The following is a 53,393-nucleotide window of genomic DNA, read 5'->3' on the forward strand; positions in this document are numbered from 1 at the left end:
ACTTGTGAAGGTGGTAAATGACCTTTTAATGGCATCAGACCGAGGCTCTGCATCTGTCCTCGTGCTCCTAGATCTTAGTGCTGCTTTTGATACCATCGATCACCACATTCTTTTGGAGAGATTGGAAACCCAAATTGGTCTACACGGACAAGTTCTGGCCTGGTTTAGATCTTATCTGTCGGAAAGATATCAGTTTGTCTCTGTGAATGGTTTGTCCTCTGACAAATAAACTGTAAATTTCGGTGTTCCTCAAGGTTTCGTTTTAGGACCACTATTGTTTTGACTATATATTTTACCTCTTGGGGATGTCATTCGAAAACATAATGTTAACTTTCACTGCTATGCGGATGACACACAGCTGTACATTTCAATGAAACATGGTGAAGCCCCAAAATTGCCCTCTCTAGAAGCATGTGTTTCAGACATAAGGAAGTGGATGGCTGCAAACTTTCTACTTTTAAACTCGGACAAAACAGAGATGCTTGTTCTAGGTCCCAAGAAACAAAGAGATCTTCTGTTGAATCTGACAATTAATCTTAATGGTTGTACAGTCGTCTCAAATAAAACTGTGAAGGACCTCGGCGTTACTCTGGACCCTGATCTCTCTTTTGAAGAACATATCAAGACCATTTCAAGGACAGCTTTTTTCCATCTACGTAACATTGCAAAAATCAGATACTTTCTGTCCAAAAATGATGCAGAAAAATAAATCCATGCTTTTGTCACTTCTAGGTTAGACTACTGCAATGCTCTACTTTCCGGCTACCCGGATAAAGCACTAAATAAACTTCAGTTAGTGCTAAATACGGCTGCTAGAATCCTGACTAGAACCAAGAAATTTGATCATATTACTCCAGTGCTAGCCTCCCTACACTGGCTTCCTGTCAAAGCAAGGGCTGATTTCAAGGTTTTACTGCTAACCTATAAAGCATTACATGGGCTTGCTCCTACCTATCTCTCTGATTTGGTCCTGCCGTACATACCTACACGTACGCTACGGTCACAAGACGCAGGCCTCCTGGAATTGTCCCTAGAAGTTCTAAGCAAACAGCTGGAGGCAGGGCTTTCTCCTATAGTGCTCCATTTTTATGGAACGGTCTGCCTACCCATGTCAGAGACGCAAACTCGGTCTCAACCTTTAAGTCTTTACTGAAGACTCATCTCTTCAGTGGGTCATGTGATTGAGTGTAGTCTGGCCCAGGAGTGGGAAGGTGAATGGAAAGGCTCTGGAGCAACGGACCGCCCTTGCTATCTCCGCCTGGCCGGTTCCCCTCTTTCCACTGGGATTCTCTGCCTCTAACCCTATTACAGGGGCTGAGTCACTGGCTTACTGGGGCTCTCTCATACCGTCCCTGGGAGGGGTGCTTCACCTGAGTGGGTTGAGTCACTGATGTGATCGTCTTGTCTGGGTTGGTGCCCCCCCCCCCCCCCCCCCTTGGGTTGTGCCGTGGCGGAAATCTTTGTGGGCTATACTCAGCCTTGTCTCAGGATGGTAAGTTGGTGGTTGAAGATATCCTTCTAATGGTGTGGGGGCTTTAGCAAAGTGGGTGGGGTTATATCCTTCCTGTTTGGCCCTGGGTGTCCTCGGATGGGGCCACAGTGTCTCCTGACCCCTCCTGTCCCCTCCTGTCTCAGCCTTCAGTATTTATGCTGCAGTAGTTTATGTGTCGGGGGGCTAGGGTCAGTTTGTTATATCTGGAGTACTTCTCCTGTCCTATTCGGTGTCCTGTGTGAATTTAAGTGTGCTCTCTCTGATTCTCTCTTTCTCTCTTTCTTTCTCTCTCTCAGAGGACCTGAGCCCTAGGACCATGCTTCAGGACTACCTGACATGATGACTCCTTGCATTCCTTGCTGTCCCCAGTCCACACTGTTTTGCTTTATCTTGGCCAGGTAGCAAATGTAAATGAGAACTTGTTCTCAACTGGCCTACCTGGTTAAATAAAGGTGAAATAAATAAAATAGGAGGGGTGCGTCACTTGAGTGGGTTGAGTCAGACGTGATCTTCCTGTCTGGTTTTGTGCCCCCTTGGTGGAGGGGATCTTGTGTGGTGGAGGGGATCTTTTGTGGGCTATTCTCAGCCTTGTCTCAGGGTAGTAAGTTGATGGTCTGTTGATATCCCTCTAGTGTTGTTGGGGCTGTGCTTTGGCAAAATAGGTCAGTCTGTTATATCTGGTGTATTTCTCCTGTGTTATCTGTTGTCCTGTGTGAATTTAAGAATGTTCCCTCTAATTCTCTCTCTCTTCCTCTCTACCCCCCTCCCCCAGAGGACCTGAGCCCTAGGACCATGCCTCAGGACTACCTGGCCTGATGACTCCTTGCTGTCCCCTGTCCACCTGGTTGTGCTGCTGCTCCAGTTTCAAATGTTCTGCCTGCGGCTATGGAACCCTGACCTGTTCACCGGACGTGCTACCTTGTCCCGGACCTGCTGTTTTCGACCCTCGCTCGCTCTCTCTCTCTCTCTCTCTCTATCACACTTGCTGTCTCAACCTCTGAATGCTAGGCTATGAAAAGCCAACTGACATTTACTCCTGAGTTACTGACCTGTTGCACCCTCTACAACCCTGCTGGTCATCTATGAACGTTTGAACATCTTGAAGAACAATCTGGCCTTAATGCATGTACTCTTATAATCTCTACCTGGCATAGCCAGAAGAGGACTGGTCGCCCCTCAGAGCCTGGTTCCTCTCTAGGCTTCTTCCTAGGTTCCTGCTTTTGTAGAGAGTTTTTCCTAGCCACCGTGCTTCATTGCTTGTGGTTTGGGGTTTTAGGCTGGGTTTCTGTATAGCACTTTGTGACATCTGCTGATGTAAAAGGGGCTTTATAAATACATTTGATTGATTGATATTGTTGATAATTTTAACTTGTCTTAAAGCTTTTACGATAGGCCTAGTAGGAGGATAGGTTATTGGTCATTTAGTTTTAAACCTCGCATGGAGGGTCAAGGTTTTTCCGCCCCGCACGGAACATTTATTTCCTAATAAGCTAAAACTTTATTAAAGTTGTCATTCAATGTTTCTATAGGCTATTAATGTCATTTGTTCTAGCTTATTATTAGTTCCCTGGCTACCTTATGTTTTTAGGCTATTCAAACAATGTTTGAGAGGGATTCTTTATTCATTGTTTTATCAGGAGAAAACCATGCATAAAACGATGAACGTGGATAGCCCAAAGTCATACAAAGCCTATCAAATGGCGAGAGAAGGGAATATAGCTTGTTTTTTTTATAACCACTAGACACAATATAGTTAGGAATAGGTTTAGGCTATGAGGCCCATGCATCCGCTCTCGACTACATTCTTCTCTTGCGTTCTGTATATAACATATTGAAATAAGCTATCGGGAATAGGAAAATTACTCGAGTGCTGCCCTGCTGTGCACTGCTGACTCTGTTTTTTACTGTGCTGCGCCAGTAAAGATCAAATAGGCTAAACCATCATCTATCACATCACTATGTCGTCACCATCGACAATGGCTGTCAATCATCGTCGATAGACGATACTATCGTAATATCGCCAACCCTACTGGTAAGGCATTCCGGATTATAGAACGAGCCTCACCAAGGTCGCCTAGACTGTCAAGTACCTGGCCAAGGGCAAGGTGCTGCTCTGCACTGGTGAACCTCACATAGCTGTGCACTTTGGCTTGTGTCCTTCTCCACACCTGAAACATTACACATTGTATTCCTACATATTAATGGTTCTCTGCAGCTTTTTGATCTAATCCCTCCTGCTCCACCGCTCTCCCTCATCAGGAACCATTATGGTTCAGACACACTTATGGGTCTGAATATATGCAGCTTCCTCCCTAACCACAAGCTGGCTGATACTGCAACCCTTTGTTTAGAAGTGTCCTTACTGTCTGGTGATGTGACATTCATCCATCCCACAGAACGGACTGATGTCTGTCGCAAGGAAGGCCAACATGTTGGGCAATGTCCATTGCCTGTCAGACTTCCAACGTTTCATTTTGGGGACCATGATAACAAAGACTCGGGGGATGGTTTTTAATGATTTCTTGTCCCTTATGACAGAATTCTGAAGTGAATAATGGTATTCATGTATGCTTGACCTCAGTGTAAATAATATTTAATATACACACACAGAAAATACAAACTTATGAGAGCCTGGAAACATGCTTAGATGATCATGAAATATAATTCCATTCACCAGCAGGTGGCAGTGTGTGTCGAGAGTTATACTACTGTTCAAAAGCTGCTGCTGCTAGGTACACGGTGTTGTGTTGTACAGCCAACCATACATTTTCATACAGCTTTCCATGGATGTTTTATATGTTCTTGTCGTTGGAGCTGAGCTCGTCAGCTTTTGTCTGTTCTCTCTCCAGGCTCTGGTTGCTGCTCTGCGCATCCCTATCCTTCTCCAGCAGGGGAACACAGGTGCACCCCACGGCCACAGATACGTAGCTCTCTGTGTATGAGTGGCGCCCCCCAACGCAGGAACCTGTGCGTCGCAGGATGACGGAGGGCATGTACACGGGGGTGCTGCGGTACTGGTCGCTCTCCTGACCAAACGGTCCTATCAGACAGCCTTTACACAAGCAATATGCCTCGGGTATGAACCTGGGATACCTGGCGGGGTCGTGGGAGATCCTGTTGAAGGGGAACCATATATAATTATATTGACCCATTCATAATTACTGTGGCCCACGACATTTAGACCCAGGTATTCCTTCCTACCTGTATGCCCAGGGAGACAGGCTGAGAAGGTTGACGGGAATCCGAGACTTCCTGTCGGGGACAGGGCGTCCGCCTGATGGGCAGGTGAGATTCTTCCGCTCCAATGGTGCAAGCTGCAGAGTGTGGTGGAACGCACTCAGGACGCCCACCGAAAGCCGCCCAAACATCTGCTCGAGGATTTCTTCCGGTAAGTCCAAACACTTTCGGCCCCGGGTGGACTTCTTGGACACCTTGGCTACCGATGCCACATCGCATAACAGCACCAGAAGCAAACACACGAAAGATACTCGACCAAACATCGTTGCGCACTTCTGTTGGACACGAAATTGTAAACTTTTACTGCAAAGAGAGAATTTTTTTAATTTTCGGGCTATACAGCATTGGTTTAGAACCCCTTATATAGTTTTTGACGTCTGCGAAAACTTCCGTCTGTTTTCGGGTCCTCCCATGTAATTCTTGTTGCGCAGATGGAAACATTGCACTGCGCTCTGAGTCACTCGAATGGTTGCCGAACTGCAGGTACTCATCCAGCTATTTCCCTCTCTGAAATATTTTCGGGATAGAATGGAATTGGAAATGTTCGGTTGATTATGACAAGAATTCATCCACCTGCGCTCGGCAAGGTTCATACTTTCAACTTTCCGTATCTACAATGCAATATTTTAAAGGTGGAGTTGTGTTGTATAATGCGGAATGCCTGGATACAGCCCTTAACTGTGGTATATTGGCCATAGATCCCAGAGGTGCCTTATTGCAATTATAAACTGGTTCCCAACATAATTAGAATAGTAAAAATATGTTTTTTTTTGTCAAATCCGTGGTATACAGTCTGATATACCACAGCTTTCAGAAAATCAGCATTCAGGGCTCGAACAACCTGGTTTATAATTCATCTTTTTAACACCCAAATCCATGCATCCAAAATTAACAAGAGCACAAATGTATGGTGACATTTTTTTTAAATGATCTGAAAATAGACAAATCAGATGCATATATGCACTTCTTTGCCTCAGTCAGAACACAAAAAGCCAGGGAAGACTTTCGGATTAGAAAAATAGTTATTTGCAATATAAACATATTTTATAAAGTATACATTTAAATGAAGAGCCTCTAAACTGGGTTAAAACTGTATTACTGTCCTGAGGTTACCATAGAGTTAATAACAATGGATTCTCCCAGAAAGTTTCCAGGTGATAAAATGTATCAAGGCTAGCATATGGGAAAATAATCATCTCAGTTTGCACCACTCTGGTGGAATGCGATGTATAGATTCTTTGAACTTGTTGTTCACATATATGATCCGGATCCATGCTATAGTAGCGGGTCCAAGATCCAGGACCAGAGTACCAGGTATTGTAATGAGTCAGCATGGAACTTTTTTGCCCATTGTAAACAAGCTACCTAGCTAGCTCACTAACATCATGTAGAATGTGCGGCTTGCTAATCGCACCCTGAAACTGTTATTTTCAGGTCTAGTGAAGCAAAACATGTTCTGTAGAATTCTCACTAATGCTCCAGGAAACTGAACCAGTGTACCAAATTTCATATGTGAAAACGCCCTTACTGTCAAGGAGGGAATCAGGGGAACTTGGAACTGGCTACTCTGGTAGTAGGTCGTCTCCCAACTCTTCATCAGCAAAGTCGTCATCCTCTATGTGCTTCTTGGATGCAGTCTTTGGTGGATCCACATAGGAGGCATCTACACAGACACAAACACATTCGGTTACTATTGATCATCATATTGCACACATGATCACTCGCCATATGTGGCAACTGTGTACCACACTCCCTGCAGATACTGTGGGGTGTCCACAGTGACACCCACGTTAGAACTCGACTGTAAGTGAAATGTATAAACTATCGTAGCAGCACAGACTAAAAATATTGTAAGGGGAACACAAGACCAATCCCCTGAAAATAAATGTTTGGAAAGAGAGGGTAAGTTACTTCATGAAGGTGACAGCTGTGTTAGTGCTGACAGAGAGGTAGAGTGTGTGGTCTATGGTCCACTGCCTATAGACAGATGGATGGCATACTGCTTCTCTCTATATAAGTCTGTCTGTTTAGTCTGGGCCTCTGTCATGCTTCTGTCCACAAGGTGTTAAGATGGATCAGGGGCCTGACGTGAAAATGATGGCAAAGAGGAAATAGTTGGAACACCATTGAAAGACTGCGGTAGATCTGTACAATGGAAGACAAAAAACCTACACTGCAAGTCTTCACTGTTGAAAGTGGGGGGCAGTGTGTGTGTCTCATTTTTGTCTCACTGGCTGCTGGCCTCGTAGGGTTCATTGGTGCCAGCCAGTGCCTTCATCTGGGCTCTCAGCCTTGGCTCTGGTGCCATGGCTGCGGTGCCCACTGTCTGAGAAAACACAGGCACAGGATGAACCTGCTTGCCTACTGTTGGAACTGGCCCCTTCAATACCCTGTAACTGCATGGATCACATTTAGCAATGATTGTTACACTCTGTTAGAGAGGGATAAACAATGAGAGGCTGTTTAATACCACATGCTTCTCTGTCCTCTGTGTGTGTTTGAGAGAAAGGAGGGAGAGGGAATGTGTGGCAGCTCTAGGCTCAGATGATGGGTCCGTATGGCGGTCCAGAAAAGTGGGGGACAGGCAAGAGACACTCACATCTGGCAACCAGGTAGTCATGGAAACAACTCCAACCACAAAAACAGGAAGAGGAGGAGGCCCAATATTCCGTTGGCCCTCACAATCCTCAAATCACAGCCTTTCAAAGGCCTCACTCACAAAAAAAAATGCAGTGAGATTCAGTGGAAAAGCGGCCCCTTTTTCGGCCTCAAAACGGAGAAAAAAAATGTACTGCACATACCTTGAGTGTCTAGCTATGTATTTCCCTGTCAAAGGGTCAGCTGTCAACTGTTGGTGCGATCAGACCTCCCTGCGCAAGAAGAGGATCAGCTTACACATTTAGATTAAAGGGAACCATTGATTTGGAAGTGTCTGAGAAGTGCTTTTAAATCATACTAGATCCTCAGTTACAGAGTAGTTATAAGTAGATGACTTTGCTGAAGTAAAATAACCGTAATAACAACCCCAGTTTTTAATAACGACCACTCCAAAATGTGCGTGTACAAGCACTGTGTATTCAGAGTTAGTAGTCAAGAGGGTCAAAAGAGGGGAAACTCTTAGGGGTGTATGCAAGAAGGGAGGTTCTCTCATATCGGAGAGCATTTTCAGCTCTCTTTGCAATGTGATCAGTGCAAACATTCTCTTGAGGTGGCGAGTTACAGGAGGGAGTCATTCCTGGCATACATAGCTAACAGCAGCCTGCTAGAAGACTTCTGGGACGCTGTGAATTGGGAATGTGGAGCTAGACTGTAGTTCAGTCATTGAATTTGAGAATTAAAATGTTGGTGTTTCTTTTTCTAACATACTGGAAAACTTTCATTCCTTCACTTTTACCTAAACAGTTACTTTATACCTTAACACTGTCACCTGGCTTAGTGTATTTGACAAACAACAACAAAAAATTATGTAGTCATTACTTTCATTAGAAATGGAGTAAAGTAATGCGTGCCTTTTTCAAATTGGGTAGCATTATTACAATTACTTTGTCAAACAACGCGTGCGTAACTTTCAGAATCATATCTCTACCGGGCGTGTTTCCATGATCCGATCTCCACTTGTTTCCTCATTTAGCTCGAGGGAGCGGAGAAATTAGGGTGTTTGGAGAAATGTCATGACAGCTGCTGTCCATAGAAATGTATAGGAGGGTGCATCTCTGATCTTTACCATTGATCGCTACTGTGATAGCAAAGCCCACAGAGGGCTTCCCCCATCTAGTGGCAAGTGTGCCCTCTATACATCTCTGAGTCCGTGTACGTGTGGTCTATAACCAGTACTGGCAGCTCGAGAGAGATTTTGAATGAAAAGATAGGAAATCTGTACAGATGTTTGGCTTAGAGTATATATGGCTAATTAAGTAGCCCATGAGATAGCGCAGAACTTGTAGACTATCATAGGAAAGCAGTGCCACAGATGAGACATTGTTGATCAAACCTGAGTTAGTAAGTAGCCTGTTTGGTAGAGCGCGCAGCTTGCCATGCTCCCTCCAGCTGTCAAACAAACAGATATTTTTCATAAAAGTAACACAAATAAATAACGCCTTACTTTCCACACACACTAATATTGTAGTGTGTGTTAAATGTAATGACTACTAACTATTTTAAAGTAACTAATCCCAACACAGCAGAGGACTGTGTTTAGGCCTGGGATGAAAGAGAGAACAGATCCAGAAGACAGACGTGGAAAGAGAAAAGGAAGACAGAAGAGTGACAGGGAAGAACAAGGATAGTTTAAAGGATCAAGCTAGAGCAGCATGAAGCGAGCGCAAAGGGAATTTAAAATGACAGTTGGAGAGTAAATCGTGTGGTGTGTCTTTGTGTGAAGGGTTAGCACACTGTTCGTGTAAATCTAATGAGGATCCTAATAAAACACCAAATGCCAGACCAATCTGCCACACACACACAAAGTGTACCAGTGTCCTGCTCATCTGCTTTGTTATCCATCTCTGAAGGGCCATGAGAGAATAAAAAAGAGGAGTAAATGACTGAAAGACTAAGCTTGTGTAAACAGTTGTACAATTCCACTTCACTACCGAGTGCTGATGGAGGATTAGCTGTGTTTTTTGAAGAACATGGCATGATAATTATTGCTTCAACACTGAAAACATCAGCACGTATACTGCCTACTGTAGAACTAAGCCATTACTATTATAACATAAAATGGCAGAGCATATCTAGTGTAGGAAACCACAATAACTAGTCTGGTCATGGACAAATTTCAGAGATTCTTTGGGCAAGTAGTATGTAGTCAAATCAAAAGCCTTCGACCCTTTATGTGCCAATGACAATGACGGGTTCGTAGTAATAATTGTTTTCCCATGGTCACGCCAGAATAACAATGTTGTTTTAACTTGTTCTAGTTAGTACAGAAAAGTAACAGCTGGATTAAAAGTATTGGAAAGGGGCACATACTGTATCTACACAGAGAAGTTTTGTACCGATGGCCTTCATAGGTGGGGTGCGGACCGGGTCAGAAGTACCCCTTGTCGAAACACACCCAGGTACAACAGTGGGGCAAAGAGCGATTTAGAAAAGGTTCATTGAATAGGTAGGAAAGGGTTACTATCAGAAGAGAAACTCCGGGTCAGAGGTCAGAGATGTAATGGAAATGTATTGGGTTAGGATTAGCAACAGTGGGATTAGACAGATAAACATCATGTCATACTGAAAGTCTGAAACAGCTCTTTTTCTATTACTATCTAACGTCTATTCGGACCAATGCCTTCTTAGGCGGGGTGCGGACAGGTTTCGGGGTGCCCAATTTCAAGACAGCAGTGAAGAGAAAATAGATAATTTGTTAAATGAATTTTTGTGAGTGATTACAATCCAAATATAACTAAACAGAGTTGGAAATGTGTGTCGACATATGGAGGTGTTCAGGGTCCTGTTGTAGCCGGGTCAATCACCACTGCTGGCGCTGCCCTCTCTCCGGGCCCCTCTAGCACTGCCCTCCCTTGGCGACTTAACCCGCTAGAATGGAGAGAGTGAGAGATGTCTCTGTTCAAATCCACCATCAACCAAAACAACAACACAGACACTCTGATTTATCCAACTGTTTGTTGGTTTCTATAGTGAAAACAAAGAGACTTGCAGAGAGCAAAAACAGCCACAGACATTAGAGTTGATCATGTCAGCAAAGCCTGGGCCAGTTAACAACAGAGCAGGAATGAGAGATTCGCTCCTTAGAAGGACCGTTCTGATCCAAGAAAATCTCAGTGCCGATTTAGGAGCAGATGGTTCTGATTCAGTGAGATGTCGGTATTCTCTGTCTGTTTTACGTAGGAAAGACGCAGTGAAGCCAAAGTCTCCAGTGGCCTCAAATGGTGTTGTGTCACTGTCAGTAGCCTTAGACAAGAGTGTAGTGAGTAAGTAGAGTACCTGATCTCTGATCTCCATCTTCTCCACCCTCTTCAGTTTGGTGGCGTAGTCCTGGACCTCTTTCAGACCCATGTCTGTGCACAGCCTCACCAGAAAACCCAGGCCTGTAGGGGGACATGGGGAAAAACACACACCCATAGATCAGCATCAATACATCATTGTTTATAAACCTTTACATTAGAGAAGTAATGCTGATTGGACAAGAAGGGATTGGGTGGATTACATTCAACGGTTTCCAGGAATTTCCGGTGGATATCTTTGTAAGTCTCCGGGGCTTTCTGGAAGTTTCCTGAGGATGAAGGAACAAGGAGCAGCAGTGTTCAGGTTATTGCACATGGGATTATTTCTCTATTGGTAAGGGTGATATTCATTCTGACAAAATGTTTTTATTTACATAATAACTCACTTTGACGTGGATGATAAACTCACCATTTCTCTTGTAGCAGCTGGTCACCATAAACTGCCACTTCACTTGAGTTCGCCTGAAACCACATGACAAGTTATCACTACTGCAGGGGCATGATACAACATTACTTTTGTCACCAGGCTATTGGGCAGATATGCCGGAATAGAAGCACAACAAACAAAGCATATCACTTGTTAAATTATGATGTAAAAACTCAAGACACATACAGAGCAATATTATGGTGAGATGAGGACTACAGACTCACTGGATTAGTGTGGCTCTCTCAAAGTACTGGACGGCCTTCTCACAGAACTGAGTGTCAATGTAGTAGGCCCCCAGCCACTCAATAACATCAATGTTGGAGGGGGAATACCTCAAGGATAGAACAAGAACAAAGACCATGGAGACATTTCAGATTTCACCCAGTCTTCATGCGACTGATTTTTGTAATCAACTACAGGAGTTCCTACAATTTAGACTTGTGAATCAAAATAATACAGATACACTGTGATACGCTTTGAAACTTAGAAGTATATCATGATTATCTGATGATAGAAAGTCCCAGTACTGCGTTGAGAGAGACTGACCTCGTAGTAGTACTGGAAGGCCTTAAACTTGTCTCCCTCGCTGTCGTAGAGCTCTCCCAGTTCGGCCATCACCTGGGGGTCTGTGGGTGTCACACGGATCAGCTGCAGCAGCCACTCTATGGTCTGATGGGGGTCCTCCAACATCTCAAAGCTGAGCTGCAGTCAAGGATCACATATACGCAAAACATGTAGCCTTCTATACAGTGCCTTGCGAAAGTATTCAGCCCCCTTGAACTTTGCGACCTTTTGCCACATTTCAGGCTTCAAACATAAAGATATAAAACTGTATTTTTTTGTGAAGAATCAACAACAAGTGGGACACAATCATGAAGTGGAACGACATTTATTGGATATTTCAAACTTTTTTAACAAATCAAAAACTTAAAAATTGGGCGTGCAAAATTATTCAGCCCCTTTACTTTCAGTGCAGCAAACTCTCTCCAGAAGTTCAGTGAGGATCTCTGAATGATCCAATGTTGACCTAAATGACTAATGATGATAAATACAATCCACCTGTGTGTAATCAAGTCTCCGTATAAATGCACCTGCACTGTGATAGTCTCAGAGGTCCGTTAAAAGCGCAGAGAGCATCATGAAGAACAAGGAACACACCAGGCAGGTCCGAGATACTGTTGTGAAGAAGTTTAAAGCCGGATTTGGATACAAAAAGATTTCCCAAGCTTTAAACATCCCAAGGAGCACTGTGCAAGCGATAATATTGAAATGGAAGGAGTATCAGACCACTGCAAATCTACCAAGACCTGGCCATCCCTCTAAACTTTCAGCTCATACAAGGAGAAGACTGATCAGAGATGTAGCCAAGAGGCCCATGATCACTCTGGATGAACTGCAGAGACCTACAGCTGAGGTGGGAGACGCTGTCAATAGGACAACAATCAGTCGTATATTGCACAAATCTGGCCTTTATGGAAGACTGGCAAGAAGAAAGCCATTTCTTAAAGACGTCCATAAAAAGTGTTGTTTAAAGTTTGCCACAAGCCACCTGGGAGACACACCAAACATGTGGAAGAAGGTGCTCTGGTCAGATGAAACCAAAATTGAACTTTTGGCAACAATGCAAAATGTAATGTTTGGCGTAAAAGCAACACAGCTGAACACACCATCCCCACTGTCAAACATGGTGGTGGCAGCATCATGGTTTGGGCCTGCTTTTCTTCAGCAGGGACAGGGAAGATGGTTAAAATTGATGGGAAGATGGATGGAGCCAAATACAGGACCATTCTGGAAGAAAACCTGATGGAGTCTGCAAAAGACCTGAGACTGGGACGGAGATTTGTCTTCCAACAAGAAGATGATCCAAAACATAAAGCAAAATCTACAATGGAATGGTTCAAAAATAAACCTATCCAGGTGTTAGAATGGCCAAGTCAAAGTCCAGACCTGAATCCAATCAAGAATCTGTGGAAAGAACTGAAAACTGCTGTTCACAAATGCTCTCCATCCAACCACACTGAGCTCGAGCTGTTTTGCAAGGAGGAATGGGAAAAAAATTCAGTCTCTCGATGTGCAAAACTGATAGAGACATACCCCAAGCGACTTACAGCTGTAATCGCAGCAAAAGGTGGCGCTACAAAGTATTATTAACTTAAGGGGGCTGAATAATTTTGCACGCCCAATTTTTCAGTTTTTGATTTGTTAAAAAAGTTTGAAATATCCAATAAATGTCGTTCCACTTCATGATTGTGTCCCAATTGTTGTTGATTCTTCACAAAAAAATACAGTTTTATATCTTTGTTTGAAGCCTGAAATGTGGCAAAAGGTCGCAAAGTTCAAGGGGGCCGAATACTTTCGCAAGGCACTGTATATTATAATAACGCTCTAAGTTGTAGACAAGCACTCCTTAAATAACATTGTTTTTAGGCAATGCTCAAAGACCCAGTATTCTGTGAGGATACAGATCGGCAAGCTGACACATGACATGAGCGCTGTTCCTCAGGATGGCTTTGAGCTTCAGGAAACAGTCTAGAGACTCCTCCAGATGCCCCAGACGCTTATAGGTCAGACCTGAGGAAAAAGCACATTCTGTGGGAAAAGGAAGACTACTGCGCAAGATTAATAATAGCATATTAAACAGATCCCTGAGCTCCCAATGATCTTGCGGAGTCCTGACTGTTATATTTACCCAGGTTATATACAGTAGGGCCTCAGTGCAGGACAAGTCGTTCCGGAGAGCCTCCTTTTAGAACTCTGTAGCCTTCTCATAGTCCTTCTTCACAAACACTGTATCGTCCTTGTTGATGAGCGCCGCTGGGTTGTAGCGGTCGGCCGTCATGGCCAGGTCAGTATAGTGGTCAGCCTGGTCATAGTCCTTCTTGTGATGAGTCAGAGCTAATCTCACCAAGAGATCTACATATGCCATACAGTTCAAGGAAGTACGCCAATGATGATTGAACATAGGAGTATTTCCCTAATATGACTATATAATATTGATAATCAGAATGAGAGGGTCTTACCAGGAAGTAGAGGAAGGAGAGCTTCGTGGCTGGAGCACTCTTCACTCTGCTGTCTTTCTTCTCAAACGTCTTCAGAGTCTCCTCAGCCTGTGGAAGGAACCCAATCACTTAGCATCACTATAACATTTACACACTCATATAGCATACAAACAAACACACACCTCACAACATCTGACAAGGGCATTACACATATACTCATTTGTTTGTAACACATACCTCGAGCTTAAGAGCCATGGAGAAAAGGAAAAAAAAACACATGGAGGGAGTGAAGAGGAGAAAAGCTGTGGTGAAACAGCCGAAGGGAGAAACTGATACATAGACAGAAAATACAGCGTATACACATACAGCCAGGATGGAGTGAAAAGGGGAAAAATGCTATTTCCTTCATGTGGTACAAGGGAAGACTGTTCACAGTCGGTGACACACACCAACCTGGTTGAAGTCCCTCGGTCTCAGGTAGGTGATGGCTTTGGTGATCTCTAGGTCGTTTTACTGGAAACTCTTCACCATGTTGACACACCTACAGAAACAACCACACAGAGTATTGCCATTACTGTACCAAGGGGACGACAGGCCACATTTACCCTGTATTGCCCTCTAGTGTTGAGGTTTGGAAAAACAATAGTCAAATCCAGCAGCGAATGTTGGGGAGATGAGCTTGGCTGATGTCATGATGAATTTCTCAGCCAGGGCTTTCCTGCAGTCAAGAGAACAGATTCCAATGGCCAAATACAATGACTGAAACATTTCATACAGATGAACAGTGATGTTTTGTATAATGTATAAATAAGACTGTTACCGTTCTCTCTCCATCTGGTGAAGCTTGTCATTCTTGATGGCTTCAAACACCAGGTTGGCATGGGTGTCATCCTGAAAACAAATCTAACGTGGATGACTTGAGAAGCATAACATGCAGTAAGTGATTCGGTCACTCATCTGTAGAATAGTTTTTTATTTCTGCTGCATGCTTGCGTTCAGTTTTCCAAATATATCTGTTAGATAGGCAGAGACACATTTTATTTTCATTGCACAGAAAGTGTAAGTCTGTTTAAATTTTTTTTTAAAGTTGTATCCATGGCGAATGACAACAGTTTCTCTCTCAATTCGAAAAATCTTTCCAACACTCCCCCCCCCCCCCCCCCCCCCCGATAACCACCAAGCCTCGGTATGAAATAGAACATTGTCATGATCTGATAGTTTTGCGAACAGGCGTGTCCGATTTAGTTTACAACCGCACTTACCTGTACTGCATATGTCCGAGATCTGCGCTCAGCTCTTCTGCCGCCCGTTGCTCTCGGTGTATCTATTATAGCTCAGTCGGTGTATCATACAATGCGTTCACATGGCAGAGGGAGACACATTCATAACTAGAGTGCAGAGGCCTGCCCGCCGTCCGGTGATAGATGGAGCACCATCTGTGCAAAAGCCCACCATTCGATCCCATGGAATCTGTTTTTCGTCAATATAGCCACGCACCCCTTGTACTGTTTCATGCTCGAGAATCTTGAGACAGAACAATATGTCCTCGTGAATAGCATCCCCCGACATGTAGTGAACATAAGTCAATGGGTCTCGGCCCTCACAGCTTACGTTCATTTAGAGGGCATAAGGTGAGGAGTTTGAGTCCATCAGTCAAGAGTTTCCTCCTGATTGCTAGCTATAGCATCAGTGTTTTCTGACAAAGGTATTGAGTTTCTGTGCCTCTGCCTCTCCACACATTGTTTTCACCATATCAGTCTCTGCAATAGCGTGTGGTTTTATATCGTACTGGGCTTAGCCATTCACTGTGGGAATGAATCAAGTCCAACCGTCAAGTGCGACCATTTCCCCGATCTAAGTGTGCTCTCTGGTTTTTACTTTTAGATTTTAATTTGTATTAAGGTTAACCACATTTAAATGATTTTGAGAGACAAGATGATATTATAATATTTTTATTTTTTTACAAGGATTTTGGAAATTCTCAAATGGGGTCGCGACCCCTCGTTTGGGAACCGCTGATCTAAGGACTGTAATAACAATGGTAGAAATAACGATGTTAGAGGTAAAGCATTACACATTCCTGAGTCTGTGATGTCTCTAAGTCATTCTGTACAGGTAAGAGGCAGGGGTACAGTACACTGACCAACTGTAGGACTCCACAGCTGTGCGCCAGGCAGCTCTCCTCTATCAGGTCATTCACCTTCTTCTTCAGGATTTTCACCTTCTTATCTGGCCTGGAGAAGCTGGTCCTTTGGACTGACCCAGTGGGTCAAATGCAGAACCTGAAAATATAAGAAACAGGTTTTGATATCACATTCTATTCTTGTGGTCTCCAATAAACTAGTGAATGTGGCCAACACACAGCCCTCTCCCTCCCTGGTAAACTCCCCTCTGGTCATGGCTGAAGAGTAGCCTGCTGTTCTGACTGCAGTCATGCTGTATGCCTAGCTGCACCGAAATAAAGTTCCTCGTTAGTCGTCTTATCCCACAGTCTGTTGACTGACGCTACGATACCAGTGTTACATGCGTCTGTTCACGAGATATTAGAATCCACCCACTGAGGACAGACGTCAATTCAACATATATTCCACGTTAGTTCAACGTCATAGAAAGGATGTGTAAATGAAGTTGATTCAACCAGTGTGTGCCCAGTGGGCAGTAGGAAAACCAGAGGAACTGAATACGGATGCTCACACCTGTACAGCTCCAGTCATGGGTCTGCCCATAGATGAGGCCATTTGCATCCTAGACTGCAAGTCACAGCATTAACTGATTTACAAATTAGAACATGCATTTATGCAATAGCGTGTGTTTTTAAAAAAAGAAGATAAACCCCCATCAACTCATTACTAAATAATCAGATTACTTTTTACAGACAAGGTATTGTCTCTAAAAACGTATTTAAAATCATGGCTGTATGTGTTCAGGTGTTTGCTATATAACCCTGTCTCAACACGTAGCTAACATTTAACCTCATCACCTCACTTGCTAGCAAGTATACCATGACTCGAGCTCTCACCTTCAGAAGTCTACACTCACTGCCAAACCTTGTTCTTGAAATCTCAAAACATTCTCAAATGCAATAAAATACTCCTATATCTTCTAAATTGACAATGGCTCTATGTGCCTTCTTTTCATTCATCTGTGAACAATTTGATTGCATCCCGTACTTAGAATCACAGTACCAAAATGAAATCTCAAACCTACTTTATAAAAAGCGAACGTAGCTAGTCAATCAAGCAACTCTAGCCCAGATGTTAGTTTCATATCCAAAATAAAAGTCTAGAGCTTGTTTTAGAACTGCATTCAATAACGACATTACACCTGTAGATGACGTAGCCTAGGCTTGGGCCTTCAGCAAATTACTTGTGTGAGAATGATAAAGAGCCTTGTCTAGAATAACCACCTGAGCTGCAAAATAGAAAGTAAATATGATGTAGGCTAGGCCTATTATGCTATCTAAATATGCCATGCTGTGTGTGTTATTTAATGGGCATAATTGCATCATTTATTTTTATAGCTGCGTGGGGCTACTGTGGTGATCATGTAACCTAACGAAACACATTTTTTCCAGTATTTGGGAGAACAGACGGTAGGCCTTTTGACTGTTGTATTAGTGAATTCCCCTCTGTATGTAGGCTTGTTATAGGCATTTGATTGGACAACCCCATCACGCAGAAGCTACAGTGGCTTGCAAAAGTATTCACCCCCCTTGGTATTTTTCCTATTTTGTTGCCTTACAACCTGGAATTAAAATAGATTTGTTGGGGGTTTGTATCATTTGATTTACACAACATGCCTTTTCTGATTTGAAGATTTAAAATATTTTTGATTGTGAAACAAACCAGAAATAAGACAAAAAACAGAAAACTATTCACTCCCCCCAAAGTCAATACTTTGTAGAGACACCTTTGGCAGCAATTACAGCTGCAAGTCTCTTGAGTTATGTCTCTATAAGCTTGGCACATCTAGCCACTGGGATTTTTGCCCATTCTTCAAGGCAAAACTGCTCCAGATCCTTCAAGTTGGATGGGTTCCGCTGGTGTACAGCAATCTTTAAGTCATGCCACAGATTCTCAATTGGATTGAGGCCTGGACTTTGACTAGGCCATTCCAAGACATTTAAATGTTTCCCCTTAAACCACTCAAGTGTTGCTTTATCAGTATGCTTAGGGTCATTGTCCTGCTCGAAGGTGAACCTCCGTCTCAGTCTTACATTTTTGGAAGACTGAAACAGGTTTCATTCAAGAATTTCCTTGTATTTAGCGCCATCCATCATTCCTTAAATTCTGACCAGTTTCCCAGTCCCTGCAGATGAAAAACTTGTTCTCGGGGTGATGGGTTTGCGCCAGTCATAGCATTTTTCTTGATGGCCAAAAAGCTCAATTTTAGTCTTATCTGACCAGAGTACCTTCTTCCATATGTTTGGGGAGTCTCCCACATGCCTTTTGGCAAACACCCAACATGTTTGCTTATTTTTATCTTTAAGGAATGGCTTTTTTCTGGCCACTCTTCCGTAAAGCACAGCTCTGTGGAGTGTACGGCTTAAAGGGGTCCTATGGACAGATACTCCAGTCTCCACTGTGGAGCTTTGCAGTTCCTTCAGGGTTATCTTTGGTCTCTTTGTTGCCTCTCTGATTAATGCCCTCCTTGCCTGGTCCGTGAGTTTTGGTGGGCGGCCCTCTCTTGGCAGGTTGGTTGTGGTGCCATATTCTTAAAATGTTTTAATAATGGATTTAATGGGGCTCTGTGGGATGTTCAAAGTTTCTGATATTTTTTTATAACCCAACCCTGATCTGTACTTCTCCACAACTTTGTTTCTGACCTGAGCTCCTTGGTCTTCATGGTGTCGCTTGCTTGGTGGTGCCTCTTGCTTTGTGGTGTTGCAGACTCTGGGACCCTTTCAGAACAGGTATATACAGTGCCTTGCGAAAGTATTCGGCCCCCTTGAACTTTGCGACCTTTTGCCATATTTCAGGCTTCAAACATAAAGATATAAAACTGTATTTTTTTGTGAAGAATCAACAACAAGTGGGACACAATCATGAAGTGGAACGACATTTATTGGATATTTCAAACTTTTTTAACAAATCAAAAACTGAAAAATTGGGCGTGCAAAATTATTCAGCCCCTTTACTTTCAGTGCAGCAAACTCTCTCCAGAAGTTCAGTGAGGATCTCTGAATGATCCAATGTTGACCTAAATGACTAATGATGATAAATACAATCCACCTGTGTGTAATCAAGTCTCCGTATAAATGCACCTGCACTGTGATAGTCTCAGAGGTCCGTTAAAAGCGCAGAGAGCATCATGAAGAACAAGGAACACACCAGGCAGGTCCGAAATACTGTTGTGAAGAAGTTTAAAGCCGGATTTGGATACAAAAAGATTTCCCAAGCTTTAAACATCCCAAGGAGCACTGTGCAAGCGATAATATTGAAATGGAAGGAGTATCAGACCACTGCAAATCTACCAAGACCTGGCCGTCCCTCTAAACTTTCAGCTCATACAAGGAGAAGACTGATCAGAGATGCAGCCAAGAGGCCCATGATCACTCTGGATGAACTGCAGAGATCTACAGCTGAGGTGGGAGACTCTGTCCATAGGACAACAATCAGTCGTATATTGCACAAATCTGGCCTTTATGGAAGAGTGGCAAGAAGAAAGCCATTTCTTAAAGATATCCATAAAAAGTGTTGTTTAAAGTTTGCCACAAGCCACCTGGGAGACACACCAAACATGTGGAAGAAGGTGCTCTGGTCAGATGAAACCAAAATGGAACTTTTTGGCAACAATGCAAAACGTTATGTTTGGCGTAAAAGCAACACAGCTGAACACAACATCCCCACTGTCAAACATGGTGGTGGCAGCATCATGGTTTGGGCCTGCTTTTCTTCAGCAGGGACAGGGAAGATGGTTAAAATTGATGGGAAGATGGATGGAGCCAAATACAGGACCATTCTGGAAGAAAACCTGATGGAGTCTGCAAAAGACCTGAGACTGGGACGGAGATTTGTCTTCCAACAAGACAATGATCCAAAACATAAAGCAAAATCTACAATGGAATGGTTCAAAAATAAACATATCCAGGTGTTAGAATGGCCAAGTCAAAGTCCAGACCTGAATCCAATCGAGAATCTGTGGAAAGAACTGAAAACTGCTGTTCACAAATGCTCTCCATCCAACCTCACTGAGCTCGAGCTGTTTTGCAAGGAGGAATGGGAAAAAATGTCAGTCTCTCGATGTGCAAAACTGATAGAGACATACCCCAAGCGACTTACAGCTGTAATCGCAGCAAAAGGTGGCGCTACAAAGTATTAACTTGAGGGGGCTGAATAATTTTGCACGCCCAATTTTTCAGTTTTTGATTTGTTAAAAAAGTTTGAAATATCCAATAAATGTCGTTCCACTTCATGATTGTGTCCCACTTGTTGTTGATTCTTCACAAAAAAATACAGTTTTATATCTTTATGTTTGAAGCCTGAAATGTGGCAAAAGGTCGCAAAGTTCAAGGGGGCCGAATACTTTCGCAAGGCACTGTATATATACACTGAGACCATGTGACAGATCATGTGACACTTAGATTGCACACAAGTACAAATTGCAGAGCGTGAAATTAAAACTACAGAATTATAAATATTTAACTTTCATAAAATCACAAGTGTAATACATCAAAATAAAGCTTAACTTCTTGTTAATCCAGCCGCTGTGTCAGATTTCAAAAAGGCTTTACAGCGAAAGCACACCATGCGATTATCTGAGGACAGCACCCCGCATACAAAAGCATGAAAAGAAAGTCAGAAATAGCAATATAATAAATGCCTTACTTTTGATCTTCTTCTGTTGGCACTCCAAAAGGTCCCAGATACATCACAAATGGTCCTTTTGTTCGATAATGTCCTTCTTTATATCCATAAAAACTCAGTTTAGCTGGCACACTTCAGTCAATAATCCATCCAGTTTCCCTCCATCAAAATGCATACAAAATGAAACCCAAACGTTACTAATAAACTTTTCCAAACAAGTCAAACAACGTTTATAATCAAACCTTAGGTACCCTAATACATAAATAAACTATACAATTTAAGACGGATAATCGTTATTGTCTTTACCGGAGAAAAATACCAAAGAACGTGCTCTCTTCCATGCACACTACAGCCAAAATGGGAGCCACCTAGAAAAACTACAATTTCTGGCTCATTTTTTCAAAAACCAGCATGAAACTCTTTCTAAAGACTGCTGACATCTAGTGGAAGCCCTAGGAACTGCAATCTGAGAGGATTCTGCCTTATAATAAAATTGAAAACAGAGGTAGGCTGATTTTTTTGGGGGGGATGGTTTGTCCTCGGGGTTTCGTCTGCCATATCAGTTCTGTTATACTCACAGACATACAGTTTTAGAAACTTTAGAGTGTTTTCTATCCAAATCTACCAATTATATGCATATCCTAGCTTCTGGGCCTGAGTAACAGGCAGTTTACTTTGGGCACGCTTTTCATCCGGACGTGAAAATACTGCCCCCTACCCAAGAGAGGTTATGCTTGTTCTCATAGCACTCCTCACAGTCGGTTTGGTGTACGTTTTCTTTGTTGTTTAGATAAAACTGCCAAAACTCTGACAGGTATTATTGTATGTCAGAATTGCAATACAATATTTGTTTAAGCCTAAAATGTTAGTCCATAATTGTAACATGGTGTTAGTAGGTTCACATTAAATTTCAGGTTTACGTTTCATGTTTCACACATGGCTTTTCTTATTATCCTAACATTTTACTTATGGATTTTCTTACAACCCTAACGATACGTACATTCAACCTTTTGGCAGGTATCTCGCTCCATATTCTTGACTCATTCCCTGATTTTGAGAAGGGATTGCCTGAAATATGCAAATAAATGCTAGAATGCACCAATGCACTGCCCGTCTCCTTGCATGTTCTGCCCACTATGATTAATTTGCTCCCATTGAAAACGACAGGCTCTGGTCTATCTTGGGTTAGTTCTAAAAATCTTTGGTTTAACTTTAACCTAGTGTATTTTAAGCTCAAGGCTCTGGATGATGGGAAAAGGTTCTTAGAGTGACATTAGGGAGAGAACTTCTAGCCTAGTCCAGAAATGTTCTGTTATGATTCATTTAGAAGAGTTTCACATTCAGCATCATACTGTACAGACACTTTGAGGTTGGTCTCCAAAAGTATTTATAAATAACAACCTGCTAATTTTTTATGTCTGTAAACAAATCCTCGACCTGCTGTGATATGAAGTCAAATAAATAGCTATTTGCTACAGTATATCCTAACAGTTTGAGCCACAGTATGTCTTGTCTTCAGGTTTCTATACCAGTATTTCCCAACAAATGTGTGCTATAAGTCAAACATCTGGTGGTCCCAGAGGAGAGGATTGGGAAACCCTTTTCCATACCATGCTGTTTTGCACTTTTATACTAAGGTTTGCTCAACTGCACATGAGTAAAACAAACAATGTTTTGGACAGTAGGGGGCGTTCTTGAGCTTTTAGATTCTATCTTGCTTGGTTACCTATTAAGCAAACTGACACACACCACTGAAACAACTCCATCCCTCATACCACTGGCCTCAGCGTAGAGCTACCGGAAAGACATGTTTACGTGTAAAGTTTTCATTTACTTCACTTTGAAATGACAGTATGAAAAACAGCCTCGAAAGCATAGGGAATAGACCAGTGCATATATTGTTGGCTCGAGAACCAACATGGTAACATTCAGTTCTCTTCATGGTTACACTGAGTTCAGATATGTGCCCTGAGGTTTCACTTCAGTTTGACGTTTCTCTGTTATTGACTGTCATTGTATTTACATAAAGGCCGTCAGGTAGACGATGCAGTCTAGTGAAACCACTAATGTTCAGCCCATTCCCAATGTGGTAAAGTTCTCAACCTGTTTGTTGTTATTGTGTTTTGCCGGTCTCCCATGGTTTTTGTAATGGGATCAATCGGACAGGTACAGACACAGTGTTATAGTGTATTAATTATGTAGTCAGGTGGCACGCAATGACTCTCCTTCATATTCCAGAGGTCAAAACGTTTCTGTATAGTTATGGGTCATTGAAAAATACCTTGGGTTGTGGGTGCGCCTGCGAGTGTGTGTGTTAACCCAGTTTCCTTGTGTGGTGGCCCAGGAAACAGCTTGAGGAGCTGCAGGAAGCGCACATGCTGAGGGGGCAGCTGAGTGCTGAGCAGCCATGACCTCCCTCAGGCACTAGCCGGAGCCTTCTTCGTCCAGGTACAGTAGGCTGACTGGTATGAGTATCATCTTTGAGGAAAATGTCCTTTCATGCTGAAATAGCAATAACACTTCGCTAGGATGCATCTCAATCAGAGAATGTGAGCGGAGTTGAGCGGTCGGAAATCCCGCTCATTGAGTGGTGCTTGTGCAACGCTCCGGCACTCCACATCCTTTCCAAACGCTCCTCGCTCAAAGGAAAAAAACTGCTGCTCCAAATTCACATATATTGTCTGTGACTTACTAAGAATTACATTCAAATTAAACAAAATAATACCTTATTAGGCTCCATCTACAGTCCCTTTTAATTCATTTTTAGAAACATGAGTTTGGCCTGAGTCACTGCTTTCAGGCTCAGGTGCCTGGAGAGCATGCCAGCAGCGGGAGAATATGCGCTCAGGTGCTTGCAGAGCCACTGGGAACGCTAAACACCCTTGGGACACTCTTGCCAGGCTGGGCAGGGATGAGTGTGTGTTTTTTTAAAGTTTTTTTCTGTACTATCTAAAAGCCTAAAGGATTTTAGGTAAAATAACCCTATCAAAACGGAAATCTCCTTGAAAGAGGTAATATGCCAGGCATATTGAGCCAAAATCAATGATGGCCTATTGTATAGAACGAAAATTAACGAAACTTTTAAGAGATCTGATTCTCACTTTATACAATGACCAACTTAGCTAGCTACCCACCTCGTTCCTTTCTGCTGTGCCTGGCATACACTGAGCTTGTGAAGTGAGCGCTATTGGAGCGAAATTGGAGTGGGCGAGAAGGCCGAAGTTCCAGGGAAACTTGCTCCAGTAAAATTGGGCATGCTCCACTCATTGCTCCGATCCGCTCACATACTCTGATCTCAATAATTTAGAACAAAAGCCAGGAGACTGATTCAGTTTTCCCATCCCTTCCTTAGAAGGGTTGGCTTTGAGACATTTCCTGTTATGGAAGGTGTAGGGGGATATGGCTATGGGAGAGTCCACATGACCATTGAATTAATTATTTCATCTGGTCTTAGTCACGCTCTGCACATGCTCACAAGTACACCACGCTAACCAGGAAGTGTGGTCTTCAAGCCAAAAATAGACAGGGGTCACGGGGGAGATCGATACATGGTATTTCACATAGGCTTAATCATTACAGTGTATCGATTAAAACTTTCAGAAATGTACCATCATGTCACATTGTGGAGGAGAACAATAGAGGGTGTTTTAGAGAGTTACAGGGAAATTCTGTTGTGAAATATTCAGAGTATCTCCTGTCCCCATTTGAGACCACAATTTCCTGGTTCAGATACATTTCCTCACTGACAGCAGCAGTTCACTCCTACTTTGATTCTAACCTTATTTTGGATGAATAGGCTTTATAATCGTTTTCCCACTTAAGACTTATAATAATATGAGTGAAATATTTTAGGCAAAATGTGTCTCACCTCAGTGGGTAATTGTTGATTTTTGTCTCTCTCTTTGTGTGAGGGACATACAATTTTATTTGTGAATGTGTCAGGTATGCCACTGACCCAGCCAGTTGTGCTGCTAGTTTAATCTGGTGACGTGCGACTTTGTCATGGAGTTATTATTTTACTAATAAAGACATACAGTACATATGAGATGAGTAATGTAGGGTATGTAAACATTATATAAAGTGGCATTGTTTAAAGTGGCTAGTGATACATTTATTACATCAATTCTTCCATTATTAAAGTGGCTAGAGTTGAGTCAGTATGTTGGCAGCAGCCCCTCAATGTTAGTGATGGCAGTTTAACAGTCTGATGGCCTTGAGATAGAAGCTGCTTTTCAGTCTCTCGGTCCCCGCTTTGATGCACCTGTACTGACCTCGCCTTCTGGATGTTAGCGGGGTGAACAGGCAGTGGCTCAGGTGGTTGTTGTTCGTGATGATCTTTTTGGCCTTCCTGTGACATCGGGTGGTGTAGGTGTCTTGGAGGGCAGGTAGTTTGCCCCTGGTGATGCGTTGTGCAGACCTCACTACCCTCTGGAGAGCCTTGTGGGCGGTTGTGGTTGGAGCAGTTGCCGTACCAGGTGGTGATACAGCCTGGTATGTCATCCGTATGCACTCGAATAGTAAATGGAAGACGCTTTTCCTGCAGTTCAGCCAGGTAGGCTACTCCAGTTGTAAAGCGAAGTAATGTGCTTTATATATGGAAATTTGTGAAATTAATATAGTATGCTTTGCCTATAGAAAGCTGATGGGATCCTCCTCTTTTTAATAGAGGCCATCGAAACGCTGTTTTGTAACGCAATTGCAAAGCATAGCAAATAGAAGTGCACAACAGGAACATTTATTCAATGCGTCAATAAACAATGAGGAGCTGGCTCTCGCTGCTCAACAGGGGATCTTATTCCGCTCAAACTCTGAATGCCGGGGCTCTCATGAAGTGTTTGATTTGATTTTCAACTGCATTTGCATTGACGGTGTGAGAGTGATGGACGAGTGAAACTCCTCATACACAACCACCATATTGTTTTCAACCACCCTGTTTTTCCAAATTCTAACATAAAAAAGCGAGGCACTAGGCAATGTTCACTCTAAACTCGCAGCTCCCTGGGACTTCCGTGCAGAAGAAATATCAGCCCTGGCAGATAAGCAGGAGATTGAACTAAACTCAACTTTCTAGAGTTTTTCCCATTAGTACACACTATCAATGTTTCCCTTTACTGTGAGAGTTTTTCCTAGCCACCGTGCTTCTACCTTTGAGTTGCTTGCTCTTTGGGGTTTTAGGCTGGATTCTGTATAAGCACTTTGTGACATCTGCTGATGTGAAAAGAGCTTCATAAATGAATTTGATTTGGAAAGTGAAGTATTTATTGTTGTGAACCCTAGACTGTATGATGTGAAAAGTGACTATAAAGATTTTCCATGAAGTGACACAGACACTTTCCTATCATGGTCATCCATATCAGAAGAAAGAAAGCTATTTTTTGCAAGGAGTTTCCCAGAGAAAGCACTAATTATTGTTGATGTTCCCACTTCATTTAAACAAGAAAAGCCAAGATCAGAATTACAGTACCAGTCAAATGTTTTGACACACTTAATAATTCAAGGGGTTTTCTTTATTTTTACTATTTTCTACATTGTAGAATAATCGTGAAGACATCAAAACTAGGAAATAACACATATGGAATCATGTAGTAACCAAAAAAGTGTTAAACAAATCAAAATATATTTTATATTTAAGAATCTTCAAAGCAGCCACCCTTTGCCTTGATGACAGCTTTGCACACTCTTGGCATTCTCTCAACCAGCTTTACCTGGAATGCTATTCCAACAGTCTTGAAGGAGTTCCCACATACGCTGAGCACTTCCTGCTTTTCCTTTACTCTGCGGTCCAACTCATCCCAAACCATTTCAATTGGGTTGAGGTCGGGTGATTGTGGAGGCCAGGACATCTGGTGCAGCACTCATCACTCTAATTGGGAAGTCAGGAACCAATACACACAGTCAGTTAGGAAAGCAAAGGCTAGCTTTTTCAAACAGAAATTTGCATCCTGTAGCTCTAACTCCAAAAACTGTAAAAACTGTAGTCCATGGAGAACAAGAGTACCTCCACACTCCTGCCCACTGCACTTAGGCTAGGTGACACTGTCACCACCGATAAATACACGATAATCGAGAATTTCAATAAGCATTACTCTACGGCTGGCCATGCTTTCCTCCTGGCTACCCCAACCCTGGCCAACAACTCCTCACTCCCCGCAGCTACTTGCCCAAGCCTCCCCAGCTTCTCCTTCACCTAAATCCAGATAAGATGTTCTGCAAATCCTGGACCCGTACAAATCAGCTGCTAGACAATCTGGACCCTCTCTTTTTAAATTTGATCCACTGCCATTGTTGCAACCCCTATTACCAGTCTGCTCAACCTCCTTTTCGTATCATCCGAGATCCCTAAAGATTGGAAAGCTGCCGCGGTCATCCCCCTCTTCAAAGGGGGTGACAATCTAGACCCAAACTGTTATAGACCTATATCCATCCTGCACTGCCTATCTAAAGTCTTCAAAAGCCAAGATAATAAACAGATCACTGACCATTTCGAATCCCACCGTACCTTCTCCTCTGTGCAATCCGGTTACCGAGCTGGTCACGGGTGCACCTCAGCCACGCTCAAGGTCCTAAACGATATCATAACCGCCATCGATAAAAGACAGTACTGTGCAGCCGTCTTCATCGACGTGGCCAAGGCTTTCGACTCTGTCAATCACCGCTTTCTTATTGGCAGACTCAATAGCCTTGGTTTCTCAAATGACTGCCTTGCCTTGCCTTGCCTTGTTCACCAACTACTTCTCAGACAGAGTTCAGTGTGTCAAATTGGAGAGCCTGTTGTTCAGACCTCTGGCAGTCTCTATGGGGGTACCACAGGGTTCAGTTCTCGGGCCGACTCTTTTCTCTGTATATATCAACGATGTCGCTCTTGCTGTGGGTGATTCCCTGATCCACCTCTACGCAGACGACACCATTCTGTATACATCTGGACGTTCTTTGGACACCGTGTTAACTAACCTCCAAACGAGCTTCAATGCCATACAACACTCCTTCCGTGGCCTCCAACTGCTCTTAAATGCTAGTAAAACCAAATGCATGCTTTTCAACCGTTCGCTGCCTGCCCAACTAGCATCACTACTCTGGACGATTCTGACTTAGAATATGTGGACAACTACAAATACCTAGGTGTCTGGTTAGACTGTAAACTCTCCTCCAGACTCATATTAAACATCTCCAGTCCAAAATTAAATCTAGAATTGGCTTCCTATTTCGTAACAAAGCCTCCTTCACTCACGCCGCCAAACATACCCTTGTAAAACTGACTATCCTACCAATCCTCGACTTCGGCAATGTAATTTACAAAATAGCCTCCAACACTCTACTCAGCAAACTGGATGCAGTCTATCACAGTGCCATCCGTTTTGTCACCAAAGCCCCTTATACAAACCCACCACTGCGACCTGTATGCTCTTGTCGGCTGGCCCTCGCTACATTTTCGTCGCCAGACCCACTGGCTCCAGGTCATCTATAAGTCTTTGCTAAAGCTCCGCGTTATCTCAGCTCACTGGTCATGATATCAACACCCACCGGTAGCACGAACTCCAGCAGGTATATCTCACTGGTCATCCCCAAACCCAACACCTCCTTTGGCCGCCTTTCCTTCCAGTTCTCTGCTGACAATGACTGGAACAAATTGCAACAATCGCTGAAGCTGGAGACTTACATTTCCCTCACTAATTTTAAACATCAGCTATCTGAGCAGCTAACCGATCGCTGCAGCTGTACATAGACCATCTGTAAATAGCCCACCCAATCTACCTACCTCATCCCCATATTGTTTTTATTTACTTTTCTGCTCTTTTGCACACCAGTATTTCTACTTGCACATCACCATCTGCTCATCTATCACTCCAGTGTTAATTTGCTCAATTGTAATTAGTTCCCTACTATGGCCTATTTATTGCCTTACCTCCTCACGCCATTTTGACGCACTGTGTATAGACTTTATTTTTTTATTTTGTGTAATTAACTGTACGCTTGTTTATTCCATGTGTAGCTCTGTGTTGTTGTTTGTGTTGCACTGCTTTGCTTTATCTTGGCCAGGTCGCAGTTGTAAATGAGAACTTGTTCTCAACTAGTTTACTTGGTTAAATAAAGATAAAAAAAATAATAGTAAATATTGGTCAATTAGCCCTTACACAGCCTGGAGGTGTTTTGGGTCATTGTCCTGTTGAGAAACAAATGATAGTCCCACTAAGCGCAAAAACCCCCAGATGAGATGGCATATCGCTGCAGAATGCTGTGTTTGCCTTTCTTGTTAAGTGTGGCGGTCCTCCACGAGAGACCGTTTCATCATAGCGCTTGATGGTTTTTGCATCTGCACTTGAAGAAACTTTCAACGTTCTTGAAATTTTCCGCATTGACTGACCTTCATGCCTTCAAAGTATGATGGACTGTTGTTTCTCTCTGCTTATTTGAGCTGTTCTTGCCATAATATGGACTTGATGGAAAATTTTGCCGAAGAGGATGGCTGACATTTTACATGGCCGTAATCAATTGTGCTATTTTGTTCATTTTTTCCCCGTTGTTTGTAACTTGTTTTTTAAACTTATTTTGTACATCATGTTGCTGTTACCGTCTCTTATGGCCGAAAATCAGAAATGGGATTACTCACCACGGACTGGAAGAAGCTTTTTCCCTTTAACGAGTCCGACAAGAATGATATAATGCTCTCCCGGGAACAGTCCCAGATCCACATTATTTGCGTGAAGAAAAGACAGAGAAAAAGAGGACGCAGATCAGGGTGCCTTTTAAGAATCCGTAGGCGAGCGACTAAACTTCTGTTGACATTAATTCTACTTGCTGGAAGAAGTTATGCAGTTATTGGAAAATAAAATGGATGACTTACGATTATCCTACCAACGGGACATTAAGAACCGTAACATCCAATGTTTCACAGTATTGCTCGCTGAGGTAGAGTACCTTATGATAAGCTGTAGACCACACTATCTACCAAGAGATATCTCATCTATATTATTCGTAGCCGTCTATTTACCACTACAGACCGATGCTGGCACTAAGAGCGCACTCAACCAACTCTATAAGGCCATAAGCAAACAAGAAAATGCTCACCCAGAAGTGCCGATTCTAGTGGCCGGGGACTTTAATGCAGGCAAACTTACATCAGTTTTACCACATTTTTACCAGTATATCACATGTGCAACCAGAGGGGGAAAAAAACTCTATACCACCTTTACTCCACACACAGAGATGCATACAAAGCTCTCCCCCACCCTCCATTTGACATATGAGTGGATATGATATGATTCCTACTTATAAGCAAAAACTAAAGCAGGAAGTACCAGTAACTTGCTCAATATGGAAGTGGTCAGACGGGGCGGATGCTACGTTAGAGGGCTGTTATGCTAGCACAGACTGGAATATGTTCCGGGATTCATCCAATGGCATTGAGGAGTATACCACCTCAGTCATCGGCTTCATCGATAAATGCATCGACAACACCATCCCCACAGTGATCGTACGTACATCTCCCAACCAGAAGCCATGGATTACAGGCAACATCCGCATCAAGCTAAAGGCTAGAACTGCCGCTTTCAAGGAGCGGGATGCCTATAAGAAATCCTGCTATGCCCTCAGATGAACCATCCAACAAGCAAAGCATCAATACAGGATTAAGATTGAAACCTACTACACCGGCTCTCACGCTTGTCGGATGTGGCAGGGCTTGAAAACTATTGCGGAATACAAAGGGAAACCCAGATGCGAGCTGCCCAGTGACGCGAGCCTACCAGACGAGCTAAATGCCTTTTATGCATGATTCGAGGCAAGCAACACTGAAGCATGCACAAGAGCACCAGCTGTTCTGGATGACTGTGTGATAACGCTCTCGGTAGCCATTGTGAGCAAGACCTTTAAACAGGTCAACATTCACAAAGCCGCGGGGACAAATGGATTACCGGGGCATGTGCTCAAGGCATGCGTGGACCAACTGGCAAGTGTCTTCACTGACATTTGCAACCTCTTCCTGACTGGGTCAGTAATACCTACATGTTTCAAGCAGACCACCATAAGTCTCTGTGCTCAAGGAAGCGAAGGTAACCTGCCTAAAATGATTACCGCCCCGTAGCACTTACTTCGGTAGCCATGAAGTGCTTTGAAAGTTGTTCTCGGGTTGATGAGAGGTGTTGGGTTTGCGCCAGACAGAGTTTTCCTTGATGGCCAAACGGCTACATTTTAGTCTCATCTGACCAGAGTACCTTCCATATGTTTGGGGAGTCTCCCACGTGATTTTTGGCGAACACCAAACGTGTTTGCTTATTTTTTTCTTTAAGCAATGGCTTTTTTCTGACCACTCTTCTGTAAAGCCCAGCTCTGTGGAGTGTACGGCTTAAAGTGGTCTTATGGACAGATACACCGATCTCCGCTGTGGAGCTTTGCAGCTCCTTCAGGGTTATATTTGGTCTCTGTTGCCTCTCTGATTAATGCCCTCCTTGCCTGGTCCGTGAGTTCTGGTGGGCGGCTCTCTCTTGGCAAGTTTGTTGTGGTGCCATATTCTGGTGCCAAAGATTTTGATATTTTTTTATAGCCCAACCCTGATCTGTACTTCTCCACAACTTTGTACTTGACCTGTTTGGAGAGCTCCTTGGTCTTCATGGTGCTGCTTGCTTTGTGGTTCCCCTTGATTTGTGGTGCTACAGACTCTGGGGCCTTTCAGAACAGGTGTACGTATATACTGAGATCATGTGACACTTAGATTGCACACAGGTGGACTTTATTTAACTAATTATGTGACTTCTGAAGGTAATTGGTTGCACCAGATCTTATTTAGGGACTTTATAGCAAAGGGGGTTATAGCAAAGTTTTATATTTTTAATTTCACTTCACCAATTTGGACTATTTTGTGTATGTCCATTACATGAAATCCAAATCCAAATCTGTTTAAATTACAAGTTGTAATGCACCAAAATAGGAAAAATGCCAAGGGGGATGAATACTTTTGCAAGGCACTGTACAAATGACCTCTAACCTGTACCCCCGCACACTGACTCGGTACCCCCTGTATATAGCCTCGTTATTGTTATGTTATTGTGTTACTGTTTTATTGTTTTTCACTTTAGTTTATTTGGTAAATATTTTCTTAACTCTTCTTGAACTGCACTGTTGGTTAAGGGCTTGTAAGTAAGCATTTCACGGTAAGGTCTACACTTGTTGTATTCGGCGCATGTGTCAAATAAAGTTTGATTTGATTTGGTCTTTTACCAAATAAGGCTATCTTCTGTATACCACCCCTACCTTGTCACAATAAAACTGATTTGGCTCAAACGCATTAAGAAATAAAGAAAATCCACATATTAACTTTGAACAAGGCACACCTGTTAATTGAAATGCATTCCAGGTGACTACCACATTAAGCTGGTTGAGATAATGCCAAGAGTGTGCAAAGCTGTCATCAAAGCAAAGGGTGGCTACATTAAAGAATCTCAAATATAAATATATATTTGAGAACACTTTTTTGGTTACGACTTGATTCCATATGTGTTATTTCCTAGTTTTGATGTATTCACTATTATTCTACATGTAGAAAAATAGTAAAAATAAAGAAAAACCCTTGAATGAGGAGGTGTGTCCAAATCTTTGACTGGTACTGTACATGGTAAGAAGTGCTGAAGTCTCAGATAATGTGCACAGTCACGATGGCTTTGCTTTTGTGGCTCTTTATCTGGCCTAGTACTGGACATGAAACCTCTCAGGCATAAAATAATAACGCCTCAGTGGTGCTTTTGTCATGTCACTGTTTGCCACTTATTTGGCAATGTCAGTTAGCATTGATTTCACAAACCATTTAGTCAATGAACCTCTACCCAAGAGAAGAATCATTTTACTTCCATTGTCTTCATACAACAGAGATGACAACCCAGTGGAATGCACAGAGACACTCAGAACATTCCGACCCAGTCGATTAGCTCTTAAGTCTGGATGTGCATTAGCGTGTAACACTGTAGTGTCTTTAGAGAGTTACCTTATTCTCACAGACAGGTTAAGTGAGTCTTCAGAGTGAAGGGCACAGCTCTTGTGAGCTCAGTCAGTCCACTCAAAGCGCCGTGGTCACGCTACTGAGAACATCTGTGTTGTTTTTAGCTCAGAGAAACGGCGCAGGGAACTGAGCCTCTTCACGTTACATCCATAGAGAGAAATAGTAATGGTGTTTTGTAAGCACTAACTCTGCTATTGGTTCGTTGGACAAAGCCTATGGGGGAAATGAATGCCGTTTTTGTAGGGTTTTGGGATAAACACAGGCGTAGGAGATCTTATACGTTTTGTTCTATGAAATAATCTTCATCAGCTAACGTCACTTTTTGTCAATTTTGAAGAACTTATGTAATAAAAAAAGCACAAAGGTTTCATAATTCATAAAGGTCATGTTAACTGACTGCTATTATCTCATGGAACAAAACATATATCTCTTAAGCCTGTGTTAACCTCAGACCTTAGTTTTGGCATTTATTCCAAAACCCTATTCCTTTCCTATTAATTTTTCCCGTAGGGATGGCTGAACAAACCAGAGGTCACTCATTTCCAGGTTTTAGGACTACAAGCTGGCGAGCTGTACTCCCCACGCCCTATACATCTCATCTGTGCAGATATTTACGTCTTAACACGGACCTGTAGAAACTCAGACACATGTCTTTATGACATTCCTTGGATCCTTGGAGTGTTTGGAGTGTCCTGGCTGGCTGTAAGGTGTACCCTGAAGCAAAATGACCTCTGAGGGCACCCTTGGTTCTTTACTGACAAATGACACATTGCTGTTATTATTGAAATGCTCTGACCTGGATGGAGTTTAAACTAAGTGGATGGTTCTCTACCTACACAGTATGGAACTGTAGGATGTGTTGGTCACGTGTATCATGCCAGCTGATGAAAATAACAGTGTGATACATGTCATCTATAGACACCATATGTCATGAGAGATTGAGATCAGTTTTTCAGCTTTTTAAGATCTTGTAAGGCTGTTGTGCAGGTAAAACCAGATAGATCTGGGTCAAATATTTGTATGAATGTCAAATATGTCACTGAGGATTTTACTCTTCTATTTATTTTGGGTGTGTTGCTCTCTACTCATGTTGTCTCTGCGTAGTCAGTAGTCACTGAGACAGAGCCAGGCAGTGATTTGTAAATCCTTCCATTTGAGGCTGGCTGCCTTCTGGGTGAACCAGCTGAACCGGCTGACTCACTATAACTATGCATTAGGTGGCCAAAATCATGACAGTTGTGGAAACAGGAAACAGAACGTTTCGGTTCAATTGAATAAATAATCATGTTATTTGGACATGGTGGGATCTTTTTGTGTCTGTAAAATTAATAATGCATGAAATGGCTCTAAACAACACCTTTATATGCAAATATTGATATAATAGGCATCATATTGATATATATTGATATAATATCAACTGTTGGCTAGACTGTATCTGTGAGCTGTTGGCTAGACTGTATCTGCGAGCTGTTGGCTAGACTGTATCTGTGAGCTGTTGGCTAGACTGTATCTGCGAGCTGTTGGCTAGACTGTATCTGCGAGCTGTTGGCTAGACTGTATCTGTGAGCTGTTGGCTAGACTGTATCTGCGAGCTGTTGACTAGACTGTATCTGTGAGCTGTTGGCTAGACTGTATCTGTGAGCTGTTGGCTAGACTGTATCTGCGAGCTGTTGGCTAGACTGTATCTGTGAGCTGTTGGCTAGACTGTATCTGTGAGCTGTTGGCTAGACTGTATCTGCGAGCTGTTGGCTAGACTGTATCTGTGAGCTGTTGGCTAGACTGTATCTGCGAGCTGTTGGCTAGACTGTATCTGCGAGCTGTTGGCTAGACTGTATCTGTGAGCTGTTGGCTAGACTGTATCTGTGAGCTGTTGGCTAGACTGTATCTGCGAGCTGTTGGCTAGACTGTATCTGTGAGCTGTTGGCTAGACTGCGTCTGTGAGCTGTTGGCTAGACTGCGTCTGTGAGCTGTTGGCTAGACTGCGTCTGTGAGCTGTTGGCTAGACTGCGTCTGTGAGCTGTTGGCTAGACTGCATCTGTGAGCTGTTGGCTAGAGCTCATGTGTAAAGACCAGAGTGGGCCCATTACTATATAATACACATTTCTTGTGACAAAACCATCAGTAGAGTTAAAAATGCAATATATATTTTTTTTTAAATTCAGTACATGATAATTTTATTTTTATGTGCACTATATCATCACGCACAGCTTTTTACCCGCAATAAGTAAATTTGAAAATGGGTTTTGTTATACATAGTATGTGCCATAAGATTGTTCTATGAGGTTTCGTCATTGGTGCTGTACCGAAAGCCACATTGACAAATCTCAGACATTGTATGTACTGGCTCAAAATACATGCTACCCACACACATCATACAAAGACACCTGGAAGGCTATGGGAGGTACATGTTCTACTGTAACAGCACTACACATACCAAGCACAAGCATCAGTGGGGGCTATTGAAGAGAGGACGGGCCTTAGTGGTGGCTGGAATGGAGTCAATATAGTGGTGTCAACCACATGGAAACAACATCTTTGATGTGTTTGGTGCCGTTTCATTGGCTCCATTTCAGATATTGTTGTGAGCCTTCCTCCCCTTAGCTGCCTCCACTGCTGAGCATTCACCCCCCCCCCCCCCCCCCCCCACTCTCTGGTGGGAAGTGCGCATATTATTTTTATATAGATTCTAAAATATTTGCATGAAAATCTGTCGCCATTTGGATGGAAACCTAGCTAAAGGAATCAACATTTCAGACGGTATTTTATTATTTACCAGTCTGGGTCAATTTAAATTTAATTACTGCCGATTCGCTAATGCAGATATTTCAGTCTTTTCAATTTCCGAACTGAATCTACTCAATTGACGTAATGATATTGACACACTTTGCTTATCTTAAAGCCAGCATCAACTCAGCTGTTGACATGTTATCATCCTTTATACACACCTTGCCTCGGTGCATGACAATGTAAGCTCGCTGTGATGTCAGAGTTTGGAAATCTGGTCTATTCTGCATGTTCTCTCCTTTGATACAACTCATTTTGTTGTTAGCACTCTGAAAGAGGGAATTTTACGGTGCTGTATTGTTAATTGGTAGGAAAATATATGGCATCAATGGAAATGTACTAGTCACTTAGGTTACATTAGAATAATTCAACTCTGCAGTAGCTGATACCTAGTGGTGCTTCCCAGAGAATCCCCACAAAATAATAAAGTAATTCATGTTATTACAATGTTGCCTTGTAAGTACATAGACCAGTACATACACCTGGTCATTGCTGTACAAGTTGCAAAAAGCTGAGTGTTATGGTCGTATGTAGGCCTAATGAAGGAGAGTTCAAGTGAAGTGTCACTGATATGAATGTTAAATAACATTCACACACACACACACACACACACAAAACGTGGCCTTTGAGTCCAAGCCAGTGTCGGAAAGCAGAGTGGCTGAGAACGCAGCCGGTAGCTCCCAGTGATTAGCAGAGGAAAGGCCCCTTTTCACGGCTGCTCCCCGCCTGGACGCCGCCTCGCGACACCAAGATAACGGGCCCGTTGTTGGCCTGCAGGAAGCGAACAAAGACGCCACTGTCCCCCTTTCCCACTACTCTCCATATCTGTGTCCGAGCTTTGATTTCCCCCTGGTCAGCCAACAAGTATCTGTTGAGCAGTAATCTGAGTTGGGAACAGCAGGCCCTGTCCCAGGCCTGGCACTGCCCTCACAGCCTTTCCTCTCCTCTGTACCCTGCCATTATCCTTGGACACAGAATGGGATGATTAGGGAAACCCAATCTGGTGGGAGTAGCCTTAATGCTGCTGTGCTCTGCTGGGATGAAAGGAGAAGGGTTGTCTAGTCTGCTGCTTCCTCAGCCCTCCTGACAGACTGGTGGTTGTTTGTTGGGCAGGTAGAAAGCTTATTAAGAGTGTCGTTGAGGGTGAATAACCCCTCGTCTGTGTCTTTGGTACCCTGAGTGAGGGGGGTGGACAAAAATACAACTTTTTCCCTTTTTGTTGAATCTGAGTTCATTGCTACATACCGTTTCAGGATGGTGTCATCTCAGTCAAGGACATTGACCTGGTAATGTCAGAGGGGCTGGGAATGTGCTACGCTTTTATTGGTCCCATGGAAACCATGCACCTTAATGCACCTGAAGGTCAGTTCCTCGTTTGACTTACACATAGAGAGGCCGTCCCCAAAGAATACATATTTATATACGGTCCTCTTTGTCCTGTGTGATTCTGGCACATTTAACCATGTGCAATTATGGTTGGGTGAGAGGCAGAGCTTATGACCAGACCGTGATATTAGAGTTCAAAGAGGTCGCTCTGCTAGACCCTGAACATCTGTGAAGAGAAGAGGGAACTGTGGCCTTCACATGTCTCAGTCCCCTTTTACCATATAGTCATATATTGGGGGAAGGTGGGGTGTGTGTGTGCGTGAGTTTGAGAGAGAGAGAGAGAGATGTCATATAGATGTAGAATATGAAAGGGAAGTGTGAAAACTAAAGGTTAACCTTGCTCTGGCTGTACCACCGTGCTCAGAGAGTGAGAGAGCACTTTGGCAGAACAAAGCTGTCTTTTGAGCAACACAGATTAATGAACTCCTTCACACAAGTCATCTAAAACCACTATTACCAGGGAGGAATACATGTTGTACAGTACTCACACATTCTACTTTACCTGTTTTCCTTTTTCTTCATCATTTTTTATACCAGTCCTATTGTGCCAGTCTATGGTCATCTTCTCAAGTGATGAATTAACATCGGCCTGTGTAAGTGTAGTAAAATACACTTATCTCCCATTGTATGGAATAAAAACACCAGTAGCATGTGTTACATACAGCATGTTGCTCAGAACATCCAAAGGTTACTCAAGCCCATTCCTGTTGTGACTGTAGGTCGTCTAGTCTAACCCGTCCAATCAGATTGTAAAACACTCCGGTCCACTCTCTGCTTTGCTCTGGCTGAGTGACTATACTTTCCAGTTAGGACACAGAAAAGCCCTTAAACCAGAAAGCAGCGTCATTTTATAAGCTAAACACGAGACTGAAGGAGCCATGCACTTATTTTGTTCAGACTATTGAAGCAGAAGAGAGGAGAGAAAGGATCACTGAAAATGTCCTAGTCAGGTGAGATCTCTCTCACCAAAAACATAACTCTGTGAGAGAGCTTAGTTGGATGTAGCTGGCAGTTATCACACTGAAATGTTAGCTTTAGTCTGTCTCTGTAATGTTCATGTACACCACCACCCCACCACTGCGACTTGTATGCTCTAGTCGTCTGGCCCTCGCTACATATTAATCGCCAGACCCACTGGCTCCAGGTCATCTACAAGTCCATGCTAGGTAAAGCTCCGCCTTATCTCAGCTCACTGGTCACGATGGCAACACCCATCCGTAGCACGCGCTCCAGCAGGTGTATCTCACTGATCATCCCTAAAGCCAACACCTCATTTGGCCGCCTTTCGTTCCAGTACTCTGCTGCCTGTGACTGGAACGAATTGCAAAAATCGCTGAAGTTGGAGACTTTTATCTCCCTCACCAACTTCAAACATCAGCTATCTGAGCAGCTAACCGATCGCTGCAGCTGTACATAGTCTATTGGTAAATAGCCCACCCATTTTCACCTACCTCATCCCCATACTGTTTTTATTTATTTACTTTTCTGCTCTTTTGCACACCAATATCTCTACCTGTACATGACCATCTGATAATTTATCACTCCAGTGTTAATCTGCAAAATTGTAATTATTCGCCTACCTCCTCATGCCTTTTGCACACATTGTATATAGACTCCCCCTTTGTTTTCTACTGTGTTATTGACTTGTTAATTGTTTACTCCATGTGTAACTCTGTGTTGTCTGTTCACACTGCTATGCTTTATCTTGGCCAGGTCGCAGTTGCAAATGAGAACTTGTTCTCAACTAGCCTACCTGGTTAAATAAAGGTGAAATAAATAAAAAAAATAAAAAATGTACACATTCAGTGTTCAACTTGGAAGTAAGAAAATGGGGAATAGTACACCCAAGAAAAAAGTTACTCATTTAAATGCTTACACTCTAGAACCCTTACTAGAATCATCATAGAATATGACTAAAGTACTTGGAAGATGTTCATTTTCGGTCATAGTGAGACCATACAGATCTGATTTTGCTCCTCTGAACTTCTGTAACAAATAAGATCTTCTCATTGCCTTAAAGTCTGGCCAACCCTCTATGTATGGGCCACTCTCCCAGGTCTGGAGGGCTATCTCCAGTGCTACAGAGAGGGCATGAGGAGTGTTCTGATCGCTTTTGAACCTGTTCCCGAATTCTCTGGGGAGGCAGCCGAGCGCATCAACAAAGTAGGCTTATGTGTTTGTGTGTTGAACTGTTTGTACTAACTCCACTAGATTCTAGGACTAGGAAAAATATTTTCAGATTTGACTAATCAAGTTCAAGGTGTGAAAAACTGGGTTAGTTCAAAGAGTGCAATGTTTACATGTGGAACTTTTAGTCCAATGAGCTCAAGGTCGAGCGTTCTACATATTTCCTCCTCCTAGAACTTTACTCTGTTAATTAGACATTACTCAACCACATGCCATCAGGCTGTTCAAACATTATTATCCACAGATGGAGGCTGTCGTGAGAGAACACCCTGACCATAGGCAGAAAATATTTCACAAGCAGAAAATATTTCAAATTGGACCAATTTAATGCATCCAAGTGTATCCAACCAAGGAAATATTTTACCAGGCCAACAGCAGACAGAAATCCCAGCAGCTAAAACTACTCTCTACTCATCTCATCTTCTCCCTCCCTCCTCTGATGTATCCCTACAGGAGATGTGTGAGCTGACCCGCAGCACCTGTCTGCTAGGAGAGAGAGGAGGGATCAGCTCCTCATGGGCCTGGCCAAGCTCAAGAAGTGACCACTGGACTATCAACACCACTGATGTACAAGATGGACTTGTGTCTGGGACTCTTCTGTCCATTACTCAGGCCTTCACTGACCCTCACTCAGCCTGAGGAGCATGGTGATGAGAATGATCTGATCTCTCAATGGTGCCTACACTGGGGATGGTAATGAATACTGTAGCCCTGAGTCCTCACACACAATCGCTCAACTAATCTGGGATGTTGCTGTAGGAGCCCACACACACAATAAACCAATCTGGGGATTGATTGCCATGCCTTCTCAGAAATATATCCATGTTTTATGCAATCAACAAGTTGATGATCAGACAAAGGAAGTAATGGTTTGGTCATACCACAATGGTTTCTTGAATTGTGAATATGAATTGTTAATGTGATAAACTTGTTTAATGATTTTTTAATTTTTTTTATTCAAATGTTGAATTTCTCTAGGATTGGAATAGATTTGAATTGTCCTTATCAAGAACTAAAGATAAACAACAAACATATGAATTGATTGAAAATACATCATAGGGTTTTTCATATTGTGTTACATCACATTTTGGACAACTATGATTGGGATCTGTTAAATGGGTTGAACATCAAAAAAAATATCTTCCCTCTACATTTGTTCTGGTGATCTTGTGACTCATGATGACTATGTACTTTATACAGTATGCTTGACCAGTAATTAACACCGAATTCAAGTGTCCCGATCTGACAACAGTACATTTGAAGTTAATGTGATCACAGGGTGTATTCAGTGAAATGAAACGTTCAGAATGTTTAATCATACAGAGCGAAAAGTGGAGCGAGTTTCCCAAAGGCGGGAGCATGGTCCTTCTCGCCCGCTCCAGTTTCTCTCCAGTAGCGCTCACTTGACGAGCTCAGGGCATCGCCGGCCCAGCATGCATTTGTATTCGACTTGTGTGCTGCTATAGCTCTTTGCTTTGGCTACTATCATTTAGTATGCAAAATATTTTCATAAAGAAACTGATAAAAAAATCAAGGTGATTTACAAAGATGAGTAAGTGATGTGTTGTCTTAAATCTCTCTTGTCGTGATGTGTGTTTTGTTTTATATTTGTATTTTTAATCCCAGCGCCCGTCCCTGCAGGAGGCCTTTTGCCTTCTGGTAGGCCGTCATTGTAAGAATGTGTTCTTAACTGACTTGCCTAGTTAAAGGTTTTAAAAAAAAGGGAGTGCGGTGAACTGAAGAATCGTTGTGGAATCTGAAAAGAAAGTTATCCCGAAAGCCGTTATCGTGTACTTATTACGTGCAAATGCTAACAGAATGAAACGAGATGGGTAGCTAGCTAGGTGTGTCATTGTAGGAAACTATTTATAAACTAAAAATCAGATTAAGTTTCGTTAATTTTTGTTCTATTATCTATACAATAGGCCATCAATAAATTTTGGCTCAATATGCCTGGCATATTAACGTTACCTCTTGCAAGGAGCTTTCCGTTTTGATAGGGTTATTTTACCTAAAAATACTTTAGGCCTACCTACAGAAAAAAAAAACACATACTCATCCCTGCCCAGCCTGGCAAGAGTGTCCCAAGGGTGTTTAGCGTTCCCAGTGGCTCTGCAAGCACTGAGCACATATTCTCCCGCTGCTGGCATGCTCTCCAGGCACCTGAGCCTGAAAGCAGTGACTCAGGCCAAGCTCATGTTTCTAAAAATGAATTCAAAGGGACTGTAGATGGAGCCTAATAAGGCATTTTTCGTTTCATTTGATTTTAATTATAAGTAAGTCACAGCCTAGATGTGCAATTTATAGACTATAATGATTTAATACAACGAAATGTTATTTAAATGCTAAGGCTTAATGTCCGACAGCCTAGTGTGTCGCACTCGCAAATGCTTTACGATGTATTGTATTTCTTTGTAGACTATAGCCTTGAAATAATATAGCCTAAATAAATCATTTTCGTTCCTTCTCAGGCTACTTGTTTGGCTCCTGACCTAGTTAGTGTTTATATGCTGTTTAATATGACATGTAACCCATTTCAAATGATGACAACCTTTTCCGGTTGTTTATTAAAATACTTTTAATTGAAATCATAATGGTTTGGTTTCAATACTTCGAAACCAAATAGTCGATTCTGGTAGTCATAAAAATACATAGGCCTACTCTGTCCTGAACATGTCCCGGTATTCCGATTAGCGAGTGGAGTTGATGAGTGCTCTTATCCTTGGTCTCGCCCCTAGCGGGTGGATCCTCAAGAAGAGAAGATTATAAAAACTCAGGTGCATCGCTCCAGAGCTCACACACGCAGCTTTCTCAGTTGGACTTGTTTCCAAACAAATCACACTTTACTCTTCTACGTTTGGAGTTCCTTGACAAGACGGCGTTAAAGAGAACCGAAAATTGAAGTTGATGGAAGTTTGCTGATATTCCAGGAAAGTGGGAGGTGAGTTAGCTGTGATTTGTGACTCATTCGTGCCGCATATTCAACGGTTTTTTTCGGATTTATGTAACGATAGAGCCGATGGTGAATGAGATTTAGATGTTGTCCCCCTTATATACAGGTTAGAATTGTCAGGTTAGAAATTCGATGAGGAAACCAAAGTTGATATGTGATTGATTGTCGAATTGTTATGGACAGTTTGACATTTTGTGGCCTATTTTAATGAAAACAAAAGCGATTTAATTGATTTTTCTAAGATAATGGGAATTCACTTTCTTGTATGACATGATTTGTTTTGATCCGTCTCTCAATATAGCCTCACTGTTGATAGCCACTAGCCAGTGTTGTGTGAAGGTAATTACTTGACTGAAAACACACATTATATACTGGGGGGGGGAACTAAAACAAACACTTAACAGTGATGTAGGTCTACTGTTTTCCTACCCAGGGTCTGTTTGGTTTTCTGAAAATAAAACCTTTGATGTCCACTAAGAACTGAAATGAATTTGTATCCTTCTTTCCATTCTTGTGTTCTCCAGGTGGTCTCAGACAAAGTTGCCTTAGAGATGAGTTGGGTTGCTCTGTACACCCAGCTGGGCGGGGTGAACAAACACTCCACCAGCCTGGGGAAGATCTGGCTGTCTGTCCTCTTCATCTTTCGTATCACCATCCTGGTACTGGCTGCAGAGAGCGTGTGGGGAGACGAGCAGGCTGACTTCACCTGCAACACCCAGCAGCCCGGCTGCAAGAACGTCTGCTACGACCACTTCTTCCCAGTGTCACACATCCGCCTCTGGTGCCTACAGCTGATCTTTGTGTCCACACCGGCCCTGCTGGTGGCTATGCATGTGGCTTACAGGAAGAGTGGGGACAAGCGGCACATCATCGCGGCCTCACGAAGCGGTGGGGATGACAAGACCAGGCAGGTGGACCTGGAGACTCTAAAGAGGCGGCGTCTGTCCATCACTGGGCCTCTGTGGTGGACGTACACCTGCAGCCTGTTCTTCCGCCTCATCTTTGAGGCTGGCTTTATGTACGCACTCTACTTTGTCTACGACGGCTTCAAGATGCCTCGTCTGGTGAAGTGTGAGCAATGGCCCTGCCCCAACAAGGTGGACTGCTTCATTTCACGACCTACGGAGAAGACCATATTCACCATCTTCATGGTGGTCTCCTCTGCCATCTGCATGGTGCTCAATGTGGCCGAGCTGGCCTACCTCATCGCCAAGGCCCTGATGAGGTGCTCCACCAGGATTTCCAAGAGCCGTACCTATGCTCACCCTGATCATGTGGCCCCGGACAAGTCTCTACTACAGAATAAAAAGAATCAGATGCTGCTGTCGTCTGTTACGGATTCCTCCAGCAACAAGACTGTGTGAGGACAGCCCAGTGCCTGTTCTTTTTCATTAGAGACTACACATAACTAGGGAGTAGAAATCTATCAGTGTGTTGTTACCATGAGATGAGACCATACTTGGATTCTAGATGCCTGTAGCAGCTGAGGATGTAGAGGATATTTCTCTCTCAGTGCCCTAAACTACTTTTTGAGTTTTAAAAGTGAACGTGCTAGAATTGGATGTATTATTGTTATTGATATCAATTTAAGGTGCTTGTATGTTTGAGCTGTATGTCTGTTCAGGGAGTGGTAGGTTGAACAGAAGTGAGAAATGGGTCTAGAGTGCCACCTTCTGGTTTACAATGTGTTTGCAGGAGTTTGCTGTTTTATTGTGGAGAGCAACCAGAATTGGTTAACATTGTGTTCAGCTTTTGTGGGAGACTTTTCCAAAGCAGAAACTCACAAATGTGCAGTTTTGCTCCAAGTTCTATTTGAGGATCACCCGTGTACACATATCTGCCTGAATTCTAACAGTGACGAGTGGAATTTCTCAAGTACCAAAGCAATTTTAAGATGCAGTGCCTTGAGAGAGTCGCTATCAGCAGTGTCAAATAGTACCTGATGCTGTATATTGAGCACAATGTTTCAGGGAAGATGGCTGATCCAGTTGAACATTCTGGGCAGGTTTCCTGGACCCAGATGAAGCCTGTGCCTAGACTAGATGGCATGCTCAATTAGGAATATTAATTGTAAAGTGTTTTTTGGTCCAAGAGTAGGCTTAAACTGGGTCCTGGAAACTGGCCCTTTGAGCATGCCAACTGTGACAGACATGGCCTATTGTTGTCAAGACTGGTGGTAAACCTGGCTACAGAGCCTAACTGGGGGTGTTGTCTTTCAGCTTGCTGCTTATTTTAGCCACTGAACTAATCAGTGTACCTCTTTCAATGTGAGTAAGCAGACTGATCTACTGGCAAAAATGGCTTAATGTGCTCCGTCCAAACATACATGTAGAAGTTGGAACACCATAACTTGTATCACTGTAGTGACAATCTGACTGTTACCTGGGAAGACGTAGGGACACTTACCAGTGAGATGCATCCCACACATTTTGTGATGGCTCATGATTTGGACATTGTCATGGAAAGCAAACCGTAGGCTAACTTTCTCTCAATATTCAGTTGAGGTGCTATTTGTATTGTGATTGTTTAGAGGAAATGCCAAAGGATATCTGTAAATGCAACATTTTGAAAGCCTCATGGTCACACTTCAGCAGTTAGAAAGCTGATAGATATTAATTTGAAGGATGTTTGATTTGTATTTTTTTATCAGCTATCTGCACTTTGACCCCCAGTCTTGAGACTGTTTAATAAATGTTTTAAAAAAATGATACTTATTCCTTTCACACTGTTGGACTATCAGTTGTAATAACAATGATTGATTGCATTTGCATCAACCTCAGTCACTAGGATGCGCTTCTCTGGACAACCAAGAGAGGGCAGGAAGTTATTGATATAGGTTTTGGGGTGGGTGACTGCATTTGCTAACTTTTGATAGCCATATGACAAGTTAATTTTATTCTAGTGAAGTGTATAATCATAAATACCTAAATCACATACTTTATTTGACAGGCCTATGTTCTCCCCAGCTTTCCAAATGAACTATTTCTCACAGGTGGGTTACTGTATAGGCCTACTGTATTGTCAAAATCGCCTAATTCAGCCACTATAGTAGGCCAAAGGTCAGATGTAAAGGAATGAACGCAGAACCCACTTTTCCGGGATAACATACACCCCCAGACTGCATAGCCTATAGTTGAAGCTTGAGGGATGAATAAATAAAAACAAGTTTACAGGGGCGTGGCGTGCATTGGTCCAGGGTGATGACTTTCTGAATTCATTCATGCATGGTCACACAATGTGACAGTCGCGATAACTGGGAACTGGAGGGAGCTGCCCTTCGCGGAAACATTTCCAAGTTAAATTTGCCTCGGAAAAACGAACTTTCCTTGCGCAAGTTTGGCGGCGAATCCACGTGTGAAGAAGTTTGCGCATGAATATCTTGGCCTGGCTGCGTTTAAAAGAGTTTGGTAAGCTGGCAGAGGTGCCAGAATTTGGGGACAGGGGGAGAGGGGAGGTTACCAGCTTCCTTGGGAGGTCTGTAGGCTATCCGACGCACTCAAAATATGGCACCAATGGCAGACGGATATTGCTTTCGATATTTAAGTTGGGCTTCCCCAGTTTAAGGTATGATTGAAGTTAGGTGTGAATATCTTTCCCGGCACTGTCGTCCTAGACCGTGATGCTGGTAACTTATATATAAGCACATTTTATTTAATGACAATGTCAATGTTGAGTGTGCCTATTTTAATTATTATAATATAGGGTTACTACTGTAATATATAATCAGGATTAAATAATAGGATAACAAAGTTATAGGGATGCTTATTAAAAAGAGCCAGTGGACGGACACAAGGCCTATCCTGCACCCTTTGTAACTGAAGGCTATCTGAACATGATCAAATTAATCAATATGACTTATTTAATGTTAAACAAAACCTTCATAAAACATCTGATATTGAATGTATTCGATTTGTATAAACTGATGAGACATTGTCTGGACTGATATACGTGTTTAGACAAAACAACAAAAATGAACATGCAGCATTCCAACCTTATCAGATATGGTATTCTAATCACGTAGTCTTTATACGAGCCTAATAATAGCAGTGATAATGCAAATATAAATATATGAAACGTATACATGTTAAAGCATTCTGCATTGTTTTATACAGTCATTTGTTTCCCATAGCACTGATGACTTCAATAGTTAGATGCCTGTTTTTTTTTCTCCCATTGATCAGCACTTCAAATTCTGAGACTAGCATTGATTTGGGGTGGGTCATCATCAGACCCATCAAACAACAATTTTGGAATCGATTAATCTGAAGTTGTATCAATATGCGTAGGCCTATAATGTTAGCACTTCTTAATATATATTTCATATGTATTTGCTGTGAACTATATAGGCCTAATATATATATATATATATATATATATATATATATATATATATATATATATATATATATTTTTTTTTAATCAGGGTACAAACTATAGGGTGGGCTATTGATAAGGAGAGAGAAATAGGTGAAAGCATATTTCAAAATAGAAATGTATTTGCATATAAATTATTTGTCAAAATGCCTGTCTTTCCAAACTAATTAACATCCCAATTAGTGACACCATACTAGTTATGAATCAGATTATGGTAATTGTCACTTCAATAAGAGTGACACCATACTAGTTATGAATCAGATTATGGTAATTGTCACTTCAATAAGAGTGACAAAATACTAGTAAACCAAAGAATACCCATCATTAAACAAAATAACAGATTTAAGCAGACTGGCACATAAAATAACATAGATTTAAGCAGACTGGCACATAAAATAACATAGATTTAAGCAGACTGGCACATAAAATAACATAGATTTAAGCAGACTGGCACATAAAATAACATAGATTTAAGCAGACTGGCACATAAAATAACATAGATTTAAGCAGACTGGCACATAAAATCTAAGGGAATAAGCTTCTTTTTAGTTTGGGTTTGATGTAAATACATTCATGGACGAATATGTTAACTGATTTCTACTCTTTTTCGTTACAGGTGTCATATATATTCTGAACCCTAGTCGATGGATTTATTACCGTCAATAGAAAAACATTTTAGTAAGTTCCAACTATTTTATGTTCCTGCTTGTGTTTTGGTTTTGGTGTGAATAGTAGATTGATCTGCTTGTGTTTTGGTTTTGGTGTGAATAGTAGATTGATCTGCTTGTGTTTTGGTTTTGGTGTGAATAGTAGATTGATCTGCTTGTGTTTTGGTTTTGGTGTGAATAGTAGATTGATCTGCTTGTGTTTTGGTTTTGGTGTGAATAGTAGATTGATCTGCTTGTGTTTTGGTTTTGGTGTGAATAGTAGATTGATAGGCATCTACTGGCAAGTTCATGTGCACAACGCTAACCGAACGCTATATATCGATAACAAAAGGCAGTAGACCTATTTGTCTTCATGCTCCTGGTCAGTAAAAAAACATTCTAAAAGCTTGTTTTTGACCATCATTATGGGAAAGTGTCATACTGATTATTCTGTTTGGTTTCATTTATGCCGCATGACGGTGCACATTATTGCATAGTTAATAGTTTAGTTAATGCATGTTATTGTGAGTATGGTGTATTTGCATTTATTGGCTGCAATTTCTGATACAAATTACCATTCAATTCCCATTAAAAGAACACACATTTTTTAGACTCAAACATCAAATGGCCTCTGCATTGGTTATTTCTTCTCTCATCCTTTTTTAACAAGTGAGGTAGAGATGTATTAGATTTAGCTAATTAATAATTGTCATCATGTTAAAAGAGGCCTATAGCTGGACTTTGGACTTGACCCCTATGGCCCTATTGGATCTGTAACAGTGGGAGTTGTGTGTGTCAGGGCCTACACACCGCAGTCCAACCTCTGCTCGCTGCTGTTTTTGAACATTATAATGTTGATCTCAGCACATGCCATCTGGGCAGTGGAGCGAGCGGGTGAGCGAGGGAGAAAGAGAGAGAGAGAGAGAGTGTGTGAGTTTGACAGTAACTGAGAGAAAGAGTGGGAGAGAGAGAGAACAGGATAGTGAAAGAGTGTTAGCATAAATGTCAGGTTCATAGTTCTAAGCTAAATAGTGAAATAGGGGGATTCACAAAATGATATGACATTACCGAACATTTCTATACCATTCACTTCCTTTGACCAATTGTTCGATTGAGACAATTGATTCAGCGGTTTACGTCAATGACTTCTTCAAGGCCATTTTTTGTAATTCATTTTAATAAGCGCTTAATGTGTTGTGCCGATGTGAAGTGTGATTAACACTTTGTATGTTTGTGGGTGATGATACCTCTGCTTTCTCTCTCTAAGTGTGTAATGCTTATCTGTCCATGTTTTATTTGACTGCTGTGTATGCTTTATGTTACACAGCATCACTTTGACAGGTTTCCTGACAATCTCTTTTCCCCCCTCTCCTTGTCTCTTCTTCCCCTCCTCCCTCTGTTTGCTCCAGACTGTACTTTCTCCCTAGGCTAGAAATCTTGAAGCATGGGTGACTGGAGCTTTCTGGGGCGTCTGTTGGAGAATGCACAGGAACACTCAACAGTAATCGGCAAGGTCTGGCTGACTGTCCTCTTCATCTTCAGGATCCTGGTGCTGGGAGCGGCAGCCGAGGATGTGTGGGGCGACGAGCAGTCTGACTTCACCTGCAACACACAGCAGCCTGGGTGTGAGAACGTCTGCTATGATGAGGCTTTCCCCATCTCGCACATCCGCTTCTGGGTGCTGCAGATCATCTTTGTGTCCACGCCCACCCTCATCTACCTGGGTCACGTACTGCACATCGTCCGCATGGAGGAGAAGCGGAAAGAGAAGGAGGAGGAGCTGCGAAAGGCCAACAGACTCCAGGAGGAGAATGAACTCCTTTACAACGGCAAAGGGGATGCAGGTGGAGGAAGAGGACGAGGAGGAGGAGGTGGTAAAAAAGAGAAGCCACCTATCAGGGATGAGCATGGCAAGATCCGCATTAGGGGTGCCCTGCTGCGCACCTATGTGTTCAACATCATATTCAAGACCCTTTTTGAAGTGGGGTTCATTTTAGGTCAGTATTTTCTCTATGGCTTCCAGCTGAGGCCGCTATACAAGTGTGCACGGTGGCCCTGCCCCAACACTGTGGACTGCTTCATATCTAGGCCCACTGAAAAGACCATTTTCATCATATTTATGCTTGTGGTGGCTTGCTTGTCTCTTTTGCTGAATTTGTTAGAGATCTATCACCTTGGGTGGAAGAAAGTTAAACAGGGAATGGTCACCCCTGATCATGCATTGCTGCCCCGCTCTGATGGTGTGGGGCCTGAGTCCATGACTTCAGCCTCCAGAACTGCCCTTCCCAACCTCAGCTACCCACCGATGTACACGGACGTGACAGCTGGGAGCGGTGCCTTCCTGCCGCCCATGGCAGAAGCCTCCCCGGCAGAGTTCAAGATGGACCCCCTGCAGGAGGAGCCCTCATCCTCCTACTACATGAGCAGCAACAACAACCACAGGCTGACCACGCAGCAGAACTGGGCCAACCTGGCCACCGAGCAGCAGACTCGGGAGATGAAGGCCACCTCCTCCTCCTCTCCCTCTGATAGTGAGCAGCAGCCTCGTGAAGCTGCTCCCCCCACCACCACCACCAACCCTAGCTCCAGTGGGGGCAGTTTGAGTGGGGGGAATGGCGATCAGGAGGGAGGCCACGTCACCACCACAGTGGAAATGCACGAGCCCCCCGTTATGATCACAGACCCTCGACGGCTCAGCAGGGCCAGCAAGAGCAGCAGCATCAGATCCAGGCCCAAAGACCTGGCAGTATAGTCAGTCCCCCTAAATACACCTCCAACCTCCCAAAGCCCCCAATGATTTTTCTATATAAAAAGTACAAAATAATAAAAAAATATTTTTGTTTTTTTAATGGAGGCAATGTGAGGCAGGGGGCTGGAACTGGAGTTGTTGCCTAGTATATATCTATTAACAGCAGTTGATACCAGTGCAATTGGTGAGTTGTAGCATACGTGTTAGAATAAAAAATGCACACAGTCTGATTGTGCAATGTTGGTTAAAATGGTCTGACAAGCTGAAGGCTTCGATATACTGGACATCAGGGGACTTTATGGTTCTTATTCCAGTTTAAAATGGCCAAGTAACTTTTCTGTTTGATTTTGGTTTTAATGGCCTGGTATGTGTCAATGTGCTTTTGTCAACAGTGGTTATTGTTGTTGTGCTTATTTGATGAACATAAACGCCTATTTATTCCAATTAGGAATGATACTGTACATTCATCAAGTCGTTGAGTTTGGTTGGCAAATTGCTGAGAACCAACTTCGAATAAAACTGTTATGTGGAACAAGTACGTACAGGGTGATTTGAAACCACTTGTGTGTTTAGTATGTTTACTCTTATGCTGTTATACAGTTCCTTCAAGTTGAGCCTTTCTTGAAACAAGTTATTTTTAAATCATTTTTTTGGTGTATCAGAAAGTCGCTTGCAAGACAAACTAAATCCAAACATATATGCTCTCATTCTTTCTCTAAGATGAAGAATACTGTTCAATGTCAGCAATGACACCAATATGGGGGACAGCATTTGCTTGTTCATTATCAAACTTTTATATTGTACTTTAACACTTCCTGAATTTCACAAATCTAAATAACTTTTATTTTTATAATATTCAGGAAATAGCCTAGCTATTTTTTGTATTATGTGTTTGAAGAGTAGCAGTGGAATCTGTAAATGCAAACTACAACTCACTGATTCATTAACTGGTCTGCAGATGCATTTATCTGTCTGATTTTTACCCAGGATCCACTTACTGAACACATCATTTACACAAACTATAACCAGATTATGGGTCAAAACTAGAAGTTGAATGTGTTCTTGTAGTCTAAAGCTGGTACAAGGTTCCATGGTTCCAGCCCCTGCTCCTACATTTGATTCTCGAATGCAGAAATTAAGCAAATAAAGTATTTGTTTTTGCCTGAAATTAAAAAGCGCACTGCCATATGGACAATGAAAAGTTGACATCCGATTTTAAGAGGTTGAAAACAAAATATAAACCAAATGCTTCAACTTAAGACGGTAAATAAGATTTGGTTTTTCTTAAACACAACATCACTTTTTAATCATTGCATCTTCATGTTGAGGGTAACTCACTCTCATACTTTATTGGTTTTTCTTAAAAGTGCTATTTTTTTTTAAACAGAATTGAATTATAATGAAATCTAAATTCTAAACTGTAGTCAGTTTATGACAACCAAAACAGCTATATGGTACAAAACGGACAAACGCAATGACGTTGCAAGTGTCATAACGCCAGGATGAAAAGTCCATTCTCATTTCTTATTTTTGATAGAAGTTCAACTATTACTGACTACTTCACCTGTTGTAAGCAATGGGAAGCATATGCTTCCGCCTAGTTAGTGTAAATGTAATATTTCACATTGTAGATTACCTGAACCATCTTGAATAAATGAATAGCTATGCAAGTAATTGCACAACACAATCATTCACTTAAAATAGGCCTTTTCTTAAATTACTTGTGAAACATGATTGGTATAATACCACGCTTCTATGTATTTCTTACATAGTTCTTATACGTTCAAATTACCATATGCGTATAGTTTATAGTTCGAGAAGGATCATGAATAAACACAATAACAAACATTCAATGCAAACTAGAAACCATAGTTACAACCGTGGAGAGACTACCCAAGGAGAATATGCAATCCTTTGCTTATAACAGTGTTACTCTTATTGGGACAACCGTTTTTCCCAATGTATGTTACCTTTTCATTTAAATTATTTAAATGTCACAAACCACAAAAAAAATCTGTGTTATTTGCATTTGTCATTTTGGTTCTCAAAGTTTATATTTTAGTAAAAAGGTAAAAGGTTTGCACATTTAGGCAAAACATGCTGTTCTAAGAAGTTTATATTGGTAGGAGAGAGAGTGGAAAAGTGGAGAGTGGAAAATGTCTTAACAGTTAAACACAACGGCTCTTTGCGTTAAAGACAGTATTTTTTTAAAAATTACGTCAAATGTCATGGTCTGAGACGATTGCAGAAAGTTTGGGTTTTCAAATATAGAAAAAAGTGGGCTGTGAGTATTTCCTGTGTGCTCACTCAGTGCTTTCACTATGTTCTCAACACATTCCTGTGACTCGCTGGTTAGCTTGTATTAAAACATCACACTAATGTTGAGACAATGTTAGCTGGGTAGCTGGCCCTTTTCTTCTTCTACACACAGCAACTTGTGTATCGTTTTGAGTTGCCCGCAAGCCCCTCATCCAATAGGTTAATATACAGTAGCTTTCTTCAAACTCTTGGTGTGTGTCATGCTGAGTGTGATTTCTCTGGCCAGTCAGGGAGTAGGAACCATCTGCATTATGCTCAGAACAACAGCCTGTTTCAATGCTGTCTTAAGAGAAGTGCCTTGTGTATGACATTTTGTAAAAACAAGTTGATGTAAATGTTAATTTACCTCAAATGTTTACAAAACTGTTATTAAACAAACTTTTTGTACCATATTTCCGGTATATGTGGCAATCAATAAAATTGAGCCAGTATGTGGACCTACTGTACTTGAGTATACATTTTCAACACACACACATTCTGCACCTTCATGAGTAGATAATATCTTGGGGAAGCTGGGATGCATCTTGTACAAGAGCTCACACTCACTGACCTTTAAATGTATCGCTCCCTCTCTTCACATTCCAAGGTTGGATGTGAGAATGGGATATTGCGCTGGAAAGGAGGAAAGAGTGACACCACTCCCCACAGTGCTGACTACCCTGCGAACACACATCCACACATATAATTAAATTGAGACCAGCGTGTCAGTCTCACACGTTGGAGACAAACATCTATCACAAATCCATTAAACACCATCACACAGACCCAGCAACTTTTACCAGCACCGGTGGACCAACTCCCCAACATTAAACCTCTGGGAAAGTTAATATGAGTTTGGCACAGAGGTGGCATATAATAACTAGGATAAAAATAGAGACAATCAACAGTATTATAGTAAACTGCAACCCAAGAAAACTGAGGGCAATGTAGTTAGCCAGCTGGCTTATGAATATGAATTAAGACATCAAGGTGTCGACGATATCTACATTGGGCACCACGAGTCAATGAGTGATTCGTAACCTGCCTAAAACAACAAATGACCAGGCTTAGGGGAGTCTAGTGTTGAGCCTGGAGTCTAGTGTAGAGCCTG

The 53,393-nt window shown here is 42.3% G+C and overlaps 4 protein-coding genes and 1 long non-coding RNA gene across 7 annotated transcripts; 3 read left to right on the plus strand and 2 right to left on the minus strand.

The window, feature by feature from the left end:
* Nucleotides 1–4,070: 4,070 nt before the first annotated feature.
* On the minus strand, nucleotides 4,071–5,049 carry il17d (interleukin 17d). The gene is given in 2 exon segments (NM_001124399.1): nucleotides 4,071–4,606; nucleotides 4,694–5,049. Coding segments are annotated over 2 exon segments (621 nt in total). The 5' UTR covers nucleotides 4,993–5,049; the 3' UTR covers nucleotides 4,071–4,284.
* Nucleotides 4,254–41,043, plus strand: LOC149972843 (uncharacterized). Of its 2 annotated transcripts, XR_016490603.1 has the most exons (3): nucleotides 4,460–4,880; nucleotides 39,131–39,237; nucleotides 39,715–41,043. It is a non-coding gene; the product is annotated as an uncharacterized LOC149972843 (long non-coding RNA). The 2 variants fall into 2 exon arrangements; XR_016490604.1 differs by lacking the exon at nucleotides 39,131–39,237 and having other exon boundaries at nucleotides 4,254–4,880.
* LOC110502081 (intraflagellar transport protein 88 homolog) lies at nucleotides 5,638–14,217 on the minus strand. Its single transcript, XM_090215879.1, has 6 exons — nucleotides 13,573–14,217; nucleotides 11,335–11,807; nucleotides 11,093–11,145; nucleotides 10,887–10,952; nucleotides 10,664–10,767; nucleotides 5,638–6,392 (listed from the first exon to the last, which is right to left on the minus strand). Exons 2-6 carry the CDS (start codon nucleotides 11,469–11,471, stop codon nucleotides 6,345–6,347), a joined length of 408 nt encoding a protein of 135 aa, XP_090072005.1. The 5' UTR covers nucleotides 11,472–11,807; nucleotides 13,573–14,217; the 3' UTR covers nucleotides 5,638–6,344.
* A 379-nt stretch (nucleotides 41,044–41,422) lies between the features above and the next one.
* Nucleotides 41,423–44,925, plus strand: LOC110501683 (gap junction beta-2 protein). The gene is made up of 2 exons (XM_021579414.3): nucleotides 41,423–42,202; nucleotides 42,739–44,925. Exon 2 carries the CDS (start codon nucleotides 42,766–42,768, stop codon nucleotides 43,576–43,578), a length of 813 nt encoding a protein of 270 aa, XP_021435089.1. The 5' UTR covers nucleotides 41,423–42,202; nucleotides 42,739–42,765; the 3' UTR covers nucleotides 43,579–44,925.
* A 501-nt stretch (nucleotides 44,926–45,426) lies between these two features.
* LOC110501682 (gap junction alpha-3 protein) lies at nucleotides 45,427–52,738 on the plus strand. 2 transcript variants are annotated; one of them, XM_021579413.3, is made up of 3 exons: nucleotides 45,427–45,621; nucleotides 47,205–47,266; nucleotides 48,645–52,738. In XM_021579413.3, exon 3 carries the CDS (start codon nucleotides 48,680–48,682, stop codon nucleotides 49,985–49,987), a length of 1,308 nt encoding a protein of 435 aa, XP_021435088.2. In that variant the 5' UTR covers nucleotides 45,427–45,621; nucleotides 47,205–47,266; nucleotides 48,645–48,679; the 3' UTR covers nucleotides 49,988–52,738. The 2 variants fall into 2 exon arrangements, with proteins under 2 accessions (XP_021435088.2, XP_021435086.2); XM_021579411.3 differs by having other exon boundaries at nucleotides 45,431–45,778.
* The last annotated feature ends 655 nt before the right edge of the window (nucleotides 52,739–53,393 follow it).

This window comes from Oncorhynchus mykiss, chromosome 22 (genome assembly GCF_057628025.1).
Source record: "Oncorhynchus mykiss isolate SJ-2025 chromosome 22, ASM5762802v1, whole genome shotgun sequence".
NCBI classification, from domain to species: domain Eukaryota; kingdom Metazoa; phylum Chordata; class Actinopteri; order Salmoniformes; family Salmonidae; genus Oncorhynchus; species Oncorhynchus mykiss.

Bases quoted from the DNA above. Each gene is read 5' to 3' on its own strand.
- LOC110501682 (XM_021579413.3), top strand. From the start codon at position 48,680: ATGGGTGACTGGAGCTTTCTGGGGCGTCTGTTGGAGAATGCACAGGAA.
- LOC110501683 (XM_021579414.3), top strand. From the start codon at position 42,766: ATGAGTTGGGTTGCTCTGTACACCCAGCTGGGCGGGGTGAACAAACAC.
- LOC110502081 (XM_090215879.1), bottom strand. From the start codon at position 11,471: ATGGTCTTTGTTCTTGTTCTATCCTTGAGGTATTCCCCCTCCAACATT. The intron at 10,953-11,092 runs GTGAGTTTATCA...CTTCATCCTCAG, and splicing joins CAGCTGCTACAAGAGAAATG to GAAACTTCCAGAAAGCCCCG. The intron at 10,768-10,886 runs GTAATCCACCCA...GTCCCCCTACAG, and splicing joins ATTCCTGGAAACCGTTGAAT to GCCTGGGTTTTCTGGTGAGG.